The 72,089-nt window shown below is 36.3% G+C and overlaps 1 protein-coding gene across 1 annotated transcript; it reads left to right on the plus strand.

The window, feature by feature from the left end:
- Positions 1-11,538: 11,538 nt before the first annotated feature.
- Positions 11,539-38,669, plus strand: sqh (Myosin regulatory light chain sqh). The gene is made up of 4 exons (XM_081764494.1): positions 11,539-11,712; positions 19,674-19,875; positions 28,407-28,636; positions 38,475-38,669. The coding sequence occupies exons 2-4, from the start codon at positions 19,689-19,691 to the stop codon at positions 38,577-38,579; spliced, it is 522 nt and encodes a 173-aa protein (XP_081620620.1). The 5' UTR covers positions 11,539-11,712; positions 19,674-19,688; the 3' UTR covers positions 38,580-38,669.
- The last annotated feature ends 33,420 nt before the right edge of the window (positions 38,670-72,089 follow it).

Consider the following 72,089-nt stretch of genomic DNA (forward strand, 5'->3'; position numbering starts at 1 on the left):
TCAACGAAGAAATAAAAGTAGAAATGAACATTTGTTTTTTTTTTTTTTTGTTGTTTTTTTCGTGAAAGTAGGCCTTTAATAAGTACGAAAATAATATAACGAACAGTATAAAACGCAAATAACTTGTCTAAAGGTAAAAACTAAAACTAATTTTCCTACTAATATTTTTCTGAATATCATATATAAATAATTTGTCGACTTGATATATGATATGCATTGCTGGCTCTATCATATGTGCAACACGTGCATTTCCACGGTTCTGCAATATCTGTCATAAGTATTTTATTTAAAATAAATATTTCTTGTTCGAGACAGACTTCATGATCATGGTAGCTAAATTTACTAAGCTGACCTTCTATTGGAATACTACATTCATAAATTATGTTTAGGTCTCATTAGTTTAAGTCTCATGATCAGTGCTAAAGCAAATGGTAAAATAAATCCCAGAATAAATTGCTTGATTGTTGTCAAATACAAGAACTCAATTCTCGAATGCCTGTCCCCTTTGGTTAGTTATCAGAGTTCTGATATGAAAGCTTCTCTTGTCTTTGTCGCAAATAAGATCGTTATCATTGAAGGTGGAAACACTTAAAAAAAATAACAGATGTAGAAGGAAAATCAAGAAATAAAGGTAAAAGAGCTAATTGCACTATAATTGCAAACTGATATGTTGAGATTGAAACTCTATATTGAATTCTATAAAAAAGATTACCATCTTTCAGATGTATTTGCTTTATCTTTCACTAACATAATAGATTAACATTTAAAGAAAAAAACAGACACAACAATATTGTATTTGTAGTAAGTATTTAAGCCTTTCTGAGTGCGAGTTAGTTTCCCTCCCTTTCGTTGTTCATGCTGGATTAGCATACTTAAAATCGTGACTTCTAAGATTTGTTCTTTCTGGAGAAAGAGGGAGGCGGCAAATTACATCATTGCGCGGGCGACAAATTGCCTAGGGCAGGCCCGATGATATGTACACTCATGTCCAAAATGATTGTTGCATATCTATAACTGTCTTCTTGTAAGAATATAATTTGATAATGATTTTGCAGGGTACTTTTAATACTGATGCTGTGTGTATAATCTGAAAATGTATAGTTATGGTAAATTTCAAAGGAAAAGAATTATAAATACGAAAATGAGAAAGAGTAAAAGAAAATGTTACTAAATGGACAAGAAAGTTTCATTTTCGTTTTATTGTTCTTATTTACTGCTGTTTTGACATGAAATTTTCCACATACATGTCTTTGCCGATTATACGCGTACTAACATTATAAGAAATACCAGGCGGATTCGTTATCAAATTATATTCCTAGAATAACATATTTATAGACATGGAACAATAATTTTGGACATGAGTGTACATACAAGACATGAATATAGGATGACATAATTTGAAGTATGTAATGCAGGGTGTTTCAAAATGAATATTAGGGTTTTGAAACTTTGTAGTATCTATTACAATTAACTTACAATAATAAGTATTATCAAATGAAAGAGCAACTCAAACAGTTTTGTACACACGCATGCCATGCATTGTTTCCTATGTCTCCTGTTAGAAAGAGCAAGTAGCATAGATGGAGACTAGAGACCAGAAATCTTTGTGTGTTTTAATTTTGCAAAGACTGAATCTGTAGTTACAGTGCAATGAAGCTCACATCGAACACTTGAAGCAAAAACTGTTTGAGGTGTTGTTTTATTTGATGTATTGTTTATAATTGTGCGTAAAATGTAATAAGTACTACGAAGACTTAGTTCCCCGATATTCATTTTGAAACACCCTGCATTTCTCAGCATCAGTATAAGATGTAAAAAGGAGAGATTATGATTGTTTACAACAACGATATTATTATTAGTCAAGACTATAATTACTACAACAACACAAGTTAGTAGTCAAAAAAAATGTAATTGAATGTACACTCGTAACCCTTTCGGACCCACATGGCCAAAGTGACACATACGCGTGTCACTTTTTTAATCCGCTCCTGTATGGTCACTAATTAAGATATCGGTATATATATTTTTTTTGCCAAATATGGCTGGTCCATAGTTTATCATTTTAGTTTCTTCTTCTTCTGTGTGTCGAATTTCCTTCTCAAATTTCACCCGTCAAAAATTCAAGAATTTTCGAATTTTCTTTATTACTTTTCTCCTGTAGCAGAGAGACCTCCTTAAGACTTGTAAGGTAGATACGTCGGATGGATACCTAATTGTTGACATCAATCGGATGGGCTTGCGCCCAGTGTTGCCAACTACGGAAATTAAAATCTCCTTAAATTTGGGCCAAAAATTCGAAAATTTTGTTATAAACCTACCTATACTTCCCAATGCAAGTCAACTTACGCCAGTCGAACATTTGTTCTTACTGAACAAACTCGGGTACATATCGTTACAGTGGAGTAATTAGGGGACGCACGAAAAATTCGGATTTAGGTTCTAACTCTTGATTTTCCCTACTTTTTTGTTTATCGAAATATATTTTTGGTAATTAAAAGCATTGTTTCTCAAATATCGCCATGTACCAGTGATTATTTTGAGATAGTTTTCGTCTGTCCGGTAGCAGTGTTGCCAGCTACGGAAAATTTTAATTCAAGATGTTAGGGGAAAATTACGTGTTTTGTCTATTATATCCCTCTTTTTGACTACATGGGAACAAAAGTACCAGTATCTGAAAGTCTTGTCTTTGCCCTTCACAACGCACTATAGAAAGTTTCAATATGATAGTTAGGGGAAGTACAGTTGAGGTTTACAGTAGACCTTGTTCTCTAAGTGGAAAGATAATTGATTTTTTTACGTAGACTGAAATATTTTTTAATGATCTGCTTACTTTATTAGATATCGTCACAGTACTTGTAGGGTATATAATAGGGATACCAAAGCTTCTTTTAAGATAGTTTGTGTGTGTCTGCTAGCACTGTTGCCAGCTACAGAAAATTTTAATTTCCGATTTGAGGAGGAAATTTTGGAAAAAATCCCTTTTTGTCTATATTATTATTTCCCTCTTGTTGGCTACATTCGAACAAACGTACCACTGTCTGAAAGCCTCGTCCTTAGCCGACACAGCGCACCATAAAAAGTTTCGGTAGAATAATTAGGGGAAGTACAGTTGTGGCTTATAATAAACCATGTTCTGTAAATGGTAAGAAAATTGTGCATTTCTGAGTTAGAATGAGATTTTTTTTTTTAAATTTCATGTTTACTTTGTTAGATATCGCAATGATACTTGTAGGATACATTCTTAGCGTACCAAGGTTTACTTTCAGATAGTTTACGTATGTTTTATGGCAATGTTTCCAGCCAAAACAATTAATTCCCGATTTTAAGTGAAAAATTCGGCAAATTTCCCTTTCCCCTCTATTATTTCCCTATTGCTCGCTACGTTGGAACAAATGTACCACTACCTGAAAGCCTTCTCTTTAGCCTACAGAACACACCATAAAAAGTTTCAAATAGGATAATTAGAGAAGCTGTAGCGTCGGCATATCTGTTGATTTTTGCTTTTGAGGCGTAAAAAGTGTCAAAATTTCATGTGTATGGTAACAGATTTTTTTCTTTCTCTCTTTGAATGGAAGCCAGCGACTTCAGGTTTTCACTGTACCTTGTCAACGCACCAAAGAATCTTTTTAGGTGACTTAGACCCATATGGCAACAGTGGTGCTAGATACAAAAAATCTTGAATTTCGGATAGGGATTTTTTGTAAATCTTCACCCCTACATTTCCCTCAGTAATTTCCCACCCGCTCGCAACACTGCAATGTAACGTACACCAAAAAATAGCCACATTCCTTTTCTAAAAAACAAGGTCTTAACCATATCAATAGGATAAATGATTTTTGAGGAATACGTCACTAACTGACAAAGTAGGAAAACGCCAAAAATGATCTGGGTCCGAAAGGAATAATCACACGATTTTGTTCGTATATGTACAAGGAAACAAACGATTTGTAAGTTACGAGGGCTTCGACTCAAGTTCTATTGATTATTTCAATAATCTTCAACATACATCAATAAATAATAGCTGCCAGAAAAAAAACAGATATTTGAAAAAAACATGAAAAAGAACGATGTTTTTTATTGAAAAAAAAACTTCACAGAAAAAAAACCGTTTTTTTTACAACACTATCTACAGGAACTTAGTACAAAGGCAATTGCAACTGAAGCTTTATTCTTTTTCTCATATAGCGAAATTATGTAGACAGGGTTATGACGGATGCGCCACAACGGTTGGAGCGGAAGGTGGTGTGAACGGAATAAAACGAAAAATTAATATCCTAAGGCGTTTTTTTTTTTTTACTGTACTAGCCATAAATTAAATTTGGTTATTAATGATACTAATCAAGTTAAACACATTCGAAATTCAATTGGAACTGTGCAATATATATATATATATATATATATATATATATATATATATATATATATATATATATATATATATATATATATATATATATATATATTTTCGTGAAAGCTCCTTCAGATGAAATTTTGTTCCTAATGTGCCTCTCTTCTGTGAAACACGGTGGTCTGCAAAGAACAAAAGCATCAGAATATTTTCGGAAAAATTCACAGGAATAGTGAACTGTCTAAAACAGCTGTCTCTGGTAGAAACTGAAGCGCGCAACAACGTGCTCATTACTTACATTCTTCAGCGCAGTGGCGTATTTAGGGGGGGGACTTCCGGGCTTAAGCCCCCCCCCCGAAATCTTACTTACTATAGTAAAGTATATATATAATATCTTGCAGAATTTTCACATTTTCAAGCAAAGCCCTCCCCGAAACAAAATCGTAAATACGCCACTGCTTCAGCGTCATCTAGTACTTTTATAATATCAATCCACATTATGGCCAAATACAGTGCTATTTTAGAGCCAACTACAAATGTTCTACAGGGAGAGACAATAGATCTTTCCAAGGTACAAGAACATATTGAAATTATTTTGGACATGTTTGAAAATTATCGTTCAGATACCACCTATGTACCAACTACACATTGGCCAAAGTCTCGGCTGTCGCTGTTGGAAATGTAATAGAAAAACATTTCTTTCGTTTCCAGCGACTACTTGCACAGTAGAACGCTTGAAAATAAGAATATGTTTATAGAGTAAGCAATTACAAGATTCGCTAAAGAAACCCCTCGTCGGCTGAAATTTCTGACGGACATCAGTGAATGAAATGTAAGCAGATTATTTACATTGTGTATTTTTTTCCTATCAATGCTACCCTAATAGCTTTTCTAGTATTGCTTTACTATATATTTAATTAAGTTATACTATGTGCTAAAATAATTCATCAGTTTGACATGAAGGATCATGTGCTCTCTCTCTCTCTCTCTCCACTATTTCTGTATTACATTTTTACGGGTACATTGGAAATGTTGAAATAAAAAAAAAAAAAAGCTAAAGCACCATATCCTACGCATTATACATTCCAACACCACATTATTGTATATAGGGGTTGCATATATCTCAGGCGTTTGTTTCATTGCCAAATAATAATGAAAAAGGAAGGATAGCCATTTCTCCAGTCTAAGATGAATCTATATTTTTGAGTATGTTGCCTAATGAACACCATATAACTGACATTATAATTAATGTGTATGTAATGTATTTGCTTATTAAATACTGCATGCAAGAAGTATTAACACTGGTCATACATGAAGTAGAAACTCCAACCGGAAGTAGTCTGAAATCTTGCAAACGATGCGAGATATTGAGAAAAAATATTTGAAAATTTATGATACCTCTTGCCGATTATTATTATTATTTTAATCAAGATGTCTTTCACTTGTGTCTGTAAAGGGATATGTATAGATGTTGTGAGGAATGGGAAGGAGATTTATGGTCATATGCAAATGATGCGCTGTGTAGAGAGCGCAGGTTCAGCTAGTATATATATATATAATATGTGTGTGTGTCTTATCCCCCCCCCCTTGGAAAAAATCCTGTTGGCGCCCATGTTTGGTTATCTCGTTGATTGAAGCACATTTCGTTTTAACATCGAGGCTATGTGAGATTAGATTTAAGTGTTCCAAATGAGATCCGAAGCACTTACTAGGATTTGTACCCAGGAGCAAATAGCCCAACAAGGGTGGACCATGTGCACCGAAGGCACACGGTTTGGCCACGAAGGATCACATACCCATAATCTATATTTAGACCGCTGGCAGAGCATAATCAAACTTGTATTTCGTCCACTTCATATGATTAGAGCAAGTGATGTTTAAATTTCTGTGAGAGGGGCACGGTAGCTCAGTGGCCGGTGGGTGTAGCCGAGCGGTCTGAGGCATTAGGCTGATGATCGTGAGGTGAATCCCATTGGGGGTTCGAGTCCCTCTGTAGTAGCAAGGGTGGAATTTTAACTGTCCTCGATGTTTCTGTGTTCGTGTTCCTGTCGTGTTAGTAGTCCTGAAACGTGGTTGAAGTAGAAAATAAGTCAGGAAGTTCTTTTTCTTTTTTTTTTTTAAAAAAAAGTGGTAGAGCGTCTAATTCTGGTGCGTGGGGTCGCTGGTTCAAAACCCGCTGAAGTTAATTTGTGGTGGACAATATCATGTCTGTGAGTTTTCTCGAGCACTCCCGTTTCTTCCCCATTCTCATTCCACCAATTTCTTCCATCATCATTCACTTGCCTTAATCATCCGTCTCCCTTGACCTAACGAGCATAAACGTAGGACGTTAAACTCAAGTTTTTCCTTCTCTTTATTTCTTCATCTTAGTCCTTTTGTTTTCCTCTTTAATTTCGTATATTTTTTATTTATTCTCTGAGATGCTTATTATTTTTACAAATATTTGTGTACACATGTCTTCGATACATACATATTGTTTATGGCTCTACATGGGCTGTGGCTAAACGATTAGCGTACGCGTCTTTGGCGTTCGATTCCCAGCGGGAACTCATATAGTTCGGGTCGCACATTAAGCTGTAGGTCCACGTCTCATGTGTCTTCGCTACTGAAAGGGATACTAAAATCAAATCAATGGGCTACAAAGGATGCTATAGAGTTTTATGTAAGAAACTTTTAAATTGTATTGCGTCCTTATATAGAATCAGGATTATGAAGGATAGAACCGAACGATTAACGAATCAGGACCGAGGCTCAAAACTGGTGCAGTTATCGAGTACACGGACCGTCATGCAAGAACAAACCTCGTATTGGTCATTCTCCAGTACAACATTTCGCCTCCAAACAAGCTGAATTGTAGGGTTATGCCACCGACCCTACTATTTATGTACACTGGCTTTTTATGTAAATAAAAAGGTTCAATTTTTAAAAAATAATATGCTTTGAGTTTCCTTTATTAGGTTTCCAAACAATCCTGTGCATAAGTTTCGGCAGTCTTATAGAATGATGTCTGTCCACCTATCTGTCTATCGACAGGTATCAGAACAAAAACGGTAGGGTCTAAGAGATATCGAGAAGCGGTTTCTGCTAATTGATTCAAGGTCCAAAGAATATGTTCCATCTCCTCCGCTAACCTCTATTCAAACCGAAAATGGTAGAAACCAACCATTTCTGGTTTTATCGTTCATAAACATAGACCATAAACGATAAGACATCGAAATTCTGATATTTCCCTCACAGATTCAGCATCCCAAGAGTGAGTTTTGCCTCGATTTTTATCGTTGATCTATCATTTTATTTTATTCCGCTCGATATGATTTATTGATCGATATGTGTCTTACATTTGGACATGATTTTTAGTTAAAAAGAAATTAAAGTTTAAGAGTTAATGATATTTTTAGGCTATATCTCATTAACCAAGGTATGCACTGTCACTTTGCTAATGTCATAAAGATAGCTTAACAAGAGCATATTTCAACATCAGCTTACGTCAATAAATGGCATGGTATAGCCTAATTGATCTTTCTCCAATGTCTCAAGAACTACGCATGAGATTTTACACATCATTTTGTTCAGTTTAATCAGATTTATCGATTGGTATATGTATATCGACAGTGGCGGATCCAGGATATGATCAAGGGAGGGGCTAAACCATAGTTTGCAGCTTTACCCAGTGTAAAGCAAGATTGAAGCATATTTTATCCAGTGTATACCTGAGCGTCAGCGTCAAGGGGGAATATAACCCTTATAGCTTCCTTGGATGCGGCCTGTATAGGGTTTTCATAAAGTCTGGACGGATTTAATTTGCTTATAATTTTCATAAAAATGCTCATAATGAAATCAAATAAAGTGCAAGCGGTAGCGGAAGGATTAAATTTTTACCTGTAATCTGCACCAGCTCAGTTCATTCACCGCCACACCTCCAACTGGGCGCCATTTACGTCCACTTCTGTGGGCTGTTGATGATGCTTTCCCTTACCCTGCTCACTGTTGCAGGCGATGTTGGCGGCCTCCCACTTCAAGGACGGTCCAGGACGCTTCTTGTCTCCAAGAACTTAGCATACCACTTTCGGATTGCACTCTCAGTCGGTGCCGGCTTTTTGAACTCTTTGGTGAACTTTCGACACACCAGAATGGGTGATTTTAGCTCTGCGTACCACAGAACACATTGCGCTTTCTCTTTCACCGACGCCATCTTTGATACGGTAAAAAAAAAAAAGTCTTCTCAGAGGAGTTTTTCATTTATTTATTTCTTTAAAAGACACTAAATGCATTTAGAATGTCTTAAGATTCAGTGATATTTTTTTTTTAAATAAATAGTGGGTGTCATGAATAGTCCCAAAATCATTTCCATCCAAATACTGCGTAAAGACGTACTATTACACAAGGATGGGTCAAGTAGATTATCAAAATCTCTATGTGATTCAAAACTAAATAAAAATATATACACAAATAGAAAAGGGAATGTCTCATTTAGTGCCAAAGTTTATTTATTTATTTTTCTTTTAAATAGCAAAAGCAGAGATTGGATTATAGAAGACATCGAGAAGGTAGTAAGTCAATAAACAAAAGCAACTACACTGAACTGCTGGATTTGATTGTAAGGTACGATTAGAAAGTTGCAAACCATTTGTTGAACGCAACTATATTTGCAAACACTCACAATACAATTCAAAATGGCCTAAGTAGCTCTTTAGCAGAGGCAGGCAGGTATTCAGCCCAAAAATGTAGGGGGGAATGGTAGAAGTTAGGGGGGCCTGTACCAACCATATTATAGTTCATTTACAGGCCTACCGTGAAAATTTTAGGGCGCCCAGCAAAAATTTAGGGGGAGCGCCCCCCCATAGACCCCCCGTGGATACGTACCTGAGCAGAGAAAATGTTTAACGATATGAGACATGAAATTTTCATTTCTCCCTTTGTTGCAATATTACTTCAAGAAATAACAAACGTAGCATCTTTGAACACTGTTACAGGTAGAACAATGATTACCATGATTCTTAAATACTACTGGATATCGATCAGCCTCGGTACTGGACGAGCATATGTAAACATAAAACGAAGTTTTTAACGTCCCACAATTACATAATTTAAGCTGAAGAAGACGGATGGTTGTGAAATAATTAGCGGAATGATAATGTAGGAAGAAATGAGAGAACTCCGAGAAAACCCATGAACATAATGATTCACATGTTAATACTACCTTGTGTTTGACAATGCCAAAGGGTGTATTACTATACATAACCTGTTCCCTGAGCGGAAACAGCACTACATGCCATTGCTAAAAGCCATTTGCACATTATAAAATATTATTTTGTGTCTAATGTAGGCACTTTATATACAAAAATTACCAAATTAGTGATGGAGCAGGTTAACAGGAGGGGCCTCTTTACATTACCTATGCCAGTGCCAGAGCTATTTTTAATTTTTAAGGCAAGGTATGAACCTCATACCTTTCAAGTTTGCTATCAGCGTAGAGATAGTAGCTCAGAGGTTGGTAACACAAATTAGGACAATGTTTAGCAGAAGGGATCCAGTTATTGTTTCTTTTTTTTTAAAAAAAGTTAGAATTTCGGTAGTTTATGTTCGTATTAGGTTAGTTCAGGTTTCAGGTTAGGTTAGGCAGGCACGTAGCCAAGGGGGTCCGGACCCCCTTCGAGACAAGAAATGAAAAAATAAGGAAGAATGAAACAAAATGAAATGAGAAAAAGAAGGATCAGCGTTAAAAATAAACTACAGGAAGCTTTTGGTTACTCTTTCTTATGAGGAGATTTGTATTACTTGCAATACATGGTGGCGAGGTGAGCGAGATATCCTGGAAGAGTCAGGGAATTTGCAATTTCTAGAAAAGTTACGGAATTGTCAGAATTTCTGCTGCTAGTCAGGAAGATTTCAAGCTTCCGAAAGCATAGTGCCGTTGTGTAACAGTGTGGACGTTTCTTTATCATAATTTTTCATTGCATCCTTGCAGTATCAAACATGTTATTTCAAAAACAATTTTCTACTGCTCTTTTGACCTGTCATTTGGAACAGACAATAGTTGACGGAAAAATAAAAACAAAAAATTATGTGCAAAGAAATTTCTGTTAACATTTGATTCAACAGAGAAAGGAACGCAGATATTGTAAAATACTTTACAAGACATTATTGAGTTTGTACTGTTTACAATAGTGAATATCTACTTTTTATAATAGTTAGGTCATAATGAAAGGAAAATTGTTATATTTGTATAAACAGAGGAAGGACGTAAATAGGCCTAGTTTATAAATTTTTCAATACTTTTTTTTATTATTTTACTCGAGATTTCTTCATAGTTTATTAAAATACGTAGCAACATATCCTCATTTTATTGTCCTAGCAAACTATGTTGATAGTAAAGTAGTTTAGATTGATCGAGCTTCTGGGCCTTCAGAATTTCATGTCACCCCCCCCCCCCCGCCGTTACGAAATCCTTGCTAAACGAACCAATATATGTTCCAGTAAAAAAGTTTAGAATTATCAAGCCGCTGGTATGATGACCACAGTATTTCATGTCACGGACCCCCCCCCCCCCTTCACGAAATCCTGGCTACGTGCTTGGGTTAGGTTAGTTTCGGTAAGGTTATGTTAAATTATATTAGTGTGGGGGTCTAGCGTAATTTTCGAAAAAGTGATGGAATTTCGCTTACTTCTGTTAATTCTAGGTTAGTTCAGGATAGTTTTAATTAGTTTAATATAGATTAGGTTAGGCTATGTTAGGTCTAACTACTTGTATCTTCCATTTCTCTCATAAATTTTGTATGTTACGTATTTCTGTACTCCTGCTAAACATTTACCAATTAGAAACCTTTAGTTACATTATAAGCATAGAATATACAGTACATACAAACAGATGGTCCTTATCATTATTTATATATTTTATAAATTATGCGATGTAAATACGCCTAATGTCACGCACCCCTAAGAGTCTGCAGACCACCCATTGGGAAAGACTGACCTACACCTATATTACACAAAACACATAGATTGTGTGAATCCGGCACTAGTCGAGTGACATTTACTTCATCAGTTGCTTTTATTTCAAGATAAGGCTTTCGTCAACATCCTTTTCACTTTCTGTTACATTCCTGTGTCATTATGCTTCATAAAGAGTGCTTGCAGAGGGCAGCAGTGTTCAAGCAGGGTGTGGTCTGTGTGTTGAAGTTGAAGCAACATGTATTGAGAAATAGTCTGTGAACGTGGAATGTGAGTGATTCATTGAACTGTCCGTTAGTGCAAGACGTTGATAACATTTGTGTTTAAAAGTGTAATTTTCTCGTCAGTTGTGCTATCTGCTGGGAATATAAACGGTTTAAAAAGTTATTATTGTAGTGAATTTCTGAAATAAGGTAAAATAATTAGAAAATGGGCGTTTGTTTGATATTTATTTATTAATATAAGGCGGTTAAGTAACGTGCTATTTGATAAAATTTTGACAATAATTTACAATGCATTCAATAAAACACAAGGATCATCATCACTACAAATGCCGTTGTACTGAGAAGTACAATAATAGGAATACGAGTGTTAAAGTGTGTATTGTCCCTAAGCAATTATTGTTAGGTGTCAAACCAAGTCAATCAGTTTCGAATTGAGTTTTTTCACTATTGAATTACAGTTTATAATTATAGTTCAATGTGTGCAGATTGATTGTATGGATCAACACATAAATGCATGAAATGTGTACTTGCATTTCGCAGTGATGATTCCCTTTACGAGGTCTTGTGCAAAAAGACGAACCAACCTGTGCTGTTAGAACTGAAAAGCACTAATACCATCTAACCAAGTCAGGGTAGGAGCGCAACAGAGGGATCCGAGCAGTAGCGTTCGTAGGAATCAGGCTCGTCAGCGATAGTGGGTATGCGCGTAAACTAGGATTGTGGAAAACTACTGCTTTCACGATGCAAAGATAAATATTATTGGTCTCTTAGAAATACTTACCTTCTATTGTGCACATCGCCATATCGTGGCACTCTTTCGTGCTAACGATTTTAAGAATTTCAGAGATTTGTAAGAACTTCACAGACACTTCAATGGTTCCGCTTCTTAACTCTTCACCCTCATATACCCTGCATCATTGTCCTTTACTTTATACACTGTTCTCGATGGGAATATGAAGAAGAATATGTGTGCAACATGTTAGATTTCGATTTTTGTTTTTCTCCGTACAAATCCCTGTCGGACGTAAGAACATAGCGTACTCGTACTTCGATTATTCACATACTAGTCTATTACGATATTATTACTAATTTATTCTGCAAATTTTAGAAATTGTGCATCTATCACTACTTCCGTTACGGGCGAATACGTGCATACCAGGTTCGACTTTGATTGATGTATTTTCACGTACGGTGTATACGCATTTCCTAGGTAAGAACACACCATATTTTGATAATTTTCACTAATCTTTTAAAGATTACAATTTTTTTGTGCGGATATTTTACAAATCTGTGAATCCGTACATTCAATTTGCATCATTTAATGGGTGCAGATTAACAATCTTGGAACAAATGTGTTGAGAATAAAGTATATTTCCTAGAAGGAGCTCTTAACTAAAGTGACAAGGTAGAGAAATACCTAATGTAAACGTCATTACCATGAAGGAGTAATTATACATACCGGTACATACATACTGAAGACTATATGCATTTCGTTCTGAAGATGTTCAGAGTCGCATTGACTAAAAATCGCTCTACATGATTGTCTCCACTCCGTCAGATTTCCACATTTTTCAGTGTGGTCTCAATAAAAGTCTCTTTGTGCATGCATGAAAAAAACATATATATGAACAATTTTTTGCAGTCGACAGGATTAAAAACAATGTAATATAACTGTATTTTAGGCTTGCAAGTGTAGGGTTACTAGTGTAAAATCATTACAAATGACGGATAAAATAAGTGAGTGTACCGGTATATGAAAGGTAACTCAATTAGATGCTATTTTCCACTGGTATTGTATTTGTGCACAATTTTATGTTTACAAGTGGAGTGTTACTAGTATGAAAGCATGGCAAGTGCTATTGAAACTCGTATCATTGCCAAAGGGTACTTAATTTCACTACCCTTGCTTACACGTATATTCACAATTGCTGACACACCTGCTCCCTTCGGATGCACCCCCGTGCTATCACACGGACTCACAAGCTTCGCCCTGCCCAAACCAGGTTAGGTTGCATTCGTGCTTTTTAGTGGCCACCCAACACACATTGATATTTTTAATGTTGTTTTTTATTATTTTTTTATTTGGCCATACATTCGGAAGCCGTATTTATATGCAAATCTTAAAAAAATGTAATTTTTCAACAAGTGCTTGTGGTGGCCTCTTGAATTTTATGTGGCAAGTAAGTTATTTTCATGTCGTCCACCGCAAATCTTTTAGGGGACAATAGGAAGGAAATTAGTGAAAGAATATTTTTTTTCAACAATTATTTCGAGTGTTGCGCTAAAAGTAAATTTGTATGATAAAAAGCTGTAATAGAATTTGAATTTTAAGTCATTTGGAATTAATGTGGGTTAAGTGCCGGAGAATAAGTCCAGAAATGTGAAGAATACTAAGGTACAGAAGAAAGAAAGGGATAGTAGATTATTTTTCATGAAATTCATGCCATAAAAAAAAAGTATGATCTGGCGTTTTAGAGTTCTAAGCTGAGTGTTGTTAGCAGGGTGGAAAAAAATCATGATTTTTTTAATAAAAATCATTTTTGTTGATTTTTTTGATTTAAATCGATTTTTTTGATTTAAATCGATTTTTTTTTTTATTTAAATCAAATCTTTCTCCTCGTATAATACAAGTCGCGAACTGGAGAAAAAACATTAGGAATTAATATTAAATGACAATTATGCCATTTAAATGAAAGTATTTTGGTTTAATTTCGAATTAATCCTCAATCGTTAACCTATTTCAATCCGAAACAATATTTCTTAAGCATTAAGGAAAAAACGTACAGCAACGTTTATCAACATGACACTTTTTTTTTCACGAAAGTTCCTGATATTTGGCAGGAGTATATTTTTTAAAACATCGAAACTACCCAGCGGCACGAAATACATGTAAAGTACATAAATTTCGCCCAAAATTAACTGTTTAACTCTATGGCCTATGGAACCCGGAGGTTTAATGCCGCATTCACGGAAGCTCTCCACTGACTTCTATCCTCAGCCAACTGGATCCAGTTTCTATTTTGTATTCCTATTTCTGCTAGATTCATTTTAATATTGTCATCCCATCTGCGCCTAGATCTTACTAATGGTCGTTTTCCGATTGGTCTTCCAGTTAAGAATTTGAAAGTGTTCCTATTTTCTTCCATCCTGGCTACATGACCTGCCCACCTGAGTCTCCTAGACTTGATGACCCTAACAATGTTTGGTAAACCGTAAAAATTAAGTAGTTCCTCGTTATGAAGTTCCCCCATTCCCGCTTCTCTTGGGTCTGAATATTCGTCTCAGGATCTTGTTCTCAAATACTTTGTCTACGTTCTTCCCTCATAGTAAGCGACCATTTTTCGCAACCATACAGAAGCAGGGTGTCTACCAGTCAGGGAATTTGCAGGGTCAGGGAAAATGTCAGGGAATTTCATTGTGTATCAGGGAAAAATCTTTCCCAGGCTGTGAGGAGTGAAGAAATGCCACTAAAATAGTCATAAATTACAGGTAAATGAATTGGTTCGTTTGTACGTCTGTAGAATATTGTATAAGCTTATAAACAATGGTGAAAACTTACAGTTCACTTTACAGTAAATATAAGTTGGGGGCGCGGTGGCTCACTGGTAGAGCGTTCACCTCTGGTGCTTGGGTTCCCTGGTTCGATCCCAGCTTGCACCGTGTGAACTTTGTGGTGGACAAACACCGTGGTCATGGGTTTTCTCGGGGTTCTCCCGTTTCCTCCCGCTTTCTTCATTTCATTCATTACTCATCATCACCGTCTCCTTTAGCCTAACCGGCATAATCGTAGGACGTAAAACTTAAAGATTTCATTTTCATGATTTAAATATAACTTACTTTTCATGAGTTACTAAGAAAAAAAGAATGACGGAGTCACGGAAAATTATAATTTTGTCAGGAAAAGCCAGGGAATTTGATTATGCTTGCTTGCTAGACACCCTGAGAACAACAAGCATATATATTTTAATCTTCGAATTCCTGGACAGAATTCGTAACGACAAGAGATTTTGAACTGAATAATAACACGAATTCTCTGCTTTTAGTCGACATTTAATTTCTTCGTAGACATCGTTTTCGTCTGTTTCAAATATTGATCCTAGATATTTGAAAGAATCCACTTTATCAAAAGTATTATTCGATATTTTAACGCATCCAAAATTTGCCGTATTACGATCCCGAGGAACTTCGTTCTATGTATTTAGTACATAAATTTTGCCTAAAGTTTTATTTATTTATTTATTTATTTATTTATTGTTTCGGAAAGGGGATCGGGCCCCTCTAAATACGCCCCTATTATCTGGAAACAAACAAATAGACGTGGACATAAAAGAATTTTTGTCTTAAATGTCGATGGTGATTTCTCCGTTGAAATAGTTAACGATTTAAAAACCCTATGTTACGAAGAGAAGAAAGCAGGATTCTCCCGTTACCCGTTCAAAACGGGATTTTCCCTAATCATCCTCTGCATGATACTCGTTTTCATACTGTGTTGTACATACATTGGAGTCTCATTGTATTATGATTATTATCTTCCATAATCGAAATAACAGAACAGAAACGAGATTTTACTTATTTTCACTTTAAATTAATTTATTTCGAAATTTGATTTAAATCAACGATTTTTATTTAAAAAATCAAGTGATTTAAATCTTGATTAAAATCGTGATTTAAATCAGACTGATTTAAATCAATCCACCCTGGTTGTTAGTATTATTTGAGTGGAGGCATGTTAACGTAAGACATTATGATCTAATGAGGAAATTAATTCCTACATTCATAGATCGTAGTTGTATGTGAGCGATGTGGCATTTCGATTGCAGGCTTTCCAATGCTCCTATATTTTAATGAAACCTCCTATATTTTTGTGGCATTGCTACTTCCACTTCTGAAAAAGCATAAGTTATTTGCCCAGACGTTAGTGTTGCCCAGGCAATGATCCAAACCACATCCTTGAAGATGAATGAACTACAGAAAATTCAAGACAAACAGAACAAAGAGGAACGGAAAATAAGCTTCATTTTCTTCAGCACGTTTTTCAGCCTGAAAATGCTGGATCTATTCTGTGGCACAAGAGCTATAATCTGTGCACAGTCATTACTTTTTAATTGACACACAATCGTAGTCATTCGTCTTGCAAATAAAATCAGAAAAATAAACACACTGCTGAACAAGACTGTAATTATTTAATATAAAAACACATTTACACGTGACGTTTCGATCTTCTAGCCAAGATCCTCATCAAACGTACACTCTGATGATGATTGTACGTCTGATGAGGATTTTGGCTAGAAGATCGAAACGTCACGTGTAAATGTGTTTTTATATTAAATAAGTGCAGTCTTGTTCAGCAGTGTGTTTATTTTTCTCATTAATTTTATGGGTGCAAATTTACAGTAGAGGTCTAAATAAAAATTCACTTCTTAAACTTTTTTTTTTATTTATTAAATCTGCTTTTAGTACTTTTTAAATCCTATTTAGTGAGTGGAATTGCGTTCCTCGGTGCAGGTTCACTTTCGGAGGGCTTAAACGTTATGAGTATAAATATAGCATTTTCTTGGTAAAATTCTACCCAGACATCCTAGAAAAGGAGTTAAGTTCCGATAAGCACCGCTACGCAAACCAATGTACTAATTACGGGAGCATTCTCAACTGAAAGAAAACCAAACCTAACCCAACCCATTCATAAAGGCAGTATTGTCACGTTGAGAAGATGGCAGGGGTTAACGAAATAAATACCTAGAAGAGCGTGGAGGGGCGTAGTGACTCAGTGGTAGAGCGTGCACCTCCGGTGCTTAGGGTCCATGGTTCGATCCCAGCTCGCATCGTGTGGACTTTGTGGTGGACAAACACCATGCTCGTGGGTTTCTTGGGGCTCTCCCGTTTCCTCCCACTTTCTTCATTCCACAATTTCATTCGTTTCTCGTCATCACCGTCTCCTTTAGCCTAACCGGCATAAACGTGGGACGTAAAACTTCAGGTTTCATTTCATTTCATTTCTCAGCTAGATGGCCACTAAAATTAGCAATTGTATCTAACCGGTGTGCCCTCGCAATACCTCAGGGGTGCGTCCGTAGAGAGCAGGCGCGAAGTGATGGTGGGTATGATGGTAAACGAACAGTGTAAATACGTAACAACACAAGTTGTCTTGTAACACTGTTTTCTAGCCTCTCCCTCCTCACATCACAATTAAATTTTCAATGCAGATCTTGGTAGTTGGACTTTATTTGTCAAGCAAACTAAATTGGCTCTAAGATGTGAATACAGAATGTTAATAAAATTACGTAGATACATGTATCATAGTAAACCCTATCACATCTCAGTCTTCAGTTGTTTCTGTTTTTGACGTTTATATAAGGGGCTGTTTTTGAAGTTATTGACCCCCTTATTAAATGTCGTAAGCTCACGTTATAGTATCTTCTCGTCATACAGACAAAAGGCACTTTGGTACTGGTCTTCGTGCCGTGTCTGGTAATCTGTTGAAGTTAGCGCGCCTACAGTTAAATAAAAATAATATTGGGATTTACGTACATTAACATTATATGACGAAGAGGATAAATAATAATAATAATAGAAAAAGTAAAGTGATGTTAATAAATAAAGCGAGTAATGAAGTGAAACATAATTATGTGATATTACTTGGATAGTGAACAAAGGTTAAATTGTGCGAAAGGAATACTATTAAAAAACATTATACTTACTGGACCGCGATACTTCGGACCCTTAACTGGCAATCTGAACCTGAAAGAAAATAAATAGTTTGTTATATATATATAAGAAACAGTTACGAGTGGTGATATTAATATTTCACTAACTATTGCATAAGAAACTTATACATGAACGAACAAGTAAGTGTTAGGATAGGGGAAGAACTGACGGAAGAGAGTGCAATTGGAAGGGGAGTTCGACAAGATGCTGCCTCTCGCTAACAATATTTAATGTCTATCTAGAAGAGATAGTGAAAAAGAGCCTATATGATGATGGTGGCATTTCGGTAGGAGGTAGAATGATACATGAGGTAGATGCATAAGATTTGCAGGCGACATGGCGCTTCTTGCAGAATCTGAAAAGAAAATCAATAAAATGTTAGAAAAAATGAGAAAGAGCTTTGAAGAATATAGGATGAAAATAAATGTTAGAAAGACAAAAGCCATGATGATTGGAACGAAGGGGTATGTGTCAAATATAAAAGTGGGAGGAGAGAAAATAGAACAAGTGAATAGTTTTCGATACCTGGGCAGTATTCTTAGTAATAACATGAAGTGCAAACTTGAAATAAAAGCAAGGATAGGAATGGCGAAAGAAGCCTTTAGGAGGAAGAAAAGTCTGTTTTATGGGACCTTGAATAAAGAGTTGGGAAAAAGACTCATAAAATGCTTCGTGTGGAGTGTTGTACTGTATGGGGCGGAAACGTGAACATTATGTAAAAGTGATGAAAATCAACTGGAAGCCTTCGAAATGTGGGTGTGGAGAAGAAGAAAGAATAAGTTGGGTCGAGCGGAAAACGAATGAGAGTGTGTTAAAAATGGTGGGTGAGAGAAAAAAAATACTTTTAGATATTATTAGGAAGAGGAAAATAAACTGATTGGGACATTGCCTAAGAAGAGATTGTGTCATGAGGGACGTCCTAGAGGGTATGGTGGCAGAAAAGAGAGGGAGGGGGCGAAGGAGACTACAATTAATGGATGATATAATAACAGAAAGATCATACGCGAAGACGAAGAAGTTAGCGGAGGACCGTGGAGCATGGAAGCTTCTCAGCTGCGGCAAATGACCTGCCAATAAAGGCAGAATACCTATGAATGAATGAACTATTGCATGGATGCTCAGAGTTTACACTGTGTAATTAACTGTTGCTCTACAATGCAATAACGCTGCATAAGTTTCTGAATCAGCGTATTACTGTTTGGTTAAAGGAAGCGTAACTCGGAACCGGGTAAAACTTGACTACCAATAGGTTTTGCAAACACAATTAAATTTGACATTGCGATTCGCTCTGTCACGCTCTTCAAATTATTTCCTCATTCCCACAAACCGTGGTTTAGCATAATTTCAAAATCTTTTTCAAATCTGTATTTTGGTGCTATTCCTTATTTATTTGAAATGCGTTGGGTTAATAATTCGTTGTATTTACTTATTGCTTTATCTTTCAGTAACAAGAAACGAAAATGTCGTCCCGAAAGACCGGTCGTCGAGGCGCCCCAAAGAAGCGTGCCCAGCGAGCTACGTCTAATGTTTTCGCCATGTTCGATCAGGCGCAGATTTCTGAATTCAAGGAAGCTTTCAATATGATAGACCAGAATAGGGATGGCTTTGTTGATAAGGAAGATCTTCATGATATGCTGGCTTCTTTAGGTGAGTAAATCTGGGCGAAGAGAGTAGGTTTGATTGTCACAAATATGAGGGGGAGGGGGAAACTGCATGTGAATCCTTACTCCAGATGTGTTTTTCAGTTACTATGGAGGGAGTAAATCAGTTTGATAACTAGTTTCATTAACATACAGAAAATCTCACTATCTCTATAACAAAATATCTTAGTCAAATTGATCTGTTGTTTCCGAAGTTACTAACAGGTACGTGCTACGGTGAATATGCAATCAAACACTTTTCCCTCCTGCTTTTATATCATCCTACTGCGGATATGACTACACCTAGAATCTAAGTAGATATCGAGTTTTGTGATGTAGGTGTTCTTTTTTATTTTAATTACTTTCCTATATATTTAGTCTTGTTTCATTCTAATGCAGATTTACCCGAAGTCAACTGAATAATCATAAAGTATGAAGAGTACTACACAAATTATGAATAGTTTTTTCAGATAAAGGTCAAAATAAATGTAATGAGATATAAAAACGCGATTGAGAAATCATATCTGCGATGCTAAGATTTTTGTATACAAGATATACAGAGTGAATTTTAAAATTAAATAATGTCATTTGAGTCTAGAATTTCTAACTGAAGTCCGATTTTCATGTGGTTTGTGGCAAATGATCAAGGAAGGATGGGAGATTTATGGAACTATGTTTACTGGTTTAATTCATCCGGTTACGCCTCAAGAAAAACAGCAAATTTTCGCCAGTGTACCTTACAATTGGAATGAAGTGCGGTGCGGTGTGGAGATTTGAGTTTTCGTCGTTAGATGGCAATCTCGCCAAGGTTAATAAGAAATTGGGCCGGTTGTATTGGGAATTATTCTGTACAGTAGTATGATCAGCGCACAGTTAGAAAATTGTACTCTTTGAAACAACATGACTTTATCGTTAAAACTTTGGAGAATGGAATCTGTTGTTGCTATGCAAAGGGTATTCAGAAACAAATTTACCTCACATTCTTCCCCAGACAGAAACATAATGTGGTCGCTAGTGAATAAATTGGAAGAAACGGGATCGCTTGTGAGTGAGACAGGAAAGCATCGGATCCCGCAGGCGGGTATTGTGAAAGATGTCAGTTATCGACTCCTTAGGTCACCCAAGAAATCTCTCCGGCTATAGCTATTCAACATGTGATTATGGGCGTTACCACTGACGCTTAATTTGTATTCTCACTAACACTTAATTTGTTTTCTGCAGTTTCGCTTCAAAATCCAAGACCTCATTCTGATTGTAAGGTACACTGGCGAAAATTTGCTGTTTTTCTTGAGGAGTGATCGATATTATCCAGGATAAATTTAAACAAGTAAACATAGTCCCATAAATTTCCCATCCTTCCTTGATCATTTGCCACAAACAGCATGAAAATCGGACTTCAGTTAGATTCTAGACTCTAGAATTCTAGACTCAAATGACATCCGTGAGTTTTAAGAAATCTCCCTGTATATTTAGTGTAACCGGCCAATTATAAACTTTTATTTTTATTGTACTTTGATTTCAAATTTAATATTACATGTCAAGAAGAAGACGACCGACAAGATAATGATTTGTACACATAATTTCATGTTAGAAAATCCATTGTATAATGGTAAGAATTAGTATAATTTCATCTTTGAATTTCGCTTTATATGCTGAAGACAGCTTAACTTGCATAATGAAGTTCCTCATTATGTAAATCTTGCATTGACAGATTTCATCATCTGAACCAAATTCAGATTTGTACATGAACCAGGATTTTTCCCAAGTCCTGCTCAGTTCTGGGACAGTCTTTCGATGGCTTGGTTCTACGTTATAAGTACGGGACTTTGTAGGCTAAATCATACGGGAAGATTCATGTAGTTCTCATCTTTATGCTCATTTTTGTATAGAAATGTTAAGTGTCATTCTTATTTGTAGAAAAAATGTTACGAGGATATTTTCTCGTTTGTACTTACGGGAGAAGTAAGAAAAAAACTAATTATGTACGGACATTTTATTTTAGCTGTACTTGCGGATTCTTTTTGGTAATACGAGAACACACAGACATATCGGTACAGTCCGCAGCAAAATACCTGCAACATGAGCGTGCAAGTTTATTGTGAAACAACGAAGTTTTTTGCTCCAAAATAAGTGTGCATAGGGGGACGCCGAGGTTTCTCCTGGCGTGATTTACCACTTAGACGTTATGTTGATTCCCTGGGCTGTTAGGCGTAGTTTCACAATAAACGTATATGCTCATTTTGCAGGTTTTTTACTGCGGACGGTACTAGTGTACTAGGCGTGGATGTCCTAGAGGACCGAAAAATACGCGCTTGTGACTCAGGTTTATCTAGATACTATAGGTGTTCACAAAAAAGGGGGGGCTATGACGCAAACTGCGTCATTAAAATATTGGGGGGGGGGGTAAAAATCTATATAAATATGTTTGAAGGGGTATAAAAATTAACCGAAAAGATCTTTTTTTTCATGGAAGAACACCTACGGATAGACAATTGAGGGGTGGGGGGTGCGTCATGGATATGAGGGGGGGCACCACTGTATAGGTGTCCAAGTATTGTTAGAGCATGACTATACATCAAATGAAGGGTAAGGGGAAAAACAAGGAATGTCCATATGTGTGCTTTAACGGGTGCTTTGTCCTATCTGTTGGTGACTGTTGGTACTATTTGACTGTATATGCATGCATGCGTAGGTGTAGAAATGTGCATGTACAACGGGGAAAAGATTTGACTAACCATATTCATTTTATACAGCTTTTCAATATTAAAGTGTCGTTTTCTCGAAAATGTAGTTTTGTGACATTCCTTCTTTTTTCCCCTTACCCTTCAAATGTAAAAGTATGGAGAAATGGGTTTTGAATGCTTGTAGCATTCCTATAATAGTAATGAACTGCAATTTCTCTTCGATATGAGAACTAATAAGCTTTCCCGTAAGAGGCAGGCTTAACCGATATTTAGGTGTCACAGATTGGTACATAGTAGACTTACATCTACCGGTAAAGCAACACTATCTGCAAAATCGACTAATTGTTTCTTAATATTCGTTGGGTGCTGAAAGTATTGAAGTCCACTGTATATGTAAAATAAGTTAAGGGTATTTTTACGTTCACAGTTCAATAGAGATCTGTTACTCAAAATATATATGTTACGTTGTTAAATAGGGATTTAGATTTCTGGGCTCTTGGCATCTAAGGCTATTTAGCACGTCCCTCGGCGAGCACATTATCCGGGGAAAGGGAAGGAAGAAAGGATTGGGGGTATTCGTGGATATATATTGGTAGTCATACGGTTCCTGGGAAGAAGTTGATGAATTTTTTAGTAATACACTAGTCGTAACTTCTGTGCGTATGTATGTTTTCCTGGGTTAGTGGATGGTCTTTGTATTATGAACTTTTCTGGTAAACAGAACTTTCCTTACAGAATTTTGTTTCTTCTCGCTCCACATGTCGTATATGATCAGCACTTTCTCTCTCAAGTTTGTACAAAATTCTTGTAGTTTTATGGTCAGATGTGAGTGGAGTTTTGTAAACAAATGAATAATTGTCTTTGCATTTGCCACTTTTTTATATGTCTCATAAAATACGTAACAAGACAAAACTAAAAGTGGATTGGTTTACGAACTCCAAGCCGTAAACAATGCACCAAAAGAAACGTTCAAAAGATTTGGTGGAAATCAGGGTTGGCCAAAACTTTTTTTTTTTTTAAACTAAAAACCTTTGTTGTTGTTGTTGTTTAAATAATTTGCTGTATCTATTTATATTACATATGGATAGAAATAAGTTTGTTTCGCCTTAGTGTTATTATGCAACAACAGGGTTTGCCGGAAGCAGTCACATAAGCTTAAAGCGGAATCCAAACCGCTTCACGGCTTACATCCGAGAGTAATTGTCCTTTATTTGGACTCTAAACCGGGACTAATTAGCCACAAGTACGATGAGTCTGCCAAATTACTCACAAAGCACTCCTGATAAAAATACGTTGTACTGATCTTTACATACTTGTAGTATGATCGTCAAGAGTCATTTCAGGACCAAAAGATAAACAGTTGCACAAGTGAAACCGTTATACAGAATTATATATAAATCGGGAAACTCGCCTTAGCCATCGGGAAAATCCAGTTATTGCTTGTCATGTAAAATTTTATGGTCAACGTATCATAATCAGTACGCTAAAACTGTGGTATTAAATTACAAATTTAGTATGTAGATATCATTCAATTGAATTAAATCTGTAAGTCCAATTCAAGTTAATGTTGGAAGCTACGTAGGCAGTCGATAAATTTTGCCAATTTCTATCAACATATTTAAGCAACCTTGGCTTCTTTATAAAACAACAGCCATTCAGGCAAGCAGAAATATACAATTTGGTTTCGTTTCGTATGTTTAGGCTTAACATCCTTATGTAATACAGAGGTTATCAAGAAGTCTCGCTTAAAATGACATTCGAACCGCTACTTGGTTTACACTTGAAATAAGAGTTGTGGTTCGACCGAGACTTGCACATGGGACGATTTTATTAAAAGGTGAAAAGAAGATAAAGCTAATGCAGATGGTTTGATATGTGGAAGCGTCACCATAAAGTTTACACGATTTAAAGCATTTTTCGTTTTTTTTTTTTTTTGTGGTTTTAACCAGGCAACCGTGGTGTAAATACAGCACCGTAAAACAGACCAAAAGTTTAGTTATTTTGAGAGTTTACAAACCACCAAAGAAACTTACCAACATTAATAACATATAGTGAATGCAAAAAAAGGAATACACAATCTCTGAACTATTGCAGCATTTAAAATACAATATTTCAGATGATATTAACGAGAAAAATAGGCTTTAAACCAGTTGTAATACAGTCGCTAATGGATATTTTTAACTGCTTTAAATTTGAACTAAATTTGGTCTAGGGTTGAACTAAATTAGGGCTGAATCACAATTATGGATGTGTTCTCGGATTGAACGAGGGAAGAATACTACGAAGGGTGCATTCAAGTTATAAGACGTCATTTTTTTTTCTTTCTTTTCTAGGACTGGTAACATAGAAACGTGTTGTTTATTTTAAAATATGCGAGCACTCGTTGTCAATGCGTGACAGAGATGTCAACACCCTACGGCACAAAACTTTGGCGGCAGCGGTGAGAGGGATGACAGTTTTTGACACTTACAATACTCGTAAATTGGCGACGTTTTCATTACAAGAACAGCGTGTAATCATTCGTTTTTTACATTTGCGTGGTGTGACACCATTTGAAATTCATCGCCAGTTGAGGGAGACATGTGATGGTGGTGTCATCTGTGTTCGTGGGTGCGACAATTCAAAGAAGGCAGAACGTCGTGTGACAACAAACCAAGCTAATCTCGGCCTCGCACAAGCCGCTCTGACGACAATGTGCACAGATCCCACAGAAACGCCAATTTTGGAGGCAATATGTATCATACTCATTCGGTGTTCCACCCAAAATAACTTTTCTTTGCTCGTTCGATCATGTCAGACCGACCGACTTGTGCGAGGCCGATATTGTCTTGGTTTGTTGCCACATGACGTTCTGCCTTCTTTGAATTGTCGCACCCACGAACGCACATTAGACACATCCATGACACCATCATCACATATCTTACTCAGCTGGTAATGAATTTCAAGCGGTGTCGCCCAGGCAAATGGAGAAAACAACGAATATCATAATTATCAAAATAAGGCATCACTCTCACCGCTGCCGCTAGAGTTCTGTGGGACGTAAGGCGTTGCCATCTTTCACGCATTGATAACGAGTGCTCTCGTATTTTAAAAGAAACAGCACTGGTTCTATCTGTTACCAGTCCTGAGAAAAAGAATTGGAGGTGTTGTGACTTGAATTCATCTAGTCAAACTCTGAAGCCAGGTAACACCATACAGTACCGTAGAGAAATGTAAAGACTAAGTTTGTGCGGAATTTCTTTGGTTTTACGTACACGTCGGACGGACCCTGTAAATATTTCTTTTAATTTTGATTTTGATTCAGTTCCTTTATTTCTTCAAAAACCTGAGAAGAGGCTCCTATAGTTTCGATTATTATTATTATAATTATTACAGATATTGCAAGTGTTGATAATTCCATTTCAAATTTCACTCGCACAATGCCGAAGAAAGGTATTCACTAGCATAACGAAATCATTATCCGAGTATCCTAATGAAATATCTATTACATCATTCCGTTGCATCTTCTGAAACATATGGGAGCGTTCCGCCATCAACTTCATCTTGCGTACGGGAAGTTAATCACTTGAAATTGCTCTCAGTGTTCCAAAACTGATTTCTATGCAAAGTGATGTCTATTTTGTAAGGCAAACTGACTGTACTTGTTTCATTGTGGCGGAAGTCAAGAAGCTTGTTGCAGTTAGTCTGCAAGAGCTGTTCCCAGTTTGTCTTCTACATTTTGTGCTTTCATGGATGATTTTAATTGGGAAAGTTGGATACCCTACCTTTAGTTAATGTTTGATCTATTCAACTGGGTCGTTTCAGCAAATGATTATTGTCATCCTCAGCACAAGTCCTTCTGGTGCGATTGCTTAATAAACAACACTGTTGATTATCTTTTCCTGTATCCATAATGTATCAACTCTGTAGTGTCTTTGGCTCGATCTCGTCTCGCGCCAAGTTGGCTTTGTGGCGGACAAACACCCTTTGCGTTGATTTTCTTGAAGTTCTTCCACTTTTTTCATTCTACCAATTTGTTCATTATCATCATCACTGTATCCGTTACCGTCGGTTGTTTATATATGTAATCATCTATACACGTTAGTCAAAACTTGGAGGTAACAGTTAAACAATCTTTGATTTTCTTTACAGTTTGAAATATTTCATTTCACTTTTTTAAATCATCGACGTATTGCTTTCAACTTTTAGTCTAAAATTCTGTTACCCGTACAATTTAAACCCACTGAGGTTTGCGTTTTTTAATGATGCTGTTTATATCCCAGTTCTTGTCGAGGTTGCTCTCATCCAAATTTAACGTTGGGTGTTTTCTCGTAATGTAACATTTCTTTCGTTTAGTAATGATATTTTCCTAATAATTTTTGACCTTCATTAAGCTGTGTTTAAATATGCCTAGATATTTTGATAAACCAGAAACCAAGGACATTTTGGTTTTCGTATATGTTCTTTTATTCTAGTTGCTGTGTTTCTCGCAGCCATCCCTGACAAATGGCTTGGTAACTCCTCCTCCACTCAAACATATATAGTGTTGTTCACAATATCATTTTTGTAATAATAATAATAATAAAAGGAGAAAAACATTTCAGATTTTAAATAGCGTGAAAGTTAATAGATGCGTCTATGATGGTTTTATTTATGTACAATAGTTATCATCTAAGTTTTTAACTAGTTTGTGTAAGTAATCACGAAATCAACTAGAAAAAAAAATGATCGTTGATATAAATATTTTTGCTTTGAAATATGCACAGTTTGTCGGTACATTGAGTTACGTTTTATTTATATATTTATTTTTTTCATCCTCCTAGTAATCGAAATAAACGTGGAAATTGTGATAAATTTGGGAAAAGGGAGTTTTGTTACAATGCTATAATTTGAAAGCGTGTTTCACTACAAAGAGAACGAGCTATGTATTACCTTTGTACAAGATATTCAATGAAAGATACGCCTACAGTCAATTTACTGAACATCAATAATTTTCTTAAAATCAAAAGGCTATTGAATTTCACATGGCCACAAAATGACGGAAGCTCTTCCACAATGTCCTCTGTGCCTGAAAACATTTCTTTAGACTACAACATATAAATAAAATAAATAAAAAGAAATGTAACCGTACAAAGTTCGTAGCGAATCAAATTAGGTAAGACTAATGTCATTGTATTTGCCTCAAGGAAGTATTTGAGAATGTACGGATAAAATACAACTACCCTTGATATACAATCTACACGAAAAGAACATACATATATTATTGTATCTTTTTGTTAGAAGCGTCCACATTCAATACTGATGAACATGAATGATTCTTTACATGGTTTATTGTGTCTTTAAAGGAGTTTTACTGAACGGTTTTACTTATAATGTGACCTTGAGTTCTCAGCAGGTGAAGGCACACGTGAAGATCAAATCATTTTATACAACATCTTGCTTTTTAGGTGCAAGGGCTGTAAAGTTGAAAATGGAACTGATCTCTTGATAAACTTATAGTTTTGTGGAAAAGAGTGCTTGCAAAGATTCTTTCGTGATTTTTTATTTCTTTATTTATTTGTTGATTTACAGAACTTCTAAATATCTAGAATGAAATTGTACTTGCTAATTTCGAAATTCTTTACAAAAGTGGAAACAGCCGATCCCAGTCAGTGGAATTAGGGCAATTATTTCCAAATTCAACGCAAATTTTGAAAAGAATGGAGTATGATTTCATCTCCGGATTTCTCACAACAAATGTTTTTTAAGGTTTATATGTTCACGATAGTGCAACCTATATTAACTTGACAAGGGGCTTTCTGTATTTGCTTCAGCTTAACAGAGTTTCTAACCCTACTTATTGAATAAAATGTTTCTTATTGTTTTCTATAAACAGGTAAAAATCCTACAGAAGATTATTTGGATGGGATGATGAATGAAGCCCCCGGACCAATTAATTTCACGATGTTCCTGACGCTTTTTGGGGAAAAGCTTCAAGGTACTGATCCTGAGGATGTAATAAAGAATGCTTTTGGGTGCTTTGATGAGGAGAACACTGGATATATTAACGAAGAGCGTTTACGAGAACTTCTAACTACCATGGGCGATAGATTTTCAGATGAAGATGTAAGTAGTACAGTTTGTTTTCGTATCGAGTTTCTGAAGTAAATGTCTTCATACATGTACAGGTTCCAATGTAGTGAAACGACAGGGTGAAAAGCAATGTAGTCCAAATGCAGAGTGGTAGAAGAATTTATGAATAACCACTTATCTTAATGGCAAACGTATATTACGTGTCCGCTTCCCTTCACAGTATACTTCCTTTCCTTAAACATTAGACCCTGTTTCTTTGCATGTTCTTAATGTATGAAGAACTGTTCCGGTTATTCTAGAAGACTGATGAGATTTTTTATTTTCAATAAACGCTTTCCGAGCACAGACCTCATATTTTAAGATCTCTCACTTAAATCCGTAGGTTTGATTTTCCCTATTGTTGGTCTACTCCAGCGTTTCTCAAACTTTTTCATTCATGGAACCCTTTTTCACACCTAAAATAAAGTGACGGAACCCACAAAGAAAAAAAAAATATTATTCGAAAATTTATATTAGTAATGCCAATCTTTTGACGATAATACTAAATGACTTACCTAAATTCTAACCCACTTCTAGATGAGACAGAGACTTCCGACAGAAAATCCTTCGGCCATTCTCCAGTCAGATAGATTTTGTTAATTGAAATCAGTACCTCCATTGAATTGCTTTCTAATCCTTGAGCAAATCTGCTGATATTTCGTCGTTTCCAGTGGCCTTCTTCCTTCGCATGTCTTGTTGGCTTGTATTATTTCACTTTTCAGTATATGTGACTGCGCCCTTCTACTTCGATCGCAGTATCTCGTAGGTTGTTCTTCTGATCATAAAGATTTTTTATGTACTTCTCCCAGATCGTACTGGTTATTTGATGATCAGTGACTACGTGATCTTCTTGATTTTTCTCTTCTCAGTTCGTTATTCAGTCTTTTGTATTCTTTTATGTTCATAGTTTTCGCCCTTCTGCGTTCCTCCATCTTGGTAACTATCGATTCAGCTACCAACAGTTTTCTCGGTGCTCATTTTATCTTACCAGTATTAGGGTTATTAGCAGAATCTGCTTAACTTTTTCCCAGGTATTCACTACCTGCCTACGATATCATCCATTGCACAGAAATTTTCAGAACTGTATCTTCTTTCACATCACTGTTCATACTTCTTAGGTAGTACGACTAAGAATTCCATTTTTGATTTCTTCTGACATTTTTTTATTATCATTTTTAAAACCGGGTTAAACTTCGCCACTAGGAGATTATGGTCCGAATCAATGTCCGCTCGTAGTAGTGTCTTCACATCCCGCATACAATGCTTGGACCGTTGCTTGACAAAAATATAATCGATTGGGTAGCGTTTCTTATCTCTTGGGCTTTTCCCGTGTATAACTTTGTTTTTGTTTTCTTAAATCACGTATTTGTCACCACCATAATATGTTGTTTACATAAGTCGATAAGCGTTTGGCCCCGTGCGTTTCTTCTTCTCAGTCCAAATGATCCCCCACTTTACTCGTAGCTCTGTCTCCCACAATGCTGTTAAAGTCACATATTACTATGGTGTTGACGATATGTCTTGCCTCCTGCTGCAAAGTTTCACTAGTCTCGTCATATGCTACTCCTACTTCATGATCACAATGTTCGGTTGTTAGCATATGCACTTGTATTGTCACAGTATCTACTGGTTTTGCACTTAGCTTTACGAACATCAAGCGGTTCGTCTGTGGTTACCCTTTCCTGCTATTTCTTTTCTCATTGAAATTGCAACAGTCCCGGGTTCGATTCCCGATGGGGACACTCGGTCGAAAAAGTGTAAAACTCTTTTTCAGGCCAGCCACCCTGAATGAAGTTTTCCTGGGTTTTTCTCATTCACACCAGACGGGGTGGTACTTAACTTATAAGTCCCAGGCTGCTTCCTTCCTTCCCCAATCTTTTCTTCTTTCCCTTCCCCCGGATAGTGTACTCGTCGAGGGACGTCATCCCTCAAACGTGACGGGCTAAATGGCCTTAGATGCCGAAAGCCCAGAAAATCTAAATCTTAAATCCCACCCTGGAATCGCAACACTATTCTTGGCCTTAATCCTTATAATTCACTATTGTTGTTCTTTCACCATTGATAATGACAGCATGGAATGTCATCGAAATAGGAGAGGGCTTTCCTGAACGAAACTATAAGTACTGTATTTTGTAAGAAAATATAGTATATTTTATTTTAGATTTGCTTTCCATTCGTACGTATTGACAAAGACTGGTACTTCAATCCCATCCCCCTTTTCTAAAATTTACTTTTTTCAAGCCATTGCAGAAATTGAAAGAAAAACATAATTTCGCTGCGTAATTTTCTAAGGTAGTGAAAAGTAATACTCATGTTTTTGAAAGGCATTATGTAAACCTGCGATGTTGAAATTAAGTGAAAACATATTTTATTATTATTATTATTATTATTATTATTATTATTATTATTATTATTTTAAGTTTCTCAACAATAATGAAAAGAAGTCAGTAAGTAGTATTTTCGGTATACTGAATAATTACAAAGATAATATGTATTACTTTGTGAGTTTCGCAATATTTGGAAAAATGTTAAAAATGTAGGGAGAGGGTGATGAACGCCCTTAACAATAAGAAAAACATCTTCCTTCGTTTATCAACTTTCTATACTGCAGTTGTTTTTTGAGTGTTTTCCAGATCATTATTCAGGATAGCGTGTGTTACAGATTACAGTTCATTTCTGTTAATGTGCAAGTACACCGGACAAAATGCATTCATCCCTCTTACTAATACTGGGTAACCCTGTCCCTGCCGTGTATTCTGTTTGGAAGTGACAGCATGAATTTTTTTGCAGATATACCATATTGATGGGAATCTACCCCCTCATTAGTAGATGCGTAGTTCCAGCAAATTGCGAGGATAACTGGTTCTGCATTTCACCCGCTGCTTCAAGTACTGCTATAGATTATCAGTTGAATTTAAAGCTGGGGATAATATAGGCCAGACCAGGTGCGGTGGCGTGCATAAATGTGCCTGAAACCTTATACAAACTCCTTTGAATTTTGTGCACCTTGTTGTCATCTAGGAAGATAGGAATGCTCACTAATGAGCATTTATCATGAAGGTGGTGATAAAGTGGCAACATCTGGTCGCTGAGAATGCCCAAGTAAACAACCGGGCTATCTGTTCATATTCACTTGTATGAATAGGGTCCAGGCCATTGTATACTTGAACTTGACACTATGGGTAAAATACTTCATTGGGTTTTCTGTACATTCGACTTCTTATATCATTGGAATATAGACGAGAAAGTTACTAATCGAACCAATGAATACGTTTTCAGTGCGTGACAGTCTAGTGTCTTCTTGAGCCCATTGAAGACTTGCAGCTTTATACGCTGAGTAAGACATTATTGCTGTAATACTTGATTCCTGCATGTTCATTGTATAAAATTCCCTTCGCATTTTGTGTTTCATTTGTTTTCGGAAATTAGTTGGCACTTGGTCTGCATTCACAGACTGTAGCAGTTCTATCATGAAACTCGTCGACGTTTCTCTGAATTACGATCATACGCCGCTTTGCGTTCACAATGCGTATTAAACTGTTTCTTGTAGACATGTTAGACAGCCAGGTTTGATACACCAACAAGTTGGGAAACTTATTTTATTGGATGCGTATGGGAACAAGCAAACACAATAACCCCTGTTTTGCCGTCTATCACATTGTTTGTTTGATATATGATGAGGAGCTATTAGATGCATGCAGCCGACTGGTACAGTCCGCAGCTAAAAACCTGCAACATGAGCATGTAAGTGTAGTGTGAAACTACGCCTAACAGCGCAAGAAATCAACATAACGCTAAGTGGCACGAATCATGCCAGGAGAAACCTCGGCGTCCTCAACTGCACACTTATTTTGGAGCAAAAGACTTCGTCGTTTCACAATAAACTTACATGCTCATGTTGCAGGTTTTTTGCTGCAGACTGTACATGCATTTCATAACTTCGCAATGGTCATGCTTGAACGATGATGAGTCATTTAGTTACGTGTTGCCAGTGAAACGTCAAACATCTATAGAAACGAACCAATGATCTAGAGAAGGTGACTTAAATCTTTGTCCGGTGTACAGCGTGTGGTAATAGTAAATTACAGGTAATATCAGGTAATTTAGAAAGGATTGAGCCTTTTGCGCACGAAATGGCGTTATCTCTCAGATCTTGAGACGCAACAGGTCAGGACTAATGACATTCACAGCTAACAATTGAAGCTGGTAGACGTATCAAAAAAATAAATAAATAAAATAAAATAAAATAAAAAAATAAAAAATCAAACATGAGATGTTGCACTGTGAGCTTTCCACACAACGGCACTACATTTTACAATTTTATTCGGTATAGGCGCAGATGTTGCGTAGGGCCGTGAAGAAATTTGTACTGTTTATACGTAAAATACCTTACCTTACCACACAGCTCTACAGCTGGGTATGGGCCTTAGCTTCTTCCACCAGTTGCCTCCATCTTTTCCTGTCTCTGGCTGTCTGTTTTCAGTTAGCTACTTTCAGTATCCGGAGATCCTAGTGCACATTATCTATGCATCTCTGTTTGTGTCTCCCTTTCCTTCTGCTAGAAAAGATCTTCTCATTCGTGATTCTTTTGGGAAGGCGATCTTCTTCCATACGTTCCACGTTCCAGCCATCTTAGTCTTTGTGCTTTTATGTATCGGACTGTCTTTCTTTTCCAGAATTTCTTCTGTTTCTCTATTGGAGCGTATTCTCCATTCCTCTTTAGTTTTAACAGGGCCATAAATCTTCCTTATTACGTTTCTTTCGAATACATGTAGGTTATTTTCGTTTTCTTTGGTGAGTGTCCATACTTCTGAAGCACATGTTACTATTGATCTTGTGAGGATTCTGTATATTGTTAATTTTGTTCTGTTTATTATTTTATTTTTCAGCAGCATGTTGTTGGCGTGATAAACTTTGTTTTCCTGCTTGTTTCCGTTCTATTATTGCTTTTTTTTTTTTTTTTTTTGTTATTAAATATCCTAAATATTTAAATGTGGACACACTTTCAAACGTATTATTTTGTACTGTTATGTTCGTTGTGTTTCTTCTATGTTCTGCAGTTGTTATTATCATATGTTTGGTTTTGCTCACGTTCACCTGTAATCCCATTACGGTGGTTGATTTTTTCCAGTTCTATGTGCATTCTTTTGAGTTCGTCTTCTGTTCCTGTGATTACTGCAACGTCATCGGCGTATGCACAGATTTGACTGGTTTTGTACATTATTTTTCCTCGTTTATCTATTTTCTGTATGGCTGCATGTAGGGCGATTATGAACAGTATTGTTGATAATCCGTCTCCTTGTTTAATCCCTTTATTATATTGGAGTTCTTCTCCTAATAACTGCTCTATTTTTACTTTTGATGTTTTGTTGAGCGTCATCTGTACAAGTGTTGCGAGTTTTTTTGGTATCAGCATTTTCTCTAGGGCCTCTGTGAGTCTATTTCTGTCTACACTGCCAAAAGCCGGTTTAAAATCTATGAATAATATATGTAAATCCGTGCCATATTCACAACTTTTTTCTATTATCTGTCTCATGATAAACAGCTGGTCAGTCGTGCTGCGATTTCTCCGAAATCCACATGGTAGAGGTCTGCACGGGCAGGAATTTTAGCCCGAGCCCGGCCCAGCCTGTAAATTTACAATGTGAGGCCCGGCCCGAGCTCGTGTGATAATCAAGCCAGAAATAAGCTCGAATTACAGAAACCTAATAATTAGCACAAAATTGTATTTTTATTTACAGCAATTAGAGTTTTAATTTTGCAGTTGTGCTTTAAAAGTTCTCCAGAAAGAACGGTGCAATATATATCGTTGTACAGTATATTTACAAAGTTAGGCCCGAGAAATATGGTTGTATATTTAAAAATGTACGGCCCGAGTCCGGCCCGGGCCCGTGCAGACCTCTACCACATGGTATCCCCCTATTTCCTTCTATGCATACTTCTTGAGTATATTGTTGATTATGCCTGTTAATATTTTGTATGCTACGTTTAACAGCATGATTCCTCGGTAATTTTTAGAATCCGTTTTATCTCCTTTTTTGTTCAGAGGATGTATTATTCCTATCTTCCATTTGTCTGGTATTTCTTTCTTCCGTCCATATTTGCTGAATTATATCATATATTTTTAATTTCAGTTTAGGTCCTGCATGTTTTGTTAGTTCTATGGTTATGCTATCTTCTCCCGGGGCCTTATTGTTCCTCAGTATATTAATCATCTCTCCAATTTTTCCTTCGATGGTGCTGTTTCAACTTCTTCCTCAGATTTTCCTTCCTTGTGCGTTTAGCCATCTTCGTCTATTTGCTCCTCTTGCTTCTCTTGTTGGTCTTCTTCCACCTGTGTCTTAGGGTTCAATAACTCTTTAAGATAGTCTGTCCATATTTCCGTAATTTTTTTTCTTTATCGCCTACTATTTCTCCTTTCTCGTTTTTGGCTGATATCCTTTTTTCACTCTCTTCATTGCTGCATAAAATTTTTTGGTTTCATTTTTTTAAAATTTAAATTCTCTATTTCCTCTATCATACCTTTTATCATCTTTTTCTTTTTACACACCTTTTTCGCTTGTTTCCTCAGCTCTTTATACCTTTCGTAGTTGCTTTTTGTCTCTGTAGCATTTTTCTTAATGCGTCATTTTTCTGGCTAATTATTTCTTGACATTCTTCATCAAACCATTTTACTTTGTTTTAATTTTTCTGTAGTCCAATTGTTTCCGTCGCAGCTTCCTTTATTACTGTTACAACCTCGTCCCATTTCTTTTGTATCGTTGAGTTTACTTTTTCTATAATTTTTCACATTTACTGTCAATCGTGTTCTTGAATTTATCAGCTTCTTCCCTGATCTTTAATTTCTCTGTATTCAATTTCTCATATGTAACTGTTTTGTGTTGTTGTATTATGCATATTCTCTCCCTTAGTTTTGTTTCCCTAAAAAGTGCTTTGTATCGCAGTTTGGACTCCTTCGGCTCTTAACATCTATTATGGAGGATGCATATCTGCAGTTGATAAGGATGTGATCTATTTGATTTATCGTGTTATTATCAGGAGATTTCCAGGTTTCTAAATGTATCTGCTTGTGCGGGAGGCTTTACTCTTTACTATTGGTTCCTTATTGCAAATTGAGCTAGCAGTTGTCCATTTTTATTGCTTTCTGCATGTAGTGTTTTTTTACCAGTGACTTTCGTGTTTGCATCTCTGCTTCCTAGTTTGGCATTGAAGTCTCCCAGTACTATTATTGTGTCATATTTCGGTGTGTTTTCGTAAGTTTCCTCTAAGTTCTCGTAGAATTCTTCTTTCTTTGCAATGTCTGTTTCTTCACTAGGGGCGTGAACTGTGATTATTGAAAGATATTTGAGTTTTCCATTTATTATAATTTTACGCATTCTTTCGTTGACTGATGTGTATTGTAGTATCGTATCTCTGAAATCGTCTGCCTATCATGAATCCAGTTCCATATTGTCCGGTTTTTGTCGGGGTTCCGTTGTAATAGAAAGTGTAAATCTTTTTATCAATTCTGCCGTTGCCTTCCCATCGAATTTCCTGTAATGCCATTATATCCACATTTTTTCTATTGTCTCTTGAGCGACCTCTTCCATTTTCCCAAGTTCTAGCATTCTTCGTATGTTCCTTTCCAATTCCGAGGCTCTGGCTTCTGTTTCTGAACAGTTTCGTTTTCCACGGTAGAGTTGTTAGCCCTGCGCACAACCCCCAACCTGGAAGACCAGGAGTTTTCTGTTGGGGTCCTCCTCCCCTAGCCTTTGTAATTCTTCTACTAACTGCAAGGCAACCGTCTGGTTTTGGTCCGCTCCGGTGATTTCCGGTACCCGCCATATCTGGTGGGCATTCCCCTATCCACCACCTGGGGAGGCGCCCGGTGGGAGTCCAGCAACTCCCGCGGGGTTTATATGTAAGACACGTTATCAAAAACAACGGCTAGAAGGTTCTTCAGTGCTTTTGTTCTGGAAATTTCGATGTCCGCTCCTTGCAGTGGACGACCAGTTACAATAAAAGTGGACGATACCCTGGCAGAAGTCGAGCAAGATCGATGACATCACCAATGACTAAATATCCATCACTAAACAGTGGTAAACCATTTAGAGCAAGCTGGCTACAAAAAGGGCAATGTTTGGGTGCCACATGATCTGACTCAAAAACCTTTACTCGATCGAATTCCTATCTGCAAAACTACTGAAACATAACGATCTCTAGCCATTTCTGAAGTGGTTGCCTGCAAGTGATGAAAAGTGAATATTCTACGACAGCAATGTACGGAGAAAAAAAAAAAAAAAAAAAAAAAGATCGTGGTCGATGTGAGTAAAACGTTCACAGTCCGTGGCACAGCCCACACTAACATCCAGGAAGGCTATTCTGTGTAATTTGTGGGAGATTAGAAAAAGATTGTGCATCACGAACTGCTGTCGCCCGGCAGAACGATCGACTCGGACCTGTATTGTCGACAATTAGCGCAAGTGTACCTGTCTAGCAATCCAAAAGGAACGACCGGAACTGGTCGACAGAAAGAGAAACACGCTGACAACGCCAGACATCTTTAACAACCAGTCAGAGATTGAGAAAACTTGGCTGAGGGTTTTTAATACTTCCATGGTATATAACAGGCCTGGCACCGTCGGACCCGTTTTTTCAGGCTCTGCAGAACTCCCTGAATAGTAATTAGTTTCAAAAGAGACCTGATTATAAACCACGTGTCTTTTTTTTTTTTTTTTTTTTTTTTTTTTTTTTTTTTTTTTCAGAAATCATAGAAGTCTGATAGGAACGGGATTATGTTGTTACCTTGAAAATGGCAGGCGGTCATCGAACAAAATTGTACATATGTGCTTTTTTTTTTAAAAAAAATCACAATAAATGTTTCCTCAATGTTGACCTCTAGAGGGCTCAATGCATTTTCTGCAATCTGGTGTTAAGTGGTTTAATGTTAAACTTAAATGTTTTTTAATTCTTGAAATGTTCGAGAGGTCTTCCGTCAACGTTACATGTACCCAATCTATCCGAAACACTTTGACATATAGTTGGACACAAATTGTGATTTTCAACGTTGTACGCAAATGCTTCTATTATTAACTCCTTCATTTCATCCACTGTTAAGTTTTTTTTTTTTCCCATAAACCGTATTTTTCACTACACCTCAGGAAAATCAGTGATGGGTAAAGTCAGGTGAACGTTGCGGCCACTCAGTGCTGCCTCAGCGTCTAATCCAATGCTGTGGAAAGACATTGTCAAGGTAGTTCGTTACCACAACGCATAATGAGGAAGGGCATTGTCTTGCTGGAAGTACAGTGCAGTTTTGTGTGCCTCAATTCTCCAGGGGGAGCCCCTCCGTGGCTAAGCGGTTAGCGTACGCGCCTTTGGCGTGGGAAACCCGGGTTCGATTCCCGGCGGGAGCTCATGTGGTTCGGATTCCACGTTAATCAGTAGGTCCACGTCTCATATAGCATCGCTGCTGAACGAGACGTTAAACTCAGAATCAACTCAACTCAATTCTCCAGGGGGGGGGGGCACGGTGGCTCAGTGGTAGAGTGCTTACGTCTGGTGTATAGGGTCACTGCTTCGATCTCCGGTCAGGTAAGTTTGTGGTGGACAACATCATGCTCGTCAGTTTTCTCAGGGTATTCCCGTTTCCTCACACTTCCTCATTCCACCAATTCTTCCATCATCATTAACTTGCTTTAATCACCGTCTTCCTTAGCCTAACAGGCATAATCGTGGGACGTTAAACTCAGATTTCTTTTTTTTTAGATTCTGTAGTATGGCAGTATCACGTTAAAAATTAAAAAAATAAGATGTACTAATAAGTTTCTGTTTATCTTCCTTTTGTTTGTAGGTAGATGAAATGTACCGTGAAGCACCAATCAAAAATGGAATGTTTGACTACATAGAGTTCACCAGAATCCTTAAACATGGAGCTAAGGACAAGGATGAACAGTAAAAACTAAGAATTACTCCAGTTTGCTGTGACATGTGTTAATGTATATTGGCAGTCGACGGGGGAGATATTCTCCAGTGATGTGCCTTAAAATATTGCGGACCATGTTTTAATTTAACGTGTCCACTATTCTTCGAATTAATTAAGATGTAAACTAGAAAAAGTATATATTAGTGTGATTTCAGTTTTCACTGATTCTATATGCCAGTGCTTCCATAATGCTGTATCTCTTTCAGTATGTGTCTTTCTCTTGTTTCTATATTTATTGTTGTCCTATTAACACTAAAATCAGTTTTTTTTTCGTAATTAGATAAGTATTCACAGTATTATAAAAATATCAGTTTTGGCGGATATATATGTATTGGGACCATAGCTGTCTTCTTTTTTTAATTTTTTTCTTTTTCTATTATTATTATTTTTAGCTCTTCAACGCCTATGTATGTACATTCATTGCTTTTTTTCTTCTTCTCTTTTGTTAATATAGTATTTGTGTATAAAAAAAATAACTGTGCATTTTGTATATATACACGAGTGTCAGTCATTCCAAATTTGTAAACTAAATATAACAAAAAGGTCGTAATGCTGTTATTTTTGCAATTTGGTGGACAACTGTAAAGGGAAGAATCGGATGCAGCATTAAGATTTGAATGTTATTTTCAAATATAAACTTAAAATCATTATGCTGTGTATTTATAATAATTTAGAAAGATCTTTTTCTTTGTAATAAAAAAAGAGTAAATTAATGTTAACTATATGAAATTTTGTACTAACTTTTAAAGTAAATAAATATTGTGAAAATGTACAATTAAACTGTGTACTTAGAAATTTTTCTTTCTTCAAAAATTTTGAATACAAATCTACGAGGTGGTATCGTAAAGTTTCAATTATTAAGATATGATGATGAAATTTTGTCAGTGTTATGTTTGGTCCTTACGTGCATGCTGTTCAGTTTTTTTTTTTTTTTTTTTTTTTTTTTTTTTTTTTTTTTTTTTTTTTTTTACAGGTTGTGCCAGAATGACCAAAGTGCAGGATGGATAATTTTGAGACTCGCAATGTGATAAAATTCATGCATTTGAAAAGTAGTAATGCCAGACAAATTTATGATGAGATTAAGGCTGTGTATGGCAATGATTGCCCATCTTATGTAAATTGGAAAAGGAAATTCAACTTGTAAAGTGGAAAATGAAATTCCAAACTGGTCGTATGTCCCTCACAGAGGACGCAAAACCTGAAAGTCCGTCCCTCACGGACTGTGTGGCCACTGTGAAGAAAGTAGGGTGTTTAATCCTCAAAGACAGGCGTGTAACCATCCAATCGATTATGAATGAGACGGGTCTCAGTTATGGTAGGTATGGAAAATTATCCATGATGAACTTCACATGTCTAAGGTATCTACGCACTGGGTTCCTCGTTTGCTGACAACTTTTCAGAAGCAAGCACGGCGGTGTGGCGCTATTAGAAGAGGATTTTTCGGGCATCTGGTGACCATGGATGAAACAGTAATAATTAAAACTTTACGATACCCCCTCATATATGTCATTTACTTACAAGAAGTAGTTATGGATTTGAAGATGTCAAATTTTCTTACAATGTTACTGTAAAAACTTCCACCAGAGAGGTCAGCCCTCCCCGAAACTTTCAATTTGTTCAAAAAACATAATATAAACATGTTACAGTTTATTTCGTTGCAAGCAAAAATAAAAGAATTCCAGGTTGTGGAGCAGAATCAGTGCCGTGCCGCGGGAAGGGGTGAGCGGGGCGGCGGCTCCGGGCGCCGAAGTAAGGGAGCGCAAAATTCGGGAAGAAAAAGATAGAGGAAAATTACTTGGAATGTTACTAGTATGTACACTCATGTCCAAAATGATTGTCACATGTCGATAACTGTCTTCTTGTAAGAATATAATTTGATAATGATTTTGGATGGTACTTTAAAAACTGATACTATGTGTATAATCAGGAAATGTATATTTGTGGTCAATTTCATAGGAAAAGAATTATAAATACAAAAATTAGAATTAGTAAAACAAATTGTTGCTAAATGGAGAAGAAAGTTTTATTTTCGTTTTATTGTTCTTATTTATTTCACTTTTGAGATGAAATTTTCCTCATACATGTCTTTGCCGATTATACACATACTAATATTATAAGAAATACCGAGCGAATTCGTTATCAAATTATATTCCTACAGCAGCATATTTATAGACATGAGACAGTAGTTTTGGACGTGAGTGTACTTAAATCCTCTTCCTGCTTTAGGAAGTGATCCTATAATGTTACTCATGTTAGAAAAATACGTGTGCACACATATAAAATGTAAGGAAAAATGTAATAAAAAGCGCTCAAAATCAAGAAAAAGCAGAGTTTATTTCTGAAAATTTTATTGCGCTTCGCGGCTAGTCTGTCGACCTGTCATATGTACGAGAGTGTGTCATATACTATCACCCCGGGCGTTGAGTTTTCACCGCATAGCACTGAGTAGAATAGAAAAAAACCATGTAAAGCTCCAACAGAAAGTCGACAATTTGTCATATATCTGATCGCTCTGTTATCGTATAAGTTTTGGCCCTTATTAACTTGACGACTCCTGACTCGCTGAACGGGGGATGGATTTAGTCATTTCTTGTTTCCAGAAATTTAAGTATTGTTTTGGATGGAGCATTTTATTTATTGTTGCTAATTTTCTGCCACGGTACTCTTTTTTTCCTTTTCATACAAGTTCCAGATCGTTTTGTCGTCTGCATACACATTAGCTTTATATTCATTTGGTAACATTACGTATTCATTTTATAATCAATTCCCCAATTTTCAGAAACCCGAAATCAAATTAGAACGTGATGATTGTAAAATGCTTTTGTTTCTTCGTAGCCCGATGGGAAAATCGTGACTATATATATATATATATATATATATATATATATATATATATATATATATATATATATATATATATATATATATATAAGCGAATGTGAGAAGGAAGACCGTGAATGAGTAAATCTACTTGTTCCGTAACAGAAATCTTGCGATTGTACCTTAGAGTACATTTGTCAAATACAGGGGATAGACAAAAATATGGAAACGCCTGAAAAATTGCACATTACCTTTATAAATAGCGAGTAGGACCACTTGGCACACACAACAGCCTTCAGTGGACGGGGAATGGAAAAATACAGGTCGCGTATGGTTATCAAAGGGGTGTTGTACCATTCCTTCTTCAAAGCAGCTGCAAGTTGTTGAGATGACGGTGGTGGGTAGTGGGCTCGCACCTTGGTTTCCAAAACTGACAACAAAAGCTCAATGATATTGAGGTCTGGCGATTGTGGAGGCCATGGCAGATGTGACACTTCAACTTTGTGCCCATCGAATGTCCTGGACGATGTGAGCTGTATGAACAAGGGTTCTGTCATCTCGAAACACGGTATAACATCTGGGAACAAAGTTTGCACCATGGGATGCAGCTGGTGACTCAAAATGGTTACTTGGCAGTGACGTGTTCATGCAGGGTGATGATGAATCGGACAGAATACCAGGATATGGCTGGCCAAATCACCACTGAACCACCGTCGTGCTTCACTTTGGTAACAGACTGTACCGTACTTGTGCTGGCGTTCTCGTCACTTATACTCGACCAGAAGTTGGAAACAATGTAAAGGAAGACTCATCCGACAGATGATAGTCTTCCACTGCTGCATTGTCTAGTTTTTTTTTGGCGTTGCACCACTCTCTTCGTAAAGTAGCATAGTCGTCAGTCAAGAATGGTTTGGGAATTACAGATCTGCCATAAATACCCTGCTTGTGGAGTTCTCTTTTGTTTTCGTGCCGTGGTGATCTACTTGATCACAATCCTACCTGGTGTGCGTCTGTTTTGTCACATAACACATTTGCGTCCACGCTGGTGTTTCGGTGATACGGTTTTTCCGGAACACTCGCAGACAACCGGAACACTCGCAGACAGTCATAATCTTCGAGACTGTGCCTCTTGATATACCAAACATTCCCGATACTTTTGTCACGGAAGCTCCTACCATACGCGCACCCACAATTTGCCCTCTTTGAAGCTCTGTGAACTCAGACATGATCCACGATAATCCGCATGGACCGGTCGCTGAACTAACTGGCCCATCTGTTCAATTGGTTAGGTTGTATACCTGACAGGATGTGCCAGTGACCACAGCGACATTTACCATTCAGGCGCAAATCGTGTTTGAAATGGCTACTTCTTTTATACCAGGTGCAGGGGCGGATAGGGCCACCGGGCGGTGCCCGGTACGCCCCCCAAACGAATCGTCCCAAGATGCAAAATATAAAAGAAAATTTCGGACTGAATGGACCAGCATTAAATCGTGAAAATCGATGCGACATCGTGGAAAGAAAGCAAAGCTATTAGAAGCGGATGCTCATGTCTGCAAAAAAATCACATACCCATTTAGTGCCTCCAAATCTGCAAGACTATCAACTATTGACTGCCAACAGACAGAATACAGTATTGAAGTTAGGGGTCCTACCTCATCTGCTACGAATGCTACTGTCAGAGTGCAAAATAAACAGAAAAACTCGTGTTTCATGAATGGTGAAATTAGTGCTTCCACCATATCAACTACGAATGTCATTGTCAGACTGGAAAATGAACACTCTTGAAATTAGTGCGCTTCCAATATCAACTACGATTATTCTGTCAAAGAAGAATATGAACAGAAAAGCTGCAGTGCAAGTGATGCATATTCCGAAATCAGTGAAAACATTAAAAAAGCATGATGCAGCAGGGAACAGAGCAACGAACTCTCAAACGTCCACAAAAGGATATCCTCAAGTTTTTGAGTTCCAATCAGGGGCGTCATTTAGGGAGGGGGGTGGCAGGGAGAGGGAAATGCCCCCTCCTGAGTTTGAGATTTATATAGATTTTATCAATAGAATAGTAGTAAGTCAGTGAAAAACGAGAAATTTTACTTATATCAAGGGGTCTTGCCCCCCGAAGCCAAATTTGAAATGACGCTACTGGTTCCAATTTCCATCACCAAAATAAAGCATACCCTTTAATCCTGAGTTTGCTTATAACTTAAATGAGCAGATGACAGCAACAGGGCTTGGCTGTCGTGTTGTCCTGCGTTTTCTGGCTTTTTCTGCAAACTGAACAAACATGTTCTTAAAGGTTCTATACGTGACGAATGTAACACTAAACACACTTATCAGTGAGTAAGAGAACACAAGTCTCCCAAAATATATCAGACCAGCGTGTGGATGCTTACGTATCTAACGTAATGTTAAGAAACTATGCTATATAAAACAATGGTTGTGGTTGAGAACAGAAAGGTAATGCATCTAAAGCCTGTAACAAACATCTTGGCATTTCAGCTAAACGAATAAAACGCAAGCTCTGACACGATGTTGGCGAATGCTAAGGGGTGTGGTTATGGCTAAACAGGCGAACTAGAGCGCGATCAGCAGTGGCGGAGCCAAGGGGGGCCAGGCCCCCTTGCTCAAATCCTTGCCCCCCCCCACACACACACAGATGATGCTATTATAGGTCGACAAACGGTGAGTTGCCAGTGGCTACAAATGAAACTACTTCCAAAACATCTCTCGACAACAAAGTTACGAACTGCAGAATACCGTTGCGTTCCGAATAAAATAGCTCCACTCGTTTTAGTTTGTAGTACGGGAAGATCTAATTCACGGAAATCTGTAGGATGCTTGCATTGACCTCGCCACCTGGACATTCATTTTAACCTCTGTCCATTATCTAGTTATCTCCTTTGTTTTTGACAAACAACCAGAAAAATAGAAAATCAGTCGGCATTCTCATTCGCTTCAATGTTGAAAGTCATACTAAAATATAATATGCATACTTACAAATAACATGCACTGCAGTAAAACATTACACTTGTGTTGGACGAAAAAAGTCTTCGTACACTAAGTAATTGATTTCCATTGATTATGGCGACATAGAACAAATGCATAGCATCCATTAAATAATTTGGTATTATTATTATTATTATTATGAGTTTATCTACCAAACAACTATTTATTGATTAATAAAAATGATTAATCAATTATATTTAGTTACGTACGATAGATGATTTCAGATTATATTATTTACTGACCGACAGTATCCCACGCTGTCGTATCTGTGCATAAGAGGTAACTTCTAATCTTTTCTTTGTAGAAGTTAAGTAAAAGAACCTGTTTTACCTCGAAATGCTTAATTATTATTTTATTTACACAAAGACAATTCTAACATACAAGATGATATTAACGATGCTATTGCATATACGAGTTACTTGTCACAAAAACTAATTACGCTAGGAAACTAAAACTGTGCTCAAACTGTCTTTCTTAGCTAACTTTTACAAGTGGTAGCAATTGAAACTCACAGAGTATATGGTAACCTCTCACCCGAAGTCCAAGGTTAATCTCTTTGCACATGGCTATAAAAAAAAAAAAAAAAAAAGTCTGTTGCCTCCGTTTTTACTCTCCCCCTCTGCGAGCCTGAATCCCCATTTATATTACCAAATGTTATCAATCTTTAATTTCAAATTAAGTGCTTTATGATTTTTTTGCAATTATAAAGTCTCATTAGTTCCTATCACCGTTGTCCCTTAGGACAAGTTATTATAACAAAGGAAAAACATATTAATGGTTCCTCTTGATTACTTTTTAAGGTTTTTTCTTATAATTCACTTAAGCACTATCACTTTTTTTTTTTTTTTACAAATTATCATATCCATTTTTTCCTCTCTTTTTTTCATAAAATCTGTTTTCAACACATTATATTATCATGCGGTATTAAAACAAATCTGGAACTTGTGATATTTATTTACTTCCATCATTCCATCCGGAAAATTAGTGTGATCTGTACACAAGGGAATGTTTTCGGGCTGCTAAAATTAAGATTACTGGTGCCATGCTATAACTTTGAGTTTCGCTTTATCTCAAGTAGATGCAGACATGTCAGAAGGTTTGATCCTTGTAGATACACTAGTTCAAACGCTGTCCAAGATGAGGTCTGGTAACTATGACTCTCAACGAACAATATTCGAACAAATTTATCAAGAATGTTTGGAGATGTGCAAAGAAAATGGTCTCGAATTCCAGAGCCGGAAAGAAATAGAATATAGGGGTTCCTCGTGGAAACGAACTAGACATCCGCCATCGAAATATCACAAATTCATTTTGGATGAATCTTTTCCTTCATTGGATGCAGAAAACGAATTTTGTAAAGATAAAATATCTATCAAGAGACATTTTTCTCCCTACTATTGATAGACAATCTCTGATATGGAAAACTGCTTTGTATCATGTTGCAAAAACATCAGATCAATCACCACTCTACATCCAAAAAGTAAAAACTTTTTTAAATTACAACATTGTCGAGCCTATAACCCAGCATTATGGAGTGATCTGCAAACATTAAAGTGAGAACTCAAAATCCTCCCAAACACAATTAATAGAGCAACCCAAAAGCATATAAAGCATAACAGCAATTTACAAATATGGTTGGTACCTTGAACATGATTGTGATTGTCTAAGGGTCCAGAAGAAACTAGTTTTAAAAGCATAATTTTAGAAAATAAAGCATAAAGCATAATTTAAAATATATAGCACAATTCTTGGAAAATTCTCTTTAACTGAAAGTTTAACATACTGTGTTAATATTTTTTAAAACCAATATTTACAATGTAAAATCATTGAGAACATATCAATGCAACAATGAAAAGCTTACTTTCATTTCTGTAAACTTTTCGGTGTAATCCTTTGATGTGGAGAAAAGAAAAAAGTAAAAGAAGAAATTTTTCCGACAACAATGAATAGTATGCAAGAACTCCATACTATATTGTTATGTTTACTTTTTGAACTTAAGCACTTTCTGTACTTTTTGGTGGCATCTTTTACTTTCCCTTTCTGTATATATGTACCTGTAAGGCGCACACAAATGATAGAAAAAATTTATTCGAGCAAAGCACATCTCTTTACAATGAATTAAGTAGAAAGTTCATTAAATATGAGAGAAACTAAAGTGTGTCCCAGAAAAAAATGTAACAACTTGTTAAAATAAGTGCTCGTAAATAACAAGTTGAACAGGACTCATTTCATTGTGTACTTGAAGCTTGCAGTTGTGAGTAGTGCTGTAGCTAGTAGACGTGTGGCGTTGTCAAACAGTCGTGCAAGATGGCATCAAAACAACTACAGACATGTAAACAAGTGATTTACAAATATGAAGAAAATCCTGAACGGTCATATGCATCCATTGCAAAAGAACTTAAATTGAATAGGAAAACCGTAAGGGACATTATTCTCCGTTTCTAGATACATTAACGTGTGACAGGAAGAAAGGGAGTGGAAGGAAAGCTGGTGTAAGTGACAGTGCATTAGTGCGAAAAATTGTGAGTGCGCATCGAAGAAATCCAGCACGTCTGTACGCAGAATGGCTGAAAGGTATAATACAACAAAGTCAATTGTACAGAGGATTAAAAAACAGCAAGATTTAAAGTCGTTTTGAGCTGTTGAAGTGCAGGACAGCAGCGAGAAACAACAAAATATTGCAAAAATGCGTACACGAAAACTGTATGCGAATATGCTTTGCAATTTTCGAGGTGTCTCAATATGGATGACGAAACTTATGTTCTGGCCGACAGTCAACAACTGCCAGGACCAAAATATTATGTGTCAAAGAGTCGAATGGACTTTTCTACAGACGTAAGAACCAAACGCACAGCAAAATTTCCACTAAAGTTCTTGATATGGCAAGCAATTTGCTCCTGTGGAAAGAAAAGTGAGGCGTTCATCACTTCAGGGACAATTAATCAGGATATTTACCTATCAGAATGTTTAGAAAACCGGCTTTTGCCGTTTATTAGGCAACATAATGCTAATACTATTTTCTGGCCCGATTTGGCTACTCCTCATTACAGTCGCAGGGCTTTAGTATGGTATGAACATAATAATGTGAACGTTGGGCCGAAAGCTGCCAATCCACCAAACTGCCCTGAACTTCGCCCCATTGAAAAATATTGGGCAGCAATGGAAAGAAAGTTGAAGGGGAGCAACGTAGCAGCGAAGAACGTGCAAGAATTCAAACGGCAGTGGAAATGTGCTAGTGATAAATTGGACAAAAACTTTGTAAATCGCCTTATGTCGCGTATTAAAGCAAAACTCATTCGTTTTTTTCCTGGACGTACTGATACGTGTTCTTTGGTGGTAGAAACGAACATACACACCCCAACATATGTACAGAACATCTTCTCACATCTTTACAATTTTTTGTTTTTCTACTCATGAATGTTTTAATTGTTACATTTTTTTCTGGGACACACTTTAGTTGCAAAAAATATCAATAAATAGATCAAGATATTTAGAATATTTAATGTATAATAAATATTATACTTTGTACACGATTAATGTAAAATAATCATTGAAATTAACAATAAAGCATTTTTAAAAAAGCATAATTAAACAAGAAATAAAGCATAATGGGGGTTGCTCTAACAATTAAGTTATATGAAGACTAGAAGAAAACCAAAGCTGATTCCTTAACGAATTTCGTTGATCTTTGTGTCCACAAAACGCATTCCTAGAAACCTACAAGCTAGGTATCATCTCTGTGATTATATCCGTTTCTAGTGCTACATGTGAAAGGTCATTCTTTCTTCTTGGAAAAGATTAAAGACTTGTATACGCAATTCAATGACTCATGATAGGTTGAAAAACTTAGTGTTACTTTATATTGAGAAGAAAATTGCTAAATCGTTAGATCTTTAACAAGTTGTGGATATGTTTGCTGTTGCCCACACGAATAGAAAGATCCTCTTCAAGTAGAGGCATGAACCTATAAGTTATTTTCTTTACCTGTAAAAGTGTTTGCTTCCACTTAAGTCAACCAGCTACACATATTTTAAACGCCATGATTAAATAACTATTTACTTATATTAGAAATCAATTGCATTAATGAATCGTAGTTGTTTGAGGTATTAAATTCTTATATTTTCACTGTTTTCCAAAGAGTAAAATCATGAACAACAAAGATGGAAACATTCACCTTGAATACACACACACACACACACATATATATATATATATATATATATATATATATATATATATATATATATTGGAGATGGTCCCCTCAAAGTCCTCTTGGGCCCTTCATTTAGGGATGGTATCGAGACGAGACGAGACTTTGTACAGTCTCGGTCTCGTCTCGGTTGATAAATAGCTGTCTCGGTCTCGTCTCGAGTCAAAAATCGCCGTCTCGGTCTCGTCTCGGTCAATAGATGCTTGTCTCGATCTCTGTCTCGAGGACCAAATCTCGGTCTCGTCTCGAAAGTCTCGAAATAAATAGTGTGAAATTAAAATTGTGAAAGTATTATTATCGTACAGTTTGTCGTTTCCGCTTCTTATTTTTTGCCTTCATTCCTGACTATTATGGTACGCTGTACCTCTTCATTGCTAATTTGCTAGCGCTAATGTTTTCCATGCGTGTGTTCCAGGTTCAATCATCTGTGGGCAGTGGCAGCGGTTGGACGTTAAAAGTGGGGGGGGGGGGGCAAGACATGATCTGAATATTTGATATCAATGTTAGTTTTCCTGGTTGCTTGTAACACTTTGTTTGGCGAAAGGTTGTATAACTAATAGGATACTATCTTTTTCAGTTAAAATACTGTATATCGTATTTCATATTTTATTAAGTAAATTGACAAGAGAAACGCAAGTAAACACTAGCCTTTTGTACTCTTAAACAACGAAGGTGTAAGAAGGGATTTGATTCCTTGCTCATGAATATCTGTGTGGAAAATTGTGTGATCAGATTAGAGGCATATTTAATAAATTTGCAAAACAAATAAACAGAAAGGATAATATTAATCAAATAATCATAGTAATGAATAATGGGGCTTGTTTTGCAAAAGTTATATTGAAACTGGAAATTAATGAACAACTTATTTTTAATTCCACGCATGCTATTATATAGTTATTACTCTTAGAATGACAGTGAATACTACAAGCATATGCTACGACATTTAAAGCAATACTTTTGCAGCTTCCCGAAACAAGTTCGCTGCCATTAAGTACAGTTTTCACTTTATTGGAATATATCAAAACTCAGCAATACTTAGTGACTCCACATTTCAGTTATACAAAATAATTCTAAAATCTAGAATTATGCTAAATTTAATAAATTGAATTGTATGTACAAAACTGTATATGTACATCCCTAAACTCCTATATTATACTGCAAAATTAATATTCCTTACTGAGCTCCTTTGTGGCTAAGCGGTTAGCGTACACGCCTTTGACGTGGGAGACCCGGGCTCGATTCCCCGGGGGGAGTTCACGTGGTGCGAACTCCACGTTGATAATTAAGTCCACGTCTCACATAACTTCGCTGCTGAACAGAATGTTAAACTGAAAAAAATCAAATCAAAATATTCCTTATTATTAGAAAGAACAAAATACATTTTAGGAACTGTCGATTTTTGTGCAATTAAAGAATAACTTGTGAAGGACTTCTTTTCTTGCGAAATGTTATCTCAATTAGTAGCTGACTAACATATCCAGCCCTTGCAAGAAGAAATTAAAGTACGCTCTGATTGTGGCGCTCCAATAGGTTAATTTTTGGTCCATTTTTAGTAGCAGTTCAAACGCAATTCCTGTAGCTTTCTTAATTCCACGGGAAGACAACCAATATGTACTCATGGAACGACAAATATTTTATGGCACCATTTTTATTCTATGAACGAATAATACATACAAAACTTTATATTTCCAAATGAAACTATATACATTAATGGGTAATTTCAAAAAGGTGGGGGGACAACTGCCCCCCTTTGCCCCCTTAATCGCCGCCCATGTCTGTGGGTATATCATATCTGGGATAAAACCCTAATAGTAACCCATATTTCACTTTCTAGCAATAGACTTTGTCTCAAATAGCCTCAGTACTGCCTATACAATTAAACTCTATTAAATTAACTCCAGTACTATATAGTAGTTTATTTCCTTCCTTTGAATCAGAATTGATCAATACCTCCTAACGGATAACACAACACATAGCAGCACGAAAGTATTAAATCGGACCGAAATTGAAATTTTACAATACCTCATTTATTGTCCAATACATTCTGCTTTGACTGTCATTTTAAAAACAGAATATAACATTCATGATCTTAACACATAGGGTAAATTATTACTACAATATATTTTGTTTCTAATTGATCAAATGCTTTATTAGCGTTTCATATATACGTATTTAATTTACACTTTATAACACGGACTTACTGAACCTTGTGGTGGGAGCTAAGACACTCACCTTTGTTATGTGTGGTCTTGGGTTGAATCACCAAACAAGTTAGATTCAAAGTCCGATATTTCGCATAGTTCGCGTCTCAATTTAAGTACATTCTGTTTCTTATACGAGATCGTAAGGTCGTAATGCATTACTATGCATATATCCAGAGCCGTAACTAGGCAGGAGCAACTGGGACAGTGTCCTGGGGTCCTCACCCATTAGGGCGTCGAAAAACCCAGTCAGGCTTACAAAATTTCTACTCTGAGAAATAAGGAAAGGATAATACGTAAGAAATTGAAGAATTTAGTGCTATAATTTAAATAAATTGTCATGAATACTGAAGATCTATCTCTTTGTACGCTAGGGAAAATGTCGCCTCTCGGTGGCGACGAAATCAGCTTTGTGGGTCCATAGAGTTATTGTTACTCATCTAAGTAGGACAAAACATTAATTTGTTTCCTTTTGGAAATATCTAGTTTTACTCTTCGTACTACTCTTCCCAGTAGCTTATGTGAAGTATAAAAAGTTTTAAAACTTATTTATTTATTTTTATTTTATTTTATTTATTTTTGCTCTGATTAACCATAGAATTTCAATGATGTCACGCAGAGACGTAAGCAGACTGCAGCACGTTTGACTACAGCAGAGCCGTAAGCAGCATACTTAACTACAATTCGCGTGGTCCCAAGTTCGATTCCCGGTGTGGGTACAGTTGAACGACCAAAGTGGTTCCACTATAATCAGTAGCACCACGTCTCCTTTAGCCGCCCTAGCATAACTGTGGGACGTTAAACTAAAACAAGTTAACCCAAAAATTAACACAATGCGTATTACTAACTGTAAGTCTTTGAATAATTGCATATACACTGAAGAAAAAACTCAAGTCCAGATTTTGGGATAAAACGAGGATAATATGCTTTTTGTTGGGAACACTATGACAAGACAGTGGTGTCAATCTTAATACTGGGTGAAACGCCCTCATTTCTATGGCGACATAGTCAGTAAGTGAGAGCGATGCTTACTGTTCTCACAGGAGTAATTGGTGCTCTCACTTACTGACGTACGTAGCCACATGAAATAAGGGTGTTGCACCCAGTATTACAAATGACGCCTGTATATATATAAAACAACATCGACGATTGGGAGGTGATTCCTAACACCAAGATAAGACAAAATGCTTCCTTTCGGAGTTACACGCTGCCAAAAACATGAAAAAAAAAATGAATTTTAATGTTCCACAGCTCCAGTGGCGGAGCCAAGGGAAGGTCAGGGAGGCCAGGCCCCCTTGCTCAAAATCTTGCCCCCCTAGTGCCCTCCACACAGTGATATAGCTATAGGTTTACAAACGCTAAGTGAGTCGTAGCCACAAGTGAAACTACTACCAAAACATCTCTCCACAGCAGAGTTACCAACTGCAGAATACCGTATATTGCAATAGTCTGCGTTCCGAAATGAAATGAAATCAAGATTTACGTCCCACGGATATGCCAACTAGGCTAATGGTGACGGTGACGACGAGAGATGAATGAAATGGTGGAATGAAGAAACTGAGAGGAAACGGGAGAACCCCAAGAAAACCCACGCACGTGGTGTTTGTCCACCACAAAGTTCACTTGACGCGAGCTGTGATCGGACCAAAGGTGGACGCTCTACCACTGAACCACTGCTCTGCGTTTCGAGTAAAATAGCTCTACTAGTTTATGTTCGTAGTAAGCAAGATCTAATTCACTGAAATCTGTAGGATGCATGCATTGATCTCACCACCTGAACTACCTTTTAACCCTTATATCTTATTAACGTAGTTATCTCCTTTGTTTTCGACAAAGAGCCAGAAAGAAAAGCAAAATCAGTCGGCATTCTCATTCGCTTTAATGCTGAAATTTATACTAAAATATGAGACACTTACTTACAAATAGCATACACTTTAGTAAAACATTACACTTGAGTTGGACGAAAGAAGTGTTCGTACATTACCTATTACAATTCGTACAGTAAGTGGTTAATTCTCATTGACTATGGCGACATAGAACAAACGCATAGTAATCATTAAATAATTTGGTACTACTACTACTACTACTACTACTACTACTACTACTACTACTACTACTACTACTTATTATTATTATTATTATTATTATTATTATTATTATTATTATTATTATTATTATTATTACAGTTTATCTACATAATAATATAAATAACTACTTATATTATTATGCGGTATTAAAACAAATCTGGAACTTGTGATATTTATTCACTTCCATCATTCCATCAGGCAAACTGGTCTGATGTGTGCAAGAAGGAATGTTTTCGAGCTGGTAAAATTTGAGATGACTACTGCCTATAACCTTGAGCTTCGCCTTATATCCAATTCTATTATAGCAGTCAACCTCCGCCGTCACGTCTAAGTGGAGTAGTCACCTAACCCTTGCTCATGTTCGGCAGCAATCACGAGCACTATAGTAGGTTTACTCACAAAGGATGTTGCGGCATGTTCTGCGAACAGCTTGTTGTTTACAGTTTCCATTCAACTTTCAGAAGTAATGTTCCTCTGTATAAATATGATAAGCAGACTTGTTTCCTAGTTCGCTTTGATTTTCTTAACGACTACTAAAAAAGAAGTAGTTATCATATTTCTGTTTTTAAAAAATAGTGCTTTTGGATAGGATAGGCCTAATGGATAGAATAAGATATGCATATTCAATGATTTTTAAATTATACAGTACATTTTAGCTTGTGATTGAACCTTACAAGTTTTGTGAGTATATGAATCAAGTTTTTCCATTCATTGAAGATGCCCCCCTCAAAATTTTCGTGGTCCCTTCATTGGCCCCCTTGAAAAACATTCTAGCTATGCTACTGCATAGCTCCAATACTATGGGATCTACCGTAGTCGGGTCAAGACTTCAACTAAGAACTAGTATGTGCCCTAGCCAAATATCCATGTATCAGTATCTTGCGGTACTTCTGCAACAGCTTTTACAGAGGTATTTTGTGAGTACTTAAAATTATATGCCCTTAGCCAAACTCCTTCTATGAAAATTGTTGCGTGAGTACCGCAGGATTCTGAAACATGTATTTTTGGATAGTTCACATAATAGTTCCTAAGTAAAGTCTTGACCCGACTACCGTAGATCCTATAGTATTGGAGCTATGGACCATTAAAGTTCATTTTTTCATGTTTTCGAATCACCTCCCACCCGTTGTTATATATATATATATATATATATATATATATATATATATATATATAGATAGATAGATAGATATAGATAGATAGATAGATAGAGAGAGAGAGAGACGGACAGAGAAGGCTACATCAGCAGTGGATTTTGTTTCGGGAGAGGTTTGAGAAACGGGTAAGAAACATTTGTGCTGTACGTGCAGTGCAAAAAAATGGTCACAAATTTATTTCGGGAGAGGCTTGAGCCTGATAGGCACCCCCTAAATATAGGACTGTACATCAGTCAACCGTTCACATATTATCTAACACTGCGACGAAAGAAATTTTGAGTGAAGACAATTTTAATTTTTATCAATATTCGAGACGAGACCGAGACTTTCGAGACTGACCTAAGTCTCGTCTCGGTCTCGTCTCGATTTATAGAGGCCTGTCTCGGTTTCGGTCTCGTCTCGGTTATATAAAATCCGTCTCGGTCTCGGTCTCGTCTCGGTATATAAAAGCCCGTCTCGGTCTCGGTACCATCCCTACCTTCATTGCCCCCCTGAAAAAAACTCTAGCTACGCTACTGGCGATCAGTTGGCAAAGGATAGACGTGGATGTGTACAAAATAAACGTGGCAATACGACTGGCCTCTTATTTGCTAGCAGCATTTAAAGGGAACTTGGAGCGCCGCCTTCAAATGCCAAGATGTTTGTCATGCCGTTTAGTTTTCAAAGTGCTGAAACTCGTTGGTAAAAGAGGGCTTACTTACAGAGAAAAAGGAAACTAAGCAGCCTATAGACTGGAAGACAGCTACAGATCATGAAAACTTTTTGGACATTATTCTTTTGTTAAGCAAATTTGACCTTCCGCTTAAAACTAATTTAGAGAAGGTCATCGAGAAGGGTAAACAGCTATGCACAAGGAAGTAAGCAGGATGGTGGTCACGTAACTTTAAAAAAAAAACTCGATGAATTATATTTTGGATGGTATCAACACACTTATCAGAGAGGATATTTCGAAAGAAATCTTTCAAGCTGGAAGGTTTTCTGTTCTATTAGGTATTATTTAACGGACTAGTGCTCTGTTGTTTCACGGTGTGTTGTTAAAACTGTTGTTAAAGAAAGAATTGTTGCCATTGTAAAATGCATATTTACCACAGGCCAGTATCTTGGCGGTTTACTGCTGGAAATTCTGCAGAAGTTGAACCTTGATATTAAGAAGTGTACTGGAAATTCACCCGAAGGCGCAAGGACAATATTTGGATTTTTCAAAACACCTGTGATCAGTTACAATACCTGTGCAATGTTAAGCTCATATACTCAATCTTGTCATATGTGATCTGGCAAAAAGTTGCATTGATTCTGTATCATTGTTTGTTCTGCTGAATGACTGTACGGTATTTATAAATGAGTGTTATCTGCGAATGGACATTTGGAAGATCAAATGTCAACAAAGGCGTCTTATTATTACAGAAACAAGACTGTGGAAAACACTCTACTTTGCAGAAAAGGTTTGGTCATTTTTCGAACCTAGAAAGTGCTTTGTATGTAGGGTTGACCATAACAATAAAGAAAATTGCATCTACATAGACCTAAAATATCAGACCAGAAGCTAGGTGTAAAGCCAAAGGATATATAAACAAGTTCAAAACAATTCTGACCTGGGGCCGCGGTGGCTCAGTGGTAGTGTGTTCACCTGTGGTGCTTGGGGTCCCGGGTTCGATCCCAGCCCTAGTATTTGCCAAGTGAACCTTGTGGTGGACAGACACCGTGTGCGTCGGTTTTCTTGGGGTTCTCCCGTTTCCTCCCACTTTCTTCATTCCACCATTTCATTCATTACTCATCATCACCGTCTCCTTTAGCCTAACCGGCATAACCGTGGGACGTAAAACTCAAAGATTTCATTTCTTTTTTTTTTACAATTCTGACCATAGGCGCCGACACGAAGAAAACATTGGGGGGGATCAACTACTCTAAATAGGAACAATGGATGTAGGGTTAATTGGTTGGAAACCAACTGGTTTAATTAGAGTAGATTTAGACACATTGTAGCCTAAGCACCCCCCCCCCCGCTTGTTTCTGGTTAACACTTTTCATTCGCTTTCTCCCTATTTACGTTCCTCGTTTCTGTGCGCCAATAATGGACTACTGACAGCTCGTCACAATGTAGTTGCAGCCCTCCCCGCTGGTCTAGTGGCTAGCGCGGATGCATTTGGTGCACATAGTCTCAGGTTCGATTCCCGGTGGGAGAGCATTGAACTACAGTGGGTCGTATTTCAGCTTAAATTGTAGATCCACGTCTCATATAGCTGGACGATGGGTTTAAAAAAGGGTATATTTGAGAAGTTTTTCAAAAAATCCCTGACACATTACTATTTACCCTAGAATCATGGTTTGTACCTCGTTGGTTTCGTTATGAGACAGGCTTTCGAAATGTACCATTCAAATTTCCGTATCGTGTACCAGAAGCGGGAAAATCTCGTCCAAAATGAAAAAAAGGGGATTTTTTAAAGAAAAATTTCCGTTTTCCCAATTTTTCTCTTCACAGGTACACGACAGCGAAATTTGAGTGGTACCATTTGAAGACTGCCTTACGCTGAAGAAAATGAGGTATGACTCATGTTGCTAGAGTCAACAGACGTGTGTCAAAAAGATCTCTATTTTTTTTCATTTTTTACACATTTTTAGTCAATTACTTTAGTAAAGTATCTACAGTAGTATCACTAGTTATTCTAAAGTCATGATACGTACCTCGTTTTCTTTGGCATGAACCAGTCTTTCAAACGGAGCCACTCGCATGTCTCTAGCATGTACCATAGTGGAGGGGCCCAAAATCGGGGGAAAAAGGAGTTTTTGACAAAAAATTCCCTTTTTCGCGAATTTTCTCCAATATGGTACATGCGAGTGGTACCGTTTAAAAGACTGGTTTTGGCTAAACAAAACGGTGTATCAATCATGTCTCTACAATAATTAGGAATGAGTCAGGAAATTTTTATATAAAAATGGGTTATCCATTGCTTACATAGGAGAAAGCTGATACTGTTTACACATGGGGAAATATTTTTTCTTCTCTTATTTTTCAAGATATAACATTGAAACTTCGTACAGTTATTACACATAGTATGTAGTATGTTTGAGATTTTTGGGTGCTCTGTGGGTTGACACAGGGGCTGGCCAGAGGGGCCAAGGGATTTTTTGGGGAAAAGGGGAATCTGGGGAAAAGGGATTTTTTGACAAAATTTCCCTTTTTCGCGGATTTTCTCCACTATGGTACATGCTAGTGACATGCGAGTGGTACCGTTTGAAAGACTGGTTCATGGCAAAGAAAACTAGGTACAATTCATGTTCCCACAATTAACAGTCTTGATGATGATGATAGTATAGAAATTCACTAAAAAGGTATTATCAAGGGAAAATATGTAAATCGGCTGTAGCATCAAAACTATTCATCCTAAGGCTACTCTTTGCATCTCATTATCTTCACCATAAAGCAAAGTGTTTTTAGTAGCATTCGCATGATCGTATCCTATACCAAAGGGGAGATATTCGCGATTAAAAAAGGGATTTTTAAAAAAGAAAATCCCTTTTTCCCACTTTGAGCGAAAATTTCCCGCATTTGGTACACTTTAGTGAAAGTTTACGGACGCAGTTGGAAACACTGCTTTACTAGAAACAAAACGGGGTTTGAACCATGATCCTACAATAAATAGTCTTGACGCAATAGATGATTGAGTGAAAGTCTACAAAATACCTCAAAAAAGCCATAATTTAAAAGGGTTAAGAACACGCGAAACTTCGGAAAGGTTGGGAGCTAGTTTGTGTTTTGCGAAGATGAAGTAACATATCACGATGCAACTTGAGCCGTTCGATATCTATATCGTTTTGTAAAACTCATCTATAGCACTAACATCATTTGTTTCACCAATGATAAACCGTTCACAGAGCCCTAGAAAATGTTTTATTTTAGTATCAAACCGTGATTCTAAACACTGTACTGCTGTGTCAATAGTTTCAAAATATTGTTGACGATATAGCTGCTGTGAGTTTTCATATTCATGGCGATTATCACCTTGATTGATCCGTTTTAGGAGTTTTCTTGGTCGCGGGAGAGCTGGTTCTGAAAACCCAGTTCGTTTACTACATCTGCCCAGAACGTGTCAAATTCAGTATCTGTTCGGAAATTCTGCAAACTGAGCTGTAGGCTTGAAATCATATTTACAGCATCTTGAATACATAGTTTTCTTTTACAATGCTGTATTTGTGCCATTTATGTGACAAAACAGCTTCATTAGCAATGCGAGATGAAATCTGTTCTTAAATGGACAATATTACTTCCGTAGAATAGAAGGGCAGGGTGGAAGAATTTACTCAAAGTTTTATATCATACACTTAACAAGAAAGTTTACGAAATTCAGATTCTCGGGGGGAACTAGAAAGGTTCGAAACCAACAGCATCTACACAATATGTTGCTTTTCAGTAAGAACTTAGAACTCAGCTTATCTCTTCTAACATTATGTTGGGATTTAAAATAAATAAATAAATAAATAAATGAGAAAGATTGTTATCAAGGAAAAATATAAATTGCCTGTATTTTAATGATTGTTCTCTACAACTGTAAACGAACTTAATTTGGCAAGGTATGTCTAGGGAAAATATTATACCTCTGAAAAGAACAATTACAAAAAGAAGAAGAAATCGCTGGTTCAGGGAAAACTTCATAGGTAAGACTTTTCTCCAATTTAAAGAAGAATACTTTGTTTCTAAGATATCCTTCTCTAATTCAAGCTAAGTTCATCTAATGAAGTGATCAAGAAAGAGCTCACATGTTTTGTCAAAAAACAGAGTAACTTCTCAGTTAACAGAAGAAGTCAGCTAAATAAATTCTTAATGAAATATAACTTCAAATTAAAGTTTTTTTTTTTTAAATTTAATCTTTAAACATGAGATTTGAACATGCGTCCGTGTACTACAAGCTACCACACTACCTCGATACCTTACGGACAGCCTCAGAATTTAGCGTTCTGTTTGGTCTAAAGCCCTACATACTGATTATATAAACTTCGGTAGGAGAATTCTTTTCAGAAAAATCCTCTCATTAGAAGAATGTCTGAAGTTAATAATGTCGAATTAACCAAAATGAGACCCTAAATTCACTCATCATACATGTATATTTTTATTTTAAAAAAGGATAAAATAGGTCACAAACTTCGTAAATTTCAATTTTTGGAATTGTTCATTCATAGAAGGAAACAAAATGGACTATCAAATTTACAGCGTTTTATACCTTAGTCGTAAAAATCATTTACCACTTTTTGTTTTTTTTCTTAATTTCGAAAATTTAAAGGTAGTCCAATGTACACTCATGTCCAAAATGGTTGTCGCATATCTATAACTGTCTTCTTGTAAAAATATAATTTGATAATGATTTTGCAGAGTACTTTTAACACTGATACTATGTGTATAATCGGAAAATGTATATTTGTGGTAAATTTCATAGGAAAAGAATTATAAATACGAAAATTAGAATGAGTAAAACAAAATGTTGCTAAATGGACAAGAAAGTTTTATTTTCGTTTTATTGTTCTTTTGACATGAAATTTGTCATATACATATCTTTGCCGATTATACACATACTAACATAAAACAACACCAGGCAAATTCGTTATCAAATTATATTCCTACAACAACATATTTATAGACATGCAACAATAATTTTGGACATAAGCGTACACCTCCCAAAATTTCAAAGGGGTGTATCGTGGTATCCATCTCCCATTCAAGAAAATGAAATGAAATCTTTAAGTTATACGTCCCACGATTATGCCGACTAGGTTAAAGGAGACGGTGATGATGAGAAATGAATAAAATAGTGGAATGAAGAAAGTGAGGAAAACGGGAGAACCCCGAGAAAACTCATGCACACGGTTTTTGTCCATGACAAAGCACACTTGGAGCGAGCTGGGATTGAATCACCGCTTACACCAGAGGTGAAAGCTCTACCACTGAGCCACCGCGGCCCCCTTCTATTCAAGAAAACAAATCCATGTATTCATCTCTTATTATCATATGTTGCAATAAGATCTGATCTTGGTAAACTTTGGGGCATGGGCACTACGTTCAAATTTCCCGCCAAAATATAAAGTGTAACTGAAGCTGAACCAATCAAATTTATATATATTGTAAAACTTTGTCTCATATAGGATTTTTGGGTAGAGCATTTAATAAAAAGAGCGTCCGGAATCGACTCCCACTACCAGTTTTTATTATAAAAAGTTTCCACTATAAAAGTATTTTCACAAAATACTGTACAAATTAATCTCTCTAGAATCAAAGGTTAGTTATAGTTGGTCTTTGACCGTAAGGTCGCAGACAGGATCTCCAACAGAGCACCGTAGCAGGCTAAGAGGAGTGGAATTAAGGAACCAATGCTCCGTAGCAAGCAGAGGCGGGTTAAGTGGCCAACAGAGCCCCGTAGCAGGCTAAGCGGTTGAGGTTAGGATTCCCAGACAGAGGCCCGTAGTAAGCTAAGCTAGGAGATAGGATAGGCGTAGTCCCGTAGCAGACTAGAGGCCTGGGGTTAGGTTACTCCAAAAGTCCGGTAGCAGACTAGAGGAGGATCACCAGAAAATTGGTATCGAGTTGTTTTCGTCCATCCAATTTATAGGGTCCTTTGGGTGGCGGTGGCGCTGCTGCTCCGATGTCGTCTTCTGCTCCGTGGGAGGGGCCAGAAGCTGTCGTCTGCATGTGGCTGTAGATTCTCTTGCCGAACCTCGTGGTGGTGTTTGTAAACACTGATGCGAGGATATTACAAGATATATATTCGAATCCTGAGGACATTTCCAGTTTTTATTTTTGACAATTCCCAAATTTAAGGAGTGGGGCAATGTACTCCTCTCAAATTTTGAAACGTATGTATCAATATCTATGTCCTACAAAAGGTAATAGACTCATCCGTATAACCATATAACGTAATAAAACATCATCAAAGAGAATGAAATAGGTCAAAAACCTCCGAAATTTAATTTTTTTAAAGCAATTTTATTACCCATAAAAGGGAACAGGATAGATTACCCAAACTTACAAAGGTAGGCTACATACCCTGGCCCTACACTACAATACTAATTTTAGTTTAGCAATTTCCAAAATTTAAGGAGTGGGCCGAGGTACCTCTATCAAAATCAAGAGGACATTGACTCCAATGACGTCACGGCATGTGATCAGATCACATGACGTATGTCAGCCAATCAGAACCGGTTAAGACATAAATCCGTCATTACTACTCAAATGGACAGGGAATGCTATCACCAAGCAGCTTAGCCGGCACTTTTTTTTTTTTTTTTTTTTTTTTTTTTAATAGCTAGAAACTTCTTTCACCAATCGTGACAGGATAACCGAAGGTTCTCAATTTTCGGAAATCGAATTGTGACTGGACAAGGCAACGTTCAGAATCACATGTAGGAAAAGGGTTCTAAGAACACTTTGATTTACAGACTACATTCCTAGTTAAAACTCACCACTGCTACGTATAATGGGAAATTTCTATCAGAAGCAAGAGGAAGATCAATTGTCGCATCATCAGATTAAGCGAAATAAGAAAAGAGGCGAAGTACTTTCACTTATTCTATTGTACAGAATCAGAATGTGGTAAAATTGGCAATGTTGGATTTCTTATCAGCGAAAAACTAAAAAGTAATATCTTGGAGATATTATATCTAATCGAGTAGCAAGGCTTCTCACCAAACTCCCACATATATCGAAGGTGCTCGATTTTTTCCAGTCGCGTATTTTGTGGGCTACCGGCTGTAGCCCTAGAATATTGCGAAATAAAGGCATTATAATAAAGAACTAATTTATATTGATAATTTTGTACTTCAGTATCTTCTTTCAATGATAAGTATCTGAGAACTTTATGAATTTACAAAAATCTGGTTTCTTTGCACAGAGTCTGTCTCACTTCTTAAGAGATCTTCAACTTGGAAACACAGCAGACACCTATCTTCTCTGTCAGCAAGTATCGTGTAGTTATCAGCGCATTCTTCGTTCCACCTCCAACTGCAGCTTACGAACGGGCTGCCAGATAGCACCAGTTGCCTACAGAGAAATCGGTTTCTTCTATCTTGGGAGTGCGCGAAAGGTAAAGGGAAGTTATACGAGTAATGACAGCGCATTTTGGGGACGCTGGGAATTGGCTCGGACGTCGTGAGGCCCGTTCCATAGCAGTTTGCGACAACGCAAAACAAATTTTGTTGTATAGGATTTTGCGATAGTGGGCATACCTGTTATAATTACCTGTTGTTTATTTGCATTACATTGCAAAGGCTCTTAGAAACTGAGGCTCCTTCGTTGGCTAATCACCTATTTCAGCGTTCTTTTGCACAATTTTAATTTATTCTGATGGGTAGAGTTACCACCTATCCAAAGCAAAATATAGGAATACTTCACGCAGCACATGAAGGTAGAAATTTACGATTGTTTTTCGTAATAACTATTAAGATAAAATAAATCTTTCTAAAGAGCAAATCATATTTATCTACTTGATAAAAGGAAAGTATGTTCTAAGGTTTTCTGTTATTTTGAAGACTGTATAATAACGTGGAAACTAAACTCCAATAATAATAATAATAATAATAATAATAATAATAATAATAATAATAATAATAATAATAATAATAATAATAATAATAATAATAATAATAATAATAATAATAATAATAATAATAATAAGTATTATTAATGCACAGGTGTTATAAAGATTAGTGGTAACCCAAGCCATCAAACCAATATACGCCACTGTTTTTTTTTCTGACTTAGGCGCTATCTTTAAGTTTTATGTACCGATATCTTTAAGTTTTATGTACCACGGATATGCCGGCTAGGTTAAAGGAAATGGTGATGATGAGAAGGAAACGAAATGATGGAATGAAGAAAGGGGAGGAAACGGGAAAACCCCGAGAAAACCCACACACATGGTGTTTGTCTACCACAAAGTTCAATTGGTGCAAGCTGGGATCGAACCAAGGACCTTATGCATACATAATTTGATACATAATCCTATATGATTTGACTTAAATTATCTAGACGCCAGATGCGTATTTTCAGTCCCCATGATGACCTGACGGCTATCAAATTCTTTGACTCCTATGTATGGGAATCTATATATCGCAAAATCAACTGACTTCCCCCCTGCCTCCTGACTCACCACTGAGAAGAACAAGGAAACTACATCGTTGAACGCTCTTCTTTGAGATTTGCAAATAAATACTATTTCCACCACTAGATAGCAGTAAAAGCTGTTTTTACAGTTAAGATGATTTTGACTTGCTGACATCTATGGGAGAATATATAAACTGATTGCATTATAAAACTGCTAATAGTGGAATAGAATAAGCTTCATGACAATGTAGAGGCGCTTCTCAACTTCAGGCAAGTATCTTCCAAGTGACAAAATACATTTTGTGTATTTTAACATGTATGTACAATACTTATGTCCAAGGCTAAAGGAGACACTGATTTTGAAAATAAATGGTGGAATGAAGAAAGCGGTAATAAAACGGGAGAAGCCCAAGAAAACCCACGTACACGGTGTTTGTCCACCACAAAGCCTATTCGGCGTGAGCTGGGTTTAAATGAGACACTCCATGCATCACAGATGAGTGCTCGACCACTGAGCCACATGTGTCCCCAGCAGAATACATTATTATTATTATTATTATTATTATTATTATTATTATTATTATTATTATTATTATTATTATTATTATTATTATTATAGTTCCTCAGGATATTTACAATTGTTAGGACCAATGTACTCAGGGCTAATGAGATTTCAGGAGTTGAAAACTTCAAAATCCTCAAGTTTACACTGTATATAACATCATAGTTTTAGTTATATAGGGCCATGTTCAGGAACGATTTTACATGTAATTAGAGTCGTATTAATAATTTGACTAATGTGTGATTATAATTTCCATTTGAGGAATATTTTATGTTATCCACGACTAATGTCTGTTCTAATTGCAATTAGGAATTGTATTTCGGTATCTATGACCATTTTAGTCCGTCGCGTATGAAGTATGACGTCTCTCGGCGATCACACTATCCGCGGAAGTGGAGAAGGAAGGAAGGAATCGGCTTGGTAAGTTTATATTAGATACTATCCCGGCATTTGCCTAATGTGAATGAGCAAAATTGTAGAAAAATCTCAATCAGGGTGGCTGGCTTGCAATGGCTTTTACACCATTCCGACCGAGTATCCGAATCGGGAATCGAAGGCTGATGTCTCTGTCGATAGAGACAAGCTAAGACCTCTGTGCAGGGCAATCCAAACACAAACAATTAAGAGAGAACATTAAATGCCTTTCTACCTTACCTTTTTGTCATAACGTATTTGGACAACCCTGCGAAAAAATGGCTTCATCTTTCGATAAAAGTCACGGCATCACAAACGTTCTTCTGAATATGAACATTAAAATCACGTGGAAGTCAAATCCTTAATATGATGCTAATCGCGTGAAAAAGTGTTTCTGAATATGGCCCATAAGATTCTTTGAAAAAATGAAACGAAATTTTCGAGTTTTACGTTCCACGATTATGCCGGCTAGGCTAAAGGAGACGGTGATGATGAGATGTAAATAAAATGGTGGAATGAAGAAAGTGGGAGGAAACCCCGATGAAACCCACGCATACGGTGTTTGTCCACTACAAAGTTTACTTGGCGGGAGCCGGGTTGTTTCTTTGATGATGGTACTCTATCATTAGGGTTCTCAAAGGGATTTGTTTGTGATGTGTGTCAGTATATATCGCTGTTTATTTTTCTGACCTGGTTCTGGATCAGAGTTTGCTACTTCTTACCTGAAGTGGTGTACGCAGACTTTCATCAAAGAAAAGGGGAGGGAATTGAAGCACTCAATCCCATATCCTTCCCGGGTAAGCTTGTATTTTTGTTTATATATCGTAGCATAGTACTTTTTTCATTTTTTAAAAAAGTAATGTATTGATCAAAGGTGGTTATACCCTGAAATTCTCCTTGCGTACCCTACTGCTCACCTCATGAATCTGGATAAACAGTAAAAACTACATGTCCCGCCAGCTATCGTGTCCAGAAACTCTACCAGAAACCTACAGAAAAGCCGTTTTTAAGATTTTATTTATTTATTTATTTATTTATTTCACTTTTGAAGTGTTTATGGTTTACTCAAACTCCTTTATATATTTAGGAATAATGTGTCTATCAGTGTTTTCGTCCGCAAGATCCATAGTTACAGTCCGCAGCAAAAAACCTGCAACATGAGCATGTAAGTTTATTGTGAAACGACGAAGTCTTTTGCTCTAAAATAAGTGTGCAGTAGAGGACGCTGAGGTTTCTCCTGTTGTGATTCGTGCCACTTAGACGTTATGTTGATTCTCTGCGCTGTTAGGCGTAGTTTCACAATAAACTTACATGCTCATTTTGCATTTTTTTTTTGCTGCGGACTGTACATTATTTCTACTAGCCTAGACTGCTGTATTATGTAAAATTAGATCGAGAGGCCGTACAATCTACATTGAAATCATACCACTACCACCATCACCCCCAAAAAATGAATAAAAGTCTAGCTTTTGTTAATCCAGTCAACTTTAGATATGTTAAAGCCACCAACAGTGGCGTATTTACAATTTTCTTTCGGGGGAAGGGAGGCTTTGCTAACTTTATTCCTAGAAATGTGAAAAACTCTGCAAGATATTTCATTTACTTTAAAATAGTAAATAAAATTTCGAAGAGGGCTTAAGCCCGGAACCCCTCTCTTAAATACGCCACTGGCCACCAATAATGACTATATCATCACCTTAGAAGCAACAAGATTTCAATAGTTCATAAAGTTTGTGACAGAGTACGTTGGAAAGGAAATAACGTGCAAACAGTAAACTCTTTCCACTCGCAATATTCATCACAATCCATGCACATTTAATCTCAGTTTCTAAGATAAATCCTCGTTGGCAACTTAAGAAGTGTTCTTTTAACAGCAAGTAAAACACCACCATCACCAAGATTACACTGATTGGAAGTTCTCAGTAATCTCTGTCAGAACGAAAACATTCATATACTCAGAAAGATAATCATAAGAATGTTGATTATCACTAAACCAAGATTCAAGATTATTATTATTATTATTATTATTATTATTATTATTATTATTATTATTATTATTAATAATAATAATAATAATAATAATAATAATAATAATAATAATAATAATAATAATAATAATAATAATAATAATAATAATAATAATAATGTTTATTTCTGTGCCATGAACAGCCTAATGGCAAAAATATAGCACTTATCAGATAAAAATAAACACATATTGCATACAATATAACCCACCTACTGAAACAATAAAAAATAATGATAAAATGAAATAGTGCCGGATTAAACAATTATTCCTTGTCAAATTAATACCAAATATTTTTAGTCTCAAAATAGATACATCGTCAAAAATACTACAAATAATATTTGTCAAACTTTAAAATTTATGCTTTTGCACTGATAAAAATAGATGTTTCAAATTAGATTTAAAAAGTTGGACATTCTTCTTAAAATTGCCGGGTTTGGATTCAAGGGAGCTAATGTTGATTCATTTCTCATATTATACATTGGTACCACTGGCGCAAATCCTGGGGGGATGAGCGGGACATGTCCACTCTAAAATCTTGGAATTGGGGGGACTGTCACTCCCCAATAATCCGATTTGAAATGTGTTTTTGAGAAGAAATGTGATGATTTGTTTCCGATTGCCACAAAGGAAAGTGAGATGAAATTGATATCCCCCAGAATAAGCCTCAAATCTGCTCGCCTCCCAATGTTGAAGACAACTTTGCTCATCTGATCCTCCACAGCATTGTTTTTCAACTTCATAAATATTTTCAACATCGCTTAAAAAAATATGGGAACCGTCCACCCCCCCCCCCCTCCAATGTTGAAGACAGATTTGCACCGTTGATTGGTACCATTATATAAATGAACAATATTCACTATGATAACTATTGGCTAGTATTTTCTAAATAAAATTTCTTTCAATAAATTTTCTCCTGTCACTTAACGTCTGTAGTCCTCAAAATTGATTCCAGTATTCATATTTATGTGAGTAGGAATCTCTATTCATTTTACGGTATAGTAGCCTAATAAAACACTTTTGGATTGACTCGGTTTTGTTTACCAATGTAATACATACTATTCCAAATAACTACACCAAAATCTAGTCTTGATCTTGCAAGCATATTGTATAAATATACATATGAACTGACATTTTTAAACTCAGGCCATTGCTTGAAAATTATTATTATTATTATTAATAATAATAATAATAATAATAATAATAATAATAATAATAATAATAATAATAATAATAATAATAATAATATGGTATAAAGAGATATGCTGACGAAATTTACTATGGTGTAAAAATAACAATGCTAATTCAGTTCTAAGAACATCAGTTTTGATTATCTGGTTTTCTTTGTACTAGGATTGCATTGCCTTAACATCTTGAGGACTTGCATAATGAACAAAAGATGCGGAACTTAAAGGGAAGAAACACACACAGACCAAGACGCACAAATGGATAATCCGGTGAATTTGTGGTACCGTTACAATAGCAGGCAAGTCAATCAAGAAGCTCGTTTTTGTTGTAAAAGTGACCACGTTTTCTATTCTACCAAAAAAAAAAAAAAAAAAACTTTCTCACCTGAGTGCTTTTGTGATAAGAGTGAAAATCATTACCTGACAACTTCGAAACGCCTTGTTTGCTCACGTGGGAGGTTTATATTTGCGTCATATCCGGTCCAATGATGTACCTTACTGATGCATTTGTTGGAAAACTTTTCAAGAAATTCAATGTAATGTATGCAGCACCATTTAGCTATAATGCGTATGTGATAATAAAACTTAGTATACATAAATAAAGTAAAATAAAGTAATTGATAACTCAAGTTGAAACATACTAATGAATAATTGTACTGAATTCCATATATATATTTTATTCAAGAGCTCCTTCATGGCTAAGCGGTTGGCGCACGCGCCTTTGGCGTAGAAGACCCGGCTTCAATTCCCGGTGATAGCACATGTGGTTCGGATTCCACGTTAATCAGTAGATCCACGTCTCTTATAGCATCGCTACTAAAGGGGACGTTATACTCAAAATCAACTCAGAGCTTCTTCATGGCTAAGAGGTTAGCGTGCGCGCCTTTGACGTGGGGGATCCGTGTTCGGTTCCCTGCGGAGCTCATTTGGTTCGAATCCCACGTTAAGCTGTAGGCCCATGTCTCATATAGCCTCGCTGCTGAAAGGGACACTAAAATCAAATCGTTCGTTCGTTCGTTCAAGATCAACTCAACTCAACATTTTATTCAATCGTTTCTATACGACCCCTATCTACAGTCGTCTGGAAAAAGTAATGGAATGAATCATTCAGTCCCTTCCTGGAAATATAGTAACTTTAATTTTTGAAAATGAAAATACATTGAAAATTTAAAAGAGCACATTTCCGATTATAACTAAAATGTATTAATGAAATAGGAACGTATATTTACTACAACAAAATTGTTTCCTAAAATTACTATTAATGTTTAGTTGCATTCCTGTAAGCACTGAATTCGGAATTGTAGGCACTGACTTCTAAATTCTGTGTATGACGTTAATATTATGATGATACCAATTGTTATGGTATACATTTACACGATAGGCAAGAGCGCATCCAAAGGTTGCTATAGGAGCTCGCATAGTTCCACCTCTCTCACAGTTTCTCTCTTTATTTACTAGATGAACGGTAAGCAACCTGGGACACAGTAAAGCAGTTTGGGTTGCCAACCTCACAGGCGACATCGTTCACTTTTCAAAAGAGTATTCCTAGAATAAACTGGCAAACTTGGTATGGGTGTTCAGGACGGCAATACAAGAAAATGGCTTATGTGCGACTTTGGTCGAAAACTACTAATTACAGAGATGAGGCTAATTTAAACTAATAAGTAGAGTTGGTTGTAGGGTGACTACAATGAATAAAACAATTGATAAACTCCGCATACGTGTTTAGGATCTCAATACAATTTTTTTTAAAAAAAAAAGAAAGAAAGAAAGAAAATGGTTTATCTGCGACTTTGGTGGGAAATGCCTAATTACGGACATGGGCGAATTTAAGATATCTACTCTATGACCAACTGCACTAATTTCCTTAAAGAAGCTTCATTTCCGTAATTGGGCGTTTCCGACCAAAGTCGCAATCTATTTTCTTGAATTGAGGTCCTGAATACATATGCGAAATTTGTCGGTTTATTCCTGGAACGCCCTTTACATACATCGGATCCACGATTGTCTGAGGGGGTGCACCAATAGCTACCAAAATAACCAATCATATTGAAACTCTTCAAAAAAGACATGTGACAAGATTCTTTTGTCCGTGACAACACTGATGCATAGAATGGAGGAAAGTATTTTAAAGAGGGTCGCAAGTGAAATGCAGGACAAAAATGTCCTTCTCTCTTCCTGTCTTCTATTTTTTTTCCTTCTTGACAAATGTTATATAATTTTGCTTGGTGAATCCTTTTCCTTCAACCTTCAGAAAATCAACTTGAACTAGGCTATTGCTTTTGCAAAGTTTTTTAAAGCCCCAAGCGGAAATATGATGGCAGAAAGTTTCGGAATGTGTTGGTATTTTCACTGGTAGCTTCTCGTTTTAGATGGTGTATATTTACAACGAAGGGGGGGGGGAGTGCACGTGCACCTTTGCATCCCCCTAAATCCGGCCCTGTATATATATATATATATATATATATATATATATATATATATATATATATATATATATATATATATATATAGATAGATAGATAGATAGATAGATAGATAGATAGTTAGTTAGTTAGATAGATAGATAGATAGATAGATAGATAGATAGATAGATAGATAGATAGATAGATAGATAGATAGATAGATAGATAGATAGATATAGATATGTAGATATATAGATCTATACAGAGGCGGATCCAGGATATGATCAAGGGAGGGGCTAAACCATATTTTGCCGTTTTATCCAGTGTAAAGCAGGATTGAAGCCCATTTTATCCAGTGTATATCTGAGCGACGCGTCAAGGGGGGAGCTATAGCCCCTATATCCCCCCTTAGATCCGCCACTGGATCTATATATCTATATGCAAAAAACAAATAAACAAACATAGAGCTTTTTATATATAACATTTTCGTTTATTTATTTTTACCACTTTGTAATTTTTTCTTGTTATCTACATCAGCTTCATGATAATATGTCAAGTAACAGGTTTATGTTTGATCTATTGCTTGGACTTTTTTTCAACACCCTTCGTAGGAAAGGAAAAAATACATCTAAATTTCGATCCATAGATACGTACGACCTATATTATTAATAATTCAATACAGAAAAAAAAATTAAACGGACTAAATAAAGAAGTTTCTTTCTCTATTGGTATGTACAAACATAACACTTGGGTTTAAATCTCCCCTGAGAGAAATATATAGAGAGAAGACTCTACCTTTTCTTTTACCTCCTTTCTTCGTATGCAATTCACATGTTCATTTCTATGCATCTTTAATACTTTGACCTAAAAGAGAGAGAGAGAGAGAGAGAGAGAAAGAAAGAAAAAAAACAGCGAACAGAAAAGCTCCAATCGAGTAAGTTAATGTATATGCAAGAGACACGATCACATTTCAAAAGACACGAGATGCGAATTTCAAAACTGTTCAGTCGTTTAACTTGCAATATAAACTTTTTTTCTCTATGTATGTATATGTATGTTGAACCAATACCCCTTATTATTCGTTGATAGTACTACCTATGTACCACTCTCCCAAGTCTCTTTCAAAAGGAATTGGGTATTTGGAGCACATACTTCTATACTTTTTTTTTCAGTCATTTCTTGTGTGCATATTCCATGACAAGAACTAGTACGCTGATTATACCATGCTTATATTATACCATGATATTTTCTTTTTTTTTTTCGAAGATTTGATAGACTTCCATCCTGTGTGCATTTATATATATATATATATATATATGTATATATATATATATATATATATATATATATATATATATATATATATATATATATACACTTCCGGGTAATAGGTATTGTTGTCAGTCACATTGTTGAAAGAAGTATAGTGGCGGGGCGTATAACGACTCTATAGAAAAGCGTCGTCAACCTGGTTCGTCTTGTAAAATATCAGTTACGAAGCGATAATTACTTTTCTTTATGCAAAAATCAACTCAGATATTCAAAGATTATTAGTCTCACCTTTATTGCTTGATATGTCTTAAATATTCTTTTTAAGACCGTAAAATACATAAATTCACTTGACTAGGTCAACACATAACATGTACATAGCCACAACTATCCCATAATAATCTCTTACATATATTAAAAACATTCTTCTTTTCTGTTAATTTAAAATGAACATTCTACTAAGTATATTACATATTTATGAGCACTTTTTGCCCACGGTACAGGTAAATATTATACAAACTAAAGTATTTCGTTATAGAAAATGTCGCCCGATAAAGGGACTGAATATAAAAGTCATGAGTAGGCTTGGCTTTTATATTCAAGAACCACTGGTCTGATTAGATTAATGTTCGTACATTACATATGTTCTTTATATTTTGATCACACCTCGTATATATCTTCATTACTTTTTGGTAACCCTCATATATATATATAAAATATTTATTATCATTCACATAAATACACTCACAATAAATCTTTGATTTCATTAATATTTCTCTTTTATTATATTATTATTTATTCTTTATCATTAAAAACATCGTCGCTTAGAAATATAATTAACGAGGGTGAAACACAAATTATCAAGATTACTAGTTTCGATCATTATTACAAACGATGATGTGACAAATAATATTTGTTCTTTTCGGGCGCATGGTATAACAAATAAGTTAGATGTTGCAATTGTAATGTATACATAGTAGCACTAAGATGTCCAAAATAAAGAAGAATTTCACTCAAGGTAGTCATTGAATAATTGATTTTATAGAATGGATCT

The sequence above is a fragment of the Thermobia domestica genome, chromosome 7 (genome assembly GCF_964235325.1).
Source record: "Thermobia domestica chromosome 7, izTheDome1.hap1.1, whole genome shotgun sequence".
Taxonomy (NCBI): Eukaryota; Metazoa; Arthropoda; class Insecta; order Zygentoma; family Lepismatidae; genus Thermobia; species Thermobia domestica.

Bases quoted from the DNA above. Each gene is read 5' to 3' on its own strand.
- sqh (XM_081764494.1), top strand. From the start codon at position 19,689: ATGTCGTCCCGAAAGACCGGTCGTCGAGGCGCCCCAAAGAAGCGTGCC. The intron at 19,876-28,406 runs GTGAGTAAATCT...TTCTATAAACAG, and splicing joins TGATATGCTGGCTTCTTTAG to GTAAAAATCCTACAGAAGAT. The intron at 28,637-38,474 runs GTAAGTAGTACA...TTTTGTTTGTAG, and splicing joins ATAGATTTTCAGATGAAGAT to GTAGATGAAATGTACCGTGA.